The sequence below is a fragment of the Elgaria multicarinata genome, chromosome 10 (assembly GCF_023053635.1).
Source record: "Elgaria multicarinata webbii isolate HBS135686 ecotype San Diego chromosome 10, rElgMul1.1.pri, whole genome shotgun sequence".
Classification (NCBI taxonomy): domain Eukaryota; kingdom Metazoa; phylum Chordata; class Lepidosauria; order Squamata; family Anguidae; genus Elgaria; species Elgaria multicarinata.
Window position 1 is genome coordinate 35811615 of NC_086180.1, and position 68693 is coordinate 35880307.

General features: G+C 39.9%; 1 protein-coding gene across 1 annotated transcript; it reads right to left on the minus strand.

Moving 5' to 3' along the window:
- Nucleotides 1–537: 537 nt before the first annotated feature.
- Nucleotides 538–42011, minus strand: NDNF (neuron derived neurotrophic factor). The gene is made up of 4 exons (XM_063135804.1): nucleotides 41918–42011; nucleotides 7154–7360; nucleotides 5400–5524; nucleotides 538–2974 (listed from the first exon to the last, which is right to left on the minus strand). Exons 2-4 carry the CDS (start codon nucleotides 7357–7359, stop codon nucleotides 1581–1583), a joined length of 1725 nt encoding a protein of 574 aa, XP_062991874.1. The 5' UTR covers nucleotide 7360; nucleotides 41918–42011; the 3' UTR covers nucleotides 538–1580.
- Between the last annotated feature and the right edge of the window lie 26682 nt (nucleotides 42012–68693).

Consider the following 68693-nt stretch of genomic DNA (forward strand, 5'->3'; position numbering starts at 1 on the left):
TGGTGTTACAAAGGAACCAGGCCTGACAACATTTAAGTTAAAATAGTCTATTTGAATTACATAATTTTGAATTAATGGGAACATTACAAGTTTTCTTAGAAGTATAACCAATTACATTCAGTGAAATTTGCTTTCATGTAAGTAACTAAGAGTGCAATTCTATACGTGTCTCCTCAAAAGTAAATCCATTGAGTTCAATAGTGTCTTCTCTCAGGTAAGTGGGTACAGGGGTTTGCAACCTAAGGGCTCAATCTTATGCATGTTTTGACAGAAAAAACCTTACGACTCCCAGCATTTCCTGGCCAGCTTGGGAATGCTGGACGTTATAGGTCATTTTTTCTGTCTAACTGTGTATAGGATTGCACCCTGAATTGGTTAAACTCCATCTGTATTTGGAAAACAAATACAGGAACTATTGTTGGAACTAGTTTTCTGAAAAATAAATGTAAACAAAGAAAATCTATTTCAGGAAGGTCTAAATTTAAATCAACCAATTTCTGTGAAATGGAGAAAATAAAAATTTATAAAAATGCCTGTTATTTGCGTATTGCAAGTTTAAATTGTCCTTCAGAATATAGGTTACCAGACCTGATCCAAAATATCAAGGACACAAATCCAATTGGAATCAATAGAAAGTAGGTGAGGTTGATTATACACTGGATTGCCCAGTCTATTGGGCCAGCTATTATTATGCATTAAAGCAGAAAGGAATCCATAGCAACCCCAAACAATTTTAAGCATTATTACATCATTTTCTCAATATTAATATGAGATGATAGTTCCAATTATTTGAGAAAGCTTCCACTTGTTCAGTATCTTTGTCATGTATCAGCATTGTGGTTTTTTTTTAAAAAAAATCAAGATGTTAGTCACTGTAGCCATCTTGGGATATAAAACATTTACTAATTAAGGATGCTCAAAATGCATTCAGGGGCATTAAGGATGAAAAGGAACATATAATCTAATATTTTAATTTTATGTACAGGAATATAACGTCTGACAATTTGTACATGAAATACATACAGTATTTAAACATTTAAAATTACACAGATAGGAATTTACATTAGCAATAAAACTGACTTCTGGGTAGTTCAGTTAATACTTAGTTTAGATCTGTATTTTAACAGGGAAAGATTTTAATAGTTTACAATCATGGAAACATAGACATTTCAAACAAGACTTTATAAAATAATTTACATAACTCTATAGTCTACGAAAAGAGATAGAGGTTGTGTGGGAGTTTTGTTGCTGTGTCTGTGCATAGGAATAACAAGGTAATTGAATGACTTCTTTCAGCCTTTGAAGTAATAAAATAATTTAGAAGCACTTCATGCAATATGGAAGCAAAAAAAGGGCAGTTCCTTCAATGTTACCTGCTACCTTGGTTATCTACTGAGCATCAAACGCAGACTACCAGATGCATGATAATGCAACTGCCAGACACCAATGCAGTCCCAGTCCCTTCAATTACTTTTGTAAACATAAATATATGTTAATATCTTTTCTACATAGTACCAATACAGTTCACAACTCCTCGCTGAATAAGTAGTCAGTCCATATATTTCATGTTCCCTTGGCCACTAACAGAATTTCCTTGTTTTCACCAATTTGCTTTGATACTTCACAGAGTGTCCTCCATGCCCTATGACATAAACATCTAGAAGGTAGGATTTGCCAAGCTGAAGTCCTTTAATTGTCTCTGTGGTGACCGCTTTTTGTAGGTTCTGGCTGTGAAAATATTTACAGAGGACTTTTTCTGATTTCTTCCTTAAGTCTGGACCGAGGCACTGATTTTGTTCCCTTTTCTTTTGCTCGTCATTATAATTGTCATCTACTTCCTTTCTATAGATGCAAAATTTGTTTCTTTCTTGAGTACCTAGCCATGCCACTGTAACTGAAGAACATGTGCGAAGTTTATCAAAGGCTTTAATTCTTGTGTCTTCAGGAAGAGATGGAAATGACTGCTTATTAGGCCTTGTCGTAGCCAAAATCTTCAACATGGAAGCTCCTTTCTTATTTCCTTTCAGTCGAATGAGGTATTTAGCTTTTGGCTTTCCCCTAAGTTGGAATTGACGGACACCTTCAACATTTTGAGACAAGAGAAGTTTTCCATCTCTTCTGACTTGGATCTGTACAGCATCAAGGCATGAATGAACAAAAAATGTAACTTTTTGGTGTGATGAAACAGGAGCGAACCGCAAAAATTTTGAGCCTTTTCTCTTGACAAACACATCTGTAACTTTCCCATCTTTTAGATCAACAGTTTTCTGCTTTGCTTCCTCTTTGGTTCTTGCAAAAGTGCCAACATATGCAGTACTCATATTTGTGTTGACATTTACAGCAAATATGTCAAAGTAGTACTGTGTATCAGGTTTCAGTTCAGACACTGTAAAGATGTTCTTGTTCCCAATGCATATCTTTTCCAGGTCAACTCTAAGCTTTGAAGAAATCGGCCTCCCAAACTTTGATGATGATTTTAAGAAGCTGCGATCTTTCCCAGAGTTACTGTTGGAAGAAAATCCAAAATGGGCAAAGTCAAAGGGGCTAAAGTCCAGGCCAGGTTTGGGAGCCCTCATAAAGGCATCATCAGCACTCTGTTTAGCTTCAACAGCACAGAGACTTTTGAAATTGTGTTCTTTGTTAATAACCACACAATATTGCATTGGCTGTTTCAGTAAAGAAGCTGTAGGGCTTGGTTTCCATGCCAAAGTGACAGTTGTGCGGCCGAGAGAAGTGACATCAACTCTTGGATCATAAGGTAGTTCAGGATATGGTTGATCTGACTCAGGAGTTGTAGTGGCATATACTTTAAAGTGTGTATCTTTCTCTGTTGACAGGAGTTCTAACTGGTACAAGCCAGAAGGTGAACTAGAAGACACGAAATATTCAACATCATTTCCCCTGTATGAGAACAGCTCTGTGCCTTCTTCCATGATAATCTGTTGTTTCTGCTGTTCAAGTGGTTCTGGTTCACCTAGAGGACACACAAAGATATATTTAAGAAGGGGGTCTCAGGGGAAATATATATTATGTAAAATCAACTAGCCATTGGCATTCAAATAATCATAACATGACAGGCGGGCATATTTACAAGTCATTCTGTTTTTGAATAAATAACTTTGGGATTCTATTATTATATTCAGTGCTGGCCCAAGACACTTTGCTGCCTGATGCAGAGCAGCAAATTCCCCCCATCCCACCCCACTGCACCCTACTCTGGGTCAAGGTGCATAGTACCCAAGTCCAGTCAAATCCCTTTTGCTGCATTAAAAATGCAATAAGAATACTTTTAAAAACTAACAAATTGCTGCCCTTTTCATGACACCCAAATTCAGCTGCCTGAGGTGGCCACTTCACTCTGCCTCAGGGCTCTGATTACATCATACTATTATATAGTGGAATAAGAATGTCATCATGTTCATTGCTGGAGGGGGTTAGGACAGTGTGTTCTGTGCCTCTGGCTGCTGTGCCAGAATGGGCAGAAAGACCTGAAACAGAGTGCACCATGGGCAGAATCTGGCCCTGTCAGCTATGCCAGTCCTGGAGTTGGCACAGGTAATTCACCCACTTCCTATCACTGGGCAAATTGCACAAACAGATTTGCTGGCCTAAACTGCCCACTTTTTGTCCTGGCTGGTGCCAACCAAAGCTAGGGATGAGGTGGTTAATCTGCCTCATCACCACTCAGGATTGTTCTCCCCATTCATATATTCTATTACTACATTGGGATGATTTAAGCTTTCTATGCTGGGTTCATATTCACCTTCTCTTAAAACCTTCAATATACTCATCAGTCCCCTCTTAATGAATTTCGTAACACAGAGAAATAAATAAAAGGTTTTTTTTTTAAAAAAAAAAAGAGCATAATCGTAATGTATTCTTTGTGAACACCCAGTTCACATATGCATCCATGTCATCTCAGTTCAACCCTCTTTCTCAGGAGCTTGTATTATGAGCTTTTCTACATGAGGTATTTATTGTGCATTCAACATTCCTTACTCATGATTGTTTATAGGTTATTTAGACAATGTTGTGACTATACAGTTTCACTTCTGTTATTAAAGAAGGGCTTTCACAGTTTTTTTTTAGAGTGGGGAAAATGGAATATCATTTCTGAAAGAGAAAGAAAATATTTTTTTCCTACTTGTGTAATTGCACTATTCCACTGTACCACAATACCACCTAGAGGTTATGTAGTGGAAAAGCAGAAAAGGAAAAGCTATTTGTGTAGGACTCAGATCTCAAAACTGAAAGTAGATACAGCAGATTAACACTCTCATGTAGAAACCTCTTAATCTGGGATGGGGAACCTCTGGTCCATGGAGGTTCCTCACCTGGCTGACAGAAGCTTGGGTCCCTCCACTCACTCCCCTCTCCAAGCCCCTCCACTTCCCTCCCCAAGCCTTGCTCCCTGGCCTGAGAAGGAGGTAGTGAGAGGAATCCCCTTGACATATCCAATCAGTGATCAGAGATAACAAGTGGATTCCCTAACACAGATCTTTCCAGTCCGTTTACAGTTTGTTTGCCATCCCTTGTGAATGATGAAGATTGTTCATGATTGAGAGGTATGTTTGGCTCCTCAGGGTTTTAATTTAGGCCTTAGGGTGCAATCTTATGGTTTGTGTTCCTGCTGCTTGGAATGCTTTGAACTCAGAGACTTCTGCGTTTCCTTTGCCCTCCTGTGCTGAAACTGACAGGCCAGTTTCAGCATAGGAACCTGCAGTTCCTATTTAGTAAAGACTACGCATTCTCTTAATCACACATAGCTGACCTATGTTGGGTTGCTTTATCTACTTCAGAGTAAGTGCACACAGCCCTAATTCAGATTGAGACCATGGTACTCTGGGAGTAGGCACTTCCCTACTCACCTGTTTTTCTCTCCAAACTGTACACACACACACACACACACACTCCATGCAGAGTGTTAAAAAAATGAGAAAATACTTTCATTGACTCCAATGAAGCGTTCTTTCCTTTTTAATCCCCCCCCTCTCGGGACAACATTTCAGGGCAAAAACAGGTGGCAATGGAAGCTTAACCCCCTGCCTTCCTGGAATGCCATGGTCCCAATCCAAATCAGAACTGCACACACTTAGTCTGCTGAAGTAAATAAACCAATCACGCTTAGCTCAGCCCGGGAACATTTGGTTTGGCCCTCAGAGCCTGGTTTTTTGAGGGGTGAGTATAATGTGTAGCCATGTTTTAATTTTTCAAAACCTATTTCTAAATCACTACTGATCTGGATACCTTCAAAGCAGCCATTTCAGATGGAACTCTTTGTAAATCTTTATCACTTTTCCTGATTTATAACTGTCATGAAATTATTATTTTTTCTAGTTGTACCTGAGCCTTCTCCTGATTCATAACTGTCATGAAATTATTATTTTTTCTAGTTGTACCTGAGCCTTCTCCACTTGATTCTTCTGGGAGCTCCTGCAAATTCAGCTTCCATTCCAAAGGAGCATCACAGGGAGTTACTGTAACTGCTAAGGGTGTGTTATCTTCCTCAACCACAAAAAAAAACCTATGGAAAGATTAAAAACTGCATTACGTTCGTCACAGTATATTTTCAGTTAATTCAAATCCTAGCATGAAGGCAATCAAATAGCAAATGCTGTTCATTTCATAATTTTCTTACTACTTTTATTTAATGATAGATGTGATATACCTAACCACACATCAATTTTCTCAGTAGGAATCCTCTAGCTCTTTACACTTCATTATAATCCATCCACATGAGCCAATCCATATTCCCACATAGCACAGTAATATTTAATTACTATTTTGTTTTCTTTGGCAGTAGGGATAAGGTTATGGGATTTTTTTCTTATGAAAGACTAACATTTTCATGTCTTTAAATTTGTAAAAGCAAATGCTCAACAAAATCATAGTTTCTCATGCTTTAGATTAGCAGAACCCATGGTCATCTCATTACTAATATTTTTATAATGTTTAAAACTTATTTGGTTAAGCAACAAAACATTCAGATACAAATATATTTTATATAAAGTTAATATTGTATCTTTGCTTGTTCTCTACTTTGAAGGGTGTGTTGATGACCAATGGAATGAGAAGGGTAAGCACCAGTTCTGGGCTGAAAAATCTGGCCCAGTGATTTTTGTAAATTTTATAGGTGTGGCAAAATCATCCCCAGCCTTAAGCTTTAGGGGAGGCAGCAAATTCTAAGAATTTTCAAGAGAGGAGGTCTTATTGACCTGGTTCAGACAACACGATAAACCATGCATGGTTTAGCATGTTGTCTGAACCAGGCCATATTTAAAGATGAACTGGCTGAGCACCTTTCTTTCTTTCTTTCTTTCTTTCTTTCTTTCTTTCTTTCTTTCTATTTTTCAGTATTTTTAATGTAAATTTTAAGCCTAGCTTTACGCTATGAGGAAACATGGCTATACAGCGTTTTTGTTAGTGCAACATCTGCTGTTGCTGCTCCTCCTCCTCACATTAATTTGCTCATAGTAATCCCTTGTAATTCTTGCCTCCTTCTATCCCGTTCCCAGGGTGGGGACCTGTTCAGAAATAACTGATAATTTTGGCTTCTAGATGACTTAACTCTGCCACATGACTCATGTCCTACGTTATGTTTCCTACTTCCAGGTTTTCTCAGTTAGATCCACAGAGGGGACAAGGTTGGCAAAAGGTTCCAAAGGAATCTTTCCTCTCCCATTTTGCATTGGTCCCTGCCAAACAGATCTTTCTTGGCAAATACATATGTCTGGAAAGGAAAATGTCATTTCAACCCAGTTCAATTGAAAGAGACATTTGTTTAAGTAAGAAGATATTTCTCCTTCAAAACTGAAGCCCTGCTACTGGAATTCTGATTACATCTTTTGCTAGGTGCTTTAAATTTTTTATACTCAAGCTTGAAACTTTAATAGATTAGTAGATGTTCATTACCATGAGTTAAGTCTAGGAGGCATTTTATTCCTGCTCAGATTGCAATTGTGTGTAAAACATATTATAGCTTTCTGAAACTTCTGTTTTTGACATTTACACAGAATTTCATTCCTAGGCAGTGGCACGAATATTTATGCGTTTTGCTAAACCCTGCTCACTCACTAACTACAGTGCTAACCCCAGAGAACCACAGTTTCTCTAACCACAGAGCCTAAAGTGCAATCTGAGCAGGCCCAAATACCTTTTTGGTGTTTCTCTGAAGAGATAGCTGCTGATTTCAGCTCCATCTGGGAGTACTGATGAATCATGGAAAAAGGTTTTGTCCTGGATCTGCATCTGAAAAAGTTCTTCATCTCTAGTAGGAAGCTTCTGTGTCCAGGAGCTAAAGGGTAGCACGAGGAAGAGGAGGAGATGGAGGTAGGACATGGAACAATGCAGCAAGAGCATCCTAGAGCAATATAAAAAAGACACATTGTAAGTGACAAGACCAGTAAATATAACAGCTGATGTAAAAACAACATTTTTGGATCCAAAAGAAACATGGCAGAAGAGGGCGGGCCTCTCCATCCCCTTCCACTGGTGTTTTTCTAAATCCAACCCCATGTCATAAGACAATTGCTTTTAAAGTTGTGACCTATTAAAGCAATACAGCTTTTGATTGGAACCTACACTACTGTTGTTGTTGTATGCTGTGGTTTTTTTTTTAACCTTTAAAGATTTTGAGAAAACCTTAAGGAAAAAGAGCTTTGGGTAATTCTCTCCCAGGGGTAGGAAAGTGGGTGCCCTCCAGATGTTTTGGATTATAACACCCATAATCCCTAACCATTGCCCATGTTGGCTAGGGCCAATGGGAGTTGTAGTCCAAAACATATGGAAGGCTCCAGGTTGCCTAAATCTGGGTTACATGTTTTCTTTCCCTTCCTATTACATTCACCTCCAGCTGTTGTTTTTTTAATGTGTATCTTTCATACCCATGTCAAAGAAGTGGTTGAGAGGAAGAAGGGCGGGACAGACTTATTCACAGACATGTGTAACAATGTTACGGAAGAGTAAGAGGCAGCTATCCAGTTCCTTACCGAGAGACTTGTAATTAGGGTCTATGGGGAGCAGCACAAAAAGAGAACTTATTATAGTGTAATTTGTACTTCATTTGCTTTGATACTATAAAAGGTAGATGTAGTGGTTGAGAATATTCTGGTACTCTACAGTATGTCCTCATTACAAATTCTCATTCCTTTGATCATATTTCACAAAGTGTGTATTTTTCTTTCCCCAGCCACTGAATGATTCTGTTTAAAAATATGGTAACCGCAGGACTATGGGCACCAATGTAATGTAATCTAGATTGGAATAACTCTTGCTTTGTTTCAACTATCGAAGCACTCATCTTTTGCTAGAGCACCAACAACAGCCCTTCTCTCATTTCTTTCCCAAGATATACCATATTAAATGAACGATAGCTGTTGATGTTTCAGTTATACGTGTTCTTAATGAAATCTGTAAAAGGAAGCCATAAATCATAAAACTTTCATTGCACTTCACACAGCTGACTATATTCAGTTATTTTGAATACTTCTACTATATTCCACACTTTAGCTAGCCACTCTTCTAATGATCAGGCAAGGCAGTGGGTGCACTTTCAGTTTCTTGAAGAGCCATACAAGTTTACACACACCCCTATGTCAAAATGCAATAAGAAACTGCACAAATGTATGCCACCACTACATGATGTAGTGTGATGTAACATGTACTACATGTTTGATGTTTATCTTCCTGCATTAGAGCACAGAAACTTTTCAAAATTTATATGAAATCAAAATTATCATTAATATTTATTTTTAACTCTTTTGCGCAAATGTAATATGCATGTATTTGTGACCAGAGGAATTCTCCCATTTTTCAACAGCACTTTTTCTATCGTAGAATTTTGTAAGCCTATGCGGCAGGGTCTTGCTATTTACTGTTTTACTCTGTACAGCACCATGTACATTGATGGTGCTATATAAATAAATAAATAATAATAATAATAATAATAATAATAATAATAATAATAATAATAATAAATCATTCATTTTAGCTCTATAAGGCTACATTCTTAAACCCACTTACCTGGGAGTACACCCTATTTAATTCAGTGGGATATGTAAATGTGTAAAACATTGCAATCTTCGTTCTTCATCATTTTATTTATTTATTTATTTATTTATTTATTTATTTATTTTGTTCTTCACCGTTTTATCGTTCCATTAGAAAATCCATAAGGAATTTAATCACCTTAGTGAGTAGACATGTACAGGATTGCAATCTTAGTATTTTATCTTCAGTTGTGTTGCTGCAAGTATATCAATAGCATCAATACTTTTTAAAAGTATCCTTTTAAAGAGTATTTCTGCTCTTTAATAGTTATTACTCTTTAATAATAATAATAATAATAATAATAATAATAATCAAAATATACATGATAAAAATCTAAATTTTTGTACTAAGTAAAGGGATATTTAAAATGAAACTCAATGAACTCTTGTGAGATTGAATAACAGTTTTAAGCATTGCCTATTATATATTTATTTAAATAATGTGTAACATTTGAATAGTGCTTTCAAGTGTCTAAACAGCTTCACATGCTTTATCAAGGTATAATTCTTACAAAAACTCTCAAAGGTAAATCAGTCTAATTATCTCCATATTGCAGGTGATGGAGAGGCAGGGAGGCTGAAAGAGTGACTGGGTTCACAGGACATTATAAGCCATGGTGGGTTGTGAGACTTCTTAGTGTCAGCCTGGCTTACCATGGCATGCAAATCTGACATAGTTCATTCAGCATGGTTTGTTAAACATGCATAAGTCACCCTGAAAATGAATGCCTTACAGTAGAGTTGTTGAGAGTAGCTTGTTTTCAGGGTGGCTTATTGTGATGTCTGAAGTTGGCAGCATGGCTTGTCCAAGTGGCTGCAAAGCCACCTGCCAAGAGCAGCAAAAAAAGTCTGTGCTGCTCCCTGTTCTTTTGCCAGTGATTGCCCATCCAAATGGTATTTTAGGATCGTAACTTGTCCACCACCTTTTTTACCCCAAGCATGCAAATGAGTTAGTAATTTTTTTAAAAAAAAATCCTGCTTCTTTGCAAGTGCGCAAGACTGCAGATTCACCTGTTGGCTATGTGTAGTCTTGCCTAATCAATTTCCTTGCTTAAGTGGAGTATGTAACATACTAGGAAATCAACAAAGTGAGATTTCACATAGGCTAATCTACACACACTTGCGAAAAATAATACTAAGAGAAAATATGAACCCATCTGCGCAGTCCAGAAGCACCAAAAAAAGGGGGGAATAACTCCCAATGTTATGCCATGAGCTGACACTTGTTAGTGTCCTCCCCCCCCCTTTTGCCACTCCCCTGTCTCCCGATGAAGTCGGCAAAGGGGAGATTCCCCCCCCCTTGTGGCTCTTTATTGGTGCAATTACTGCTGGGGTCACTTCAGCTGCCATTCTCCCCTTATGCCTTCTCAGGCTCAGGATTATGTTTTTCCCTTCTAGGAATCATGAACAAAGGACAAAGTGAATGTCCTGAATGTGGTCACATTTCCCCCTGTGCAGGAGCAAATGACCATTACTAGAAGAGGGCAGGATGAAATTTACAAGGACATTGACATTTGGATCAAGCACTTTTTTGTGTGTTTCCTTCACCCCACTTCCTGCTTATCACTTCCCTCTGCTCCATGTCAATGTCCTTGTAAATTTCATTGAATTAAGTCAATCAGGCATATAGGTATAGCTCTGCTAGGAAGTGGAACATCACTTATCCATGGCTGTGAGGAGCAGCCAAGGAGGTTTTTAAGTGTTAAAGAAAGAGAACAAAGCTCTCAACCATCTCAATTGAAAAAATAAGGTAAGCTCCTCGCTTCCATTCCAAAGATTAATACCACAGACTTTTTGTGTTGTACTATGGCATAAATATGTCAATGCAAGTGATTTTTAAGGCAAGAAGTGTGTGTGTATGTGTGTGTGTGTGTGTGTGTGTGTTTATGTGTGTGGCAGGGCTGAATCTCATCACAGCAGGAGTATTGAGGAGTTGTGCCCCTAAGATATGTGGGAGGACAAAGGGGGAAACAAACTATGCCAAACTAGGGAGTGCCTGATCATCTGTTAGTGAGTGATTAACCAGCCCACCAGGTTTAGTGAGCTGTTAACCAGTCCACCATGGTTTGCTTTCAACATGGATTATTGTGATGTGTGAATAGGTCAGTGGCTTGCCTAAGGCTACCTAGTGAGATCATGGCACGTGCTAGATTTGAATCAGGGACTCCTAGCCATGCACTACACCAACTTTCATATCCATGCTACTGATACTCTTATAGCAACACAGCTGAATATAAAAGCATAATAGAAAGTTGGACACAGAGATCACAAACCAAAATACTTAATAACCTACCAAATTCATCCAAAATGCAATTTCTTATATAGGATATGTTCATATTAAAACAAGATACTTTGTTCCTTGATTTTTCAGGTAATGTCACTCAGTATTCAGTTTTTAAATTGGTATCTCTGGTATTCTGAACTTTTCTGATGACGGTGTCCTTTAAGTGAACCACTATGAGATCTTGATATTATATTCCAAGTTCTGGTTTCCAGTGCAATTTGATTTTTAAAAATAAAATAAACCACTCCTGATTATAGGATTATCCAGATTAAGCTTCACTTCTTACATTTTTTAACCAGATTATCCATTTTAAAGACTCTTGTAGACAGGCTTTTGCTTCACATTAACAGCTAGAAAGTAAGTAGACAGGCTTTTATCTTAATTTACTACAGCTTATTATCAGATTATTCCTTCAGCTAATAATAAGTCTTATATGAAGTTCAGTCTTTTACTGCTTATTCAGGTATGACTCATAAGAAGTCACTTGGAATTTTGGCTGAGTAAGTAAGCAAGCAAGCACCATAAGCCTCTTTGTTAGATTCTTCACTTTTTTCTCATTATTATTATTATTATTCATGAAAATAAAATTTTACATTTTAAGTGAATAGTCATCTGAGATTGTTCAGTTTTAAAGCTTCCTGTTTTTTTGGTGCTCATTCCTTTTCATACCCCCCCCCCCAATATTCACAGTCAATGGTTGATTCAAAAAGTGCAGTCAACGTTCTTACACAGTTTCTCCAGCTTTGGACATAACAAACTGTGGTTAGTTGAAAGCAGAAACAAATGCTTCCAATCTCCTTGCAGCCATGCCAGAGAAGGAGAGGGTAGAAGTTGCTCATGACCCCAAAGCTCATTCACATAATGCTAAACCCTAGTTTAGTGTTTTGTCCAAAAGCAGCCTGTGAGGCACACACAGTCTTAGGGTTCACTAAAAATGTAGCACTAGAAAAACAAAACAAATACAGAGAAGAAAGTTCCCAACTTTGTGCAGAAGAAACAAACAAAGTGGTTAACAGAAGGAATAGGAGACGGGACAGGATAAACAACCTGGTTTTCAATTTTTATTTTTGCTGCCCAGTTTTTGTTTTCCTTTTATATGTGTCTTGATTTATACTTAGTATTTTTATAGATATATTTAATTTCCATGTATACATAAAATAAATTACAATTTTCTAAAAAAGAAAGAAAGGAAGAATGGTAAGCTGAAGATGCTTTTCTTTTTAAAGCCACTAACATAACCAATGAAGCATGGGACTGAGGCATTATTCAGCTACTGGACCGAAGGAGATACAAGGCAGCAGCTGAGATAAGGGGTTGTGCTATGTCAGCACAATGCACATCTTCAGTTCAGGCTGGTTGGTAGTTCTCTGACTGGCCACAGTCCTCTGATATTAGCAGCCCACACCTGTGCAGGGCACTGGTGTTGACACAGCTCCCATACTCTGTCATGGCTGCCACTTTGCATCTGTATCTGGTAAGGATGTGCAGCCTCCCTTGACCATGCTCAGCAGTACTGCCTATGGCCTCTCACCTTACTGGCCACACTAGATGTTTATACGGGAGTTTCTGGGTTGCTAATTTAGCAATCCTATGATGGTAGCAATATCCTCTTTCAATCTCCAGGCTGACTTCCTGTGAAGATCTGAGCCCCTAGTACCAGTCATAATGCATAACAGTCCCACTTTCTCATCTTCACATATATCGTGAAGATATCCTTATCACAGTTTTACTTGCCCCAGCCTCCAGGTAGCCTGGTCAAATGTGGCCTATGTTTAATGCTCATATACACAAACAGAGTGTGAGTCCTTCTAGCAGGATCACCTCTAAATAACCATTGTCTCTTCTACATGTTTGACTTATTTTGTCGATAGATATTTAAATTTGGCAGGAGGTGTGCCTGTTTCTTATCTCTGACTTTAAGTGAAAGCCAAAACAAACAGTCCGGAGTGAAATAGCAAACACAATTTTATTTTTTAGGATTACAAAAGTGCCCTCTAATGGCCTTTCTTTTCCTTCGCTCTCTTTTTCTCTTCTCATCTCTCTGCTCTTGCTTTCCAATCATTGTCTAATACTATTAATTTTAGCATTAATTTGAATGTCTGGTCACACTCTGTGGTTCTTTTCTATAGGTTTTGAATAATTAGAACCATAAGGTCAGTTGAATAAGAGATAAAACATATTCCCTTCATTCTGATAAGGTCAAACAGAGACTGGCCATTTCCTGTTAATATAAAGAATGAAATCCCATTGCCTCCTTCTAGAATTTCTCACTACAGCCTGCCTAATATACCGGAAAGCATTAATAAAATATTTTAAAGAAGTCACCAAAACTTTACTTGAAAATTCTAGAAAACAATGCACATACAAGCCCATGCCTGTCAAACACACAGGCATGCAGACACGCACACACACACACTGTGGCAACTAACCATTCACTTATGATTAAGTCATCCAGGGTGCTGCTTACAACATTTACATCTTAAACTACACAAAATGAATATGAATCTCCAGAGCCTGCTAGCTGTACTGGTGAGCTTGCAATATCAACTCTAGCTTCTGCATCAGCTTCAGCAGTCCAAAATAGGATCCATTATAGCATATACAGCTATAGTAGAAAGGACAACAATCTCAAATAAACATCCTTGCTTGGGTCTCTCTTATATTAATGAAGCCAGAGATAAATACAAGGAACAGAATTGACTAGCAGGACCATCTGAATGATTTTGAGGGATTTGGAAAGGTAGGCCTATGTGGGCATGTAGCAGAAAATTGCTCAGTGATAATCTCACACACACACACACACACACACAAACACACACACACTACCCTGTGCCTGCTTACCCTACCCTGTACCTGTTTGCATTCTCTTCCCCTCCTTATTGTTTTACTATGATTTGATGGTGCTATATAAATAAATAAATAAATAATAATAATAATAATAATATATATATATCCAGTGTTTTCTTTATTTTACATAAAACACAATTCTAGTACTTTACACATCATAGAATCATAGAATAGTAGAGTTGGAAGGGGCCTATAAGGCCATCGAGTCCAAACACTGAGCACAGAGTACTCTTGTTTAGATATTAATAAGTGGATGAAAAGGAGCAATAACTTGTTCAACTCTATTTTCACAAGAGATAAACCTACTAATTTTTAAAGCTAAATTTATGGTTAATGCTTTAAAAAAAAGGTTTGGTCCAGCATTGTAAAGAGCTGCATAGGTAATTTGCAATGCATGTATATCTTTCCTTAAAATCAAGGGTGAATATATGCATTATGTTTGATATTCTGGTTTGACTACGTTATTTATTTATTTATTTATTTATTTATTTATTTATTTAAAATATTTATATCCCACCCTATATCACTAAGATCTCAGGGCAGCGTACAGATAAAAACATACAGTATAAAACAATAAATAAATATACGTTGCCCTTTCTTAATTTGTAAAACTGTTCTTAAAAGAAACTGGTCCATCAGCTGTTTTATGCTTAAAGGATTCGCGATACACATCCCCTTCCAAAACAGCATAAGAAGTAGTCACCAGTGGACGTGTTGCAAACTAAACCTAAGGAAACAATTCACTTTATGTTCTGTCAATTCATAGGTCCTTGAGACCTGCAAACGATCTACTACTACAGCAAAAGGTCTGGATTTACTTGAAGCAAATGCATCTGGAATAAATAAAACTAAATGTTTAATTACAGAGAGTTGAAAGTGCATGATTGTAATTTAGTGAGGATAATTTCAAAGAACAGCCTGCCACAGGCATTTGTGCGTTGTATTTCTTGTAACTGTAGGGGGGAATGCTTTTGTGCCCTTCATATCCTATTTTTAAATCCAAGTTCATTCAGTTTTGGATGAGTTACCCAGTGTCACATCTGATAATAAATCTGCAGGGGACAATTTAACTGTAATTTTTGAGAAATCAAAGGAGACCGTGTGAATATGGTGACTAATAGCTAAAACTGGACTTCACGGACTATTGCACCATTCCATTAAGCAACTTCTAGCTTGAGGATCTCTCTTAAACTTAGTTGTAGGAATTGGCTTTATAGGCACGCCTGAAAGAATTAATTGTTCCAGTGGCAGAACAGTATATAAAGAAAAGGTTATTAATTTTGATTTTCATTTGTATATGCGTTTAGAACAAAAAGAAAAAATCCTACTTTTTAAACAATTGAATTAAACAATATAAATGGAATTCACAAATATAACTTGACCTTTGTTCAGAACACAGATATGAGTTGTGACTCCTAACCCAGAGGTCTCTTGTGATTCATTGTCTCTTATTGGTAGCCTCAAAATCCAGCCATGAGGCTTCCTCATCTGACAAGTGGATTTTGATCCATTACATCACCAACCTAATTAACTGTGGACCTCATGTAGTGCTATACATGTCTACTCAGAAATAAGCCCCCCACTGAGTTCAATAGAACATACTCCCAGGTAAGTGGGTATTTCAGCCTTAAGAGCTCAAGACCTATAAAGTTTTGAAATATTGGGCGTGGAGTCTGGACACTACATATTACTTAAGAAAGTATCTGGCATTCTTAAAGAACTATAATGCTTGCTGTTTCATTTTCCACCTGTATCCAACAAGAGGTAGTTAGCATACCAACACTTAATTACTTAATGTGGTGTTTGTTCTAAATAAGTGCAGGGAGCATGTTTAACATCAAGGGTTGCATTGCAAACATGTCATGAGCTTAAAAAAGCTTTGGTTTTAGTGGAGAGTTAAATTCATTCATATGTCACAAAGCAAAGAAATCGTAAGTTAAGGAATTCAGCCTTAACCTCTGTGCCATGTAAACAGTAAACATGTTCATTACAACTTCACCTCCATTCACCCAACTTTCCTTTGGATGTTCAGCCCAGTCTTCTTTCTCTTGGAGGGCAAGACTGAAGCTGGGACAAGGGGTATATCAGACTTTGGTAAGATGTATGCTTTTAAATTCTAAAGTCTTAATTCTAACGAACAACCTCTTCTACGGTTTATTCTAAGATGGAGAGGACAATTGAGTGCACATTGAATCAAAATGAAAACCACCCAAGTTTTACTTTGCATTCCAGCAAAATCAGATTTATACACTAGTTCTGCTTGTAAATGCTAAATATTTTATTAATTCATTTCAAAATCAAGCAACACTTTTCAAAGGCAAACCCCCCACATGTTTACTCATAAATGCTTGACATTGATCCTTCTGTATTTTTCTGACCTGTCAATCAGTACATGATGATACAGACACAAGCCCCAATGTCTGTCTGCCCCCGTCATTATTAATGCTTGTCGTTCGTTCTAGCATCCAAGAAAGCATATAGAAAAGCAATGCATGTAGGCCACTGAAAATGACTTTGATTTTGACCACCCACTCTTCATTAAGGAAGAGAGGAAAAGGCAGCTGAGTTACTGCCCACTCATCCCTGTATTCAAGTTGAATAGCCTGTCCTATTTCTGTCCTGGTCGATTTCTCTTAGTGGAACATGGAGCATGCTCAATACTGATTATGAAACCAGACGGTGCTAAAACCCTGGTTCTGCTTTTAAAAACAACAACTTAGTTTTCCCCCCACCATTCATTTTGAAGAGCACTTCTGAAAAAAAATCTTGATTCAGCTGTCCACACTAAGAGAAATACCTTATCACATCATCTCTGCATGTACAGCCCTTTATGAGTGTATGGTCAGCATATTGAGCTTAGACTAGAGGGACTTTGGTTCAGTTCCCACATCAGCTATGAAGCTGTCTGTGTGACCCTGAGATAGCGGGCACTCTCAGCAAATGTGGAAATATTTCTACTATTGAAAATATTTACAATTTTAAAGACAATTACTCTAGAGTAGCCCTAATCAGGGTGCAATGAAGAATGTCGGTGGAGTGCTCAGTCTCTTCAAAATGTAGATTGGTACCATCTTTACATGACAGATTGTACATGTGAGAAAAACTATATTTATGCACAGCATAATATAATCACTGGAGTCTATGCAGTATCAATGGACCCTTTGATGATTTTAGAATCTTAGCAAGTTAAAATGCTGCATAGAGTAAAAGAGACTTTTCTTACAGTTTATTTCAGAATGTGTTTTTCCTTTTGTTTAACAGATTATTGCAGCAAAGGAAATCACATCAGCATATCAAAGAAATAATGTAAAGTAACAAAATACCTTAACAACTGGGTTTATTTTTCTAAACCATCCATATCTAGTACCATGGGGACCTGTGCTATAGCTACTAAGAGGTTTTGTCAAGCCCATTTCTGGGGACAATCTCAGTTTAGTTAAACTGAACAAGCCAAAGGTCAAGGAAAACACCATCAGATCATCTTGCAAAAGAATAGTTGGCTTCCAAAGTAAACGTGTTCCTCCCTTCTTTTGCAGATAATGTGTATTGTAATTACCATTTTACTACTACACAGGCATGTCCTATCTCTCCCTCTCTCTAGCCATATGCATTACATCCCAAACTAGATGTCATAGCAACAGATCCTTGTTTTTAAAAAACAATAATGTAAAAATGGGTTCTATGTATATGAGCTGATTTCAACAGCAAGAGAAAGCAGATCATACATAACTGAGGGATGCTAAACTGTAACCCACCACTTACATCCATGAAGCCACTCTCCCCAAGTATTTTTCTCCCAGCAAGGTGACTTCTGATATTCAAGTTCTGCTGAAAGAAAAATGTATAGTATAAGGAATATCCTGTGGGGAAGTAAGATGTGAGTGGGGAATGGAGTTCAGTGCCTCTCACCCATGGATCCCTTTTGATGTTAAAACTGGACCCCTTCATGCCCCTTGTTTTCTACATCTGCAACTAGATGTGCAACCATCTAGTTTGGCCCTTCTTTAAATTTCTCTGACACAGCTTTACTTTCATGTGAAGCACTTTAAAAAATTACAATGTAAATATGAACAAGAAACACATTGTGGTTAAAACTAAGCTTGTTGGACTTACTTATCTTGATTACCAACCTCTTATCTTGCTTCAACTAATCTATTTACACAATCAATTTTGTAAACAAACTCATGTGTTTACTCAATTAAAGGAGTTTATCAAAGGCTGAAGAAAGATGAAAATAAATGAGGAAATGAATCCTTGAATAAGCAACTACAAATGCACTGAAAAAGTAACAGAAGTGGCTCTTAGCTGTCCCACTTGTTATAGATACTGCAACTGAATGCAAGGATGCAACTGGGGTATTATTCTGTCTCTGTCTCTGTCTCTCTCCCTCTCTCTCTCTCTCTCTCTCACACACACACACACACACAGAGAGAGAGAGAGAGAGAGAGAGAGAGAGAGAGAGAGAGAGAGAGAGAGAGAGAGAGAGCTTGTCTGGACCAGGTAGAGGAAAAACCGGTTCACCCCTGAAAATCAAACAACCTCAGCTATGGTCTACTGGCATCCAATCCAGAACCCGGAATTAGTCTGGTTATGAGACTGAATCTGCCTTGGTCACCCTGATGGATGACCATAATCAAGAGAGGGACAGAGGGAGTGCAACCCTGCTAATTCTGCTCAACCTCTCATTGGGTTTTGATACCATCACCAGTGGTATCCTCCTGGATTGACGCCGTGGGATGGGTGTTGGAAGCACTGTAGTTCCAGACTACTTGCGGGGCAATTTCAGAGAGTAACATTGGGTGATTATTCCTCAACAGCTTGGCAATTGCACTATGGAGTTCTACAGAGTACCATCTTGTCCCCAATGTTGTTTATCAGAACTTGCTAGAAGTGGTCATTAGCAGATTTAGAGCCAAATGCCATCAGTATGCTGATGACACACAGCGCTGTCTCCCTGTGACATCAGAATCAGATGTGGCTGTGCAAGTCCTGGATCAGTTCCTAGACTCAGTAATGGGCTGGATGAGTGCCAATAAACTGAAGCTGAATCCTGACAAGATAGAAGTCCTGTGGGTGGGTGGTTCTTGAGTCCAGGACATAGGTTCATTGCCTGTTTTGGATGGGCTTGCACTGCCCTTGGAAGATCAGGTTTGTAGTCTGGGGGTACTCCTGGATCCATCACTATCACTGGAGACCCAAGTGACGCAGAGTGCCTTTTATCAGCTTTGGCTGATTCACCAGCTATAGCCTCTCCTGGACAAGGGTAGCTTGGCCATGGTGGTACAGGCATTATTAATCTCAATACAGCATTACTGCAATGTGCTGTATGTGTGACTGTCCTTAAAGCTGTTCCAGAAGCTGTACCTAGTGCAGAATGCTGCCGGGAGCTGCTGCTTTTTAGCATGCAACACCCTTGCTGAGGGAAGTGCACTGGCTGCCTATTTGCTACTGGGCCAGGTTTAAGGTTCTAGTACTAGTGTACAAAGTCCTAAACAATTTAGGATCAGATATCTGAAAGAGCGCCTTCTCCCTTACAAACATGCTTCTTCCTATTGAATTCCTTGCCTTTAGAAATCAGGCAGGCAACAACGTTGCCTTGCTTCCAGGGGGGAATCCGCACGTCGTTCTCAGGGTGCTTCCATCCACCCCCAGTGCACCCCGAAAACGATCGTGTAACTTGCCTGTAAAAGAGCCGAGGAAAAAGCGTCCTCGCCGGCGGCGGCAGCGCCACCGCCACCCAACTCCCTCCTCGCCAACTGGGACAGAGAGCTCAGGGGAAGAAGGCGGGGTGGAGAGCTTCTTCCGCTCTCCACCCCGCCTTCTTCTGCCGAGCTCTCTGAGCCGGCTGGCAAGGAGGGAGTTGGGTGGCGGTGCCGGCAAGGACACTTCTTCCTCGGCTCTTTTACAAGCAAGTTACACGCTCGTTTTCAGGGTGCACTGGGGGCGGATGGAAGCGCCCTGAGAACGACGTGCGGATTCCTCCCAGGATCTCTTGAAAGCATTATTTCAGGAAGCTTTCCTTGAGTGACAGATTTTATCATAACTTGGTTTTATCAGAACTTAAAAATAGTTTTTATTTTAACATGGTGTTTTTTATTCTTTAGCCTACCTGCTGTGGAACAGTATTTTATTTATTCATTTATTACATTTATATACTGCCCCACAGCCGAAGCTCTCTGGGCGGTTTACAAAAATATTATAAATAAATTAAAAAAATAGACACTACAATCAATATTTTGGTGATAAATATGAAAACATTAAAATGAAGTAGCTGTGTTATAAATATTTTGTCTCACATTTTATTTACTCTCGTAGAGGTCAAGAAGTAGACAGATAATCTCATATTTTTCTGGAGTCCCCTTTAGGAGCATAAGAAGTTTACAATAGGTTGCAGATACACATCTTCAGCTTTCCTTAATGTTGTGATCTGACATTTTTCCTCCACAAAAGAAAAGAACATGAATGAATACATATGGAAAAGTTATACCAGTATGAAAAATTAACTAGATTTTGCAGGAATGTTGTATGAGCAGAAGATTAGATTCATGCCAACTCCTACTCAAGGGGTTGAATTAAGATTAGTTAAATTAGTTGTGACTAACTTGCCCCAATGCTTTCAGTGGGTACTCTAAGTATGGCTACATCAGGATCCAATTCATAGATTTCCCCTGAAAGTTACATATTGTAAAACTGAGATACATCTATTTCAATGGAACTTGCTCCCAAGGAAATGCACCGTAGATTGCAGCATCAATTAGCAACTACATTTCACATTCGTGACAGCAACAAACAAATAGCCACAAATCAGACCTAAGCTTCTGCTAGCCAAAATCCATCCTCACTAAAGAAATATTCAGAAGTGATCAGGAAAAATACTGGTTCAGCGCAAGACCAAGAAGTATGCCAGCTGTATTGACTCTGCTTGCTGGCTTACTGAGTTGTGCTACTGTTATTTCTTCTACTAGCTCAAACCACACATCTCAGATTTCCTTAATTTTTTTACCTCTTCACATCTTCCCTCATGAGGGTCTCTCAGTTACAACACAATTTCTGTAAAGCCTCAAAAGATAGCTTCTGCATTCAGCCATTCAATTCTGATGCTTTTTTTATATTTTTCAGCTATTTATTTCTAGCACAATATTTGATAGGATGCAAGCATACACCTTTAAAATGGTTTTGATTTTAAAAAAAAACCTCTGGTAAATTTTTCAAAAGGACAAGTGTTCAGTGTATCATAGCTTCTTAGTCACATCCACATTAGTTTGTTGCAACAACAGTCTACATTGGGCTGCGTCTGACGTGTTCAAAAACTGCAATTGGTACAAAAGGTAGCAGCCAAGGTTTTGGGCCCTGCTGGTTATACCTATAAGGCATTAAATGCTTGGAGGAGGCATTCAGTTGAAGTTGAATTCAAACAAGATGGAGGTCCTATGGATTAATGTTGTTTAGGGCTTTGTACGATAACAACATAACATTGTATGTGGCTCGGTAACTAACAGGCAGCCAGTGCAGTGCTTTTAATACAGGTTTTATATGAGCAGAGCTAGGTGTCGCCGAGAGCACCCTAGCTGCTGTGTTCTGCACTACCTGCAGCTTTCAAACCACACACATGGGTAGCCCCACATAGAGCGTGTTACAGTAGTCTAATTGTGAGGTTACCAGTGCATGAATGACTGTGGCACGGCTATCCCTGTCCAGAAATGGGTATTGTTGGCATTTAACTCATGAAGTTGATAGTGGGTGCTCCAGGCCACCAAGGTCACCTAAGCCTCCAGTATTAGAGCCAGGGCCAAATCCAGCCTTTTAGAATCCCTAATTTAGCACTTCGGAAGACAATGCCCCTTTCCCTTGTCTCTCTCTCCAAACATCTATTGTTTGGGGGTTTTCCCCTCATGTTAAAAAGTTGAAATGCCTCTCCTAAATCTTAGTTACCAGCAATAAGGTCATTAAGCTAAATATCTGGTATTTTTGTATTTTGGACTTGCCCACTTTCCCTTCTGGCTCTGCCTCTTTAGCCGTCAGCAAAATCCACTCCCAGAACATGATCCTTAAAGCTTCTCCAAAATGAAATTGGTCTTTGGGTTGAAAAAGGTTCTGCAACTGGTCTACTGCCTCAGGAGCAGGAATCTGGCAGATGCCATGGGATGCTCTCATAGGAACCATGAAATAGTTCTGACTGTCTTTGTACTGCAGAGCTGTCTTTGGGACTCCAGTTTGACCTAGTTCATCCAGTTAATGTATAATTTCAGTTGCTTTCTATTTTTCATTCTCTAGAACCAATCTAGCTTTTCATTCTCCTAGATACTTTGGTTTCTGAACAATTATTGTAATCATATGCTAAGAACAGAACAGGAAATAATTTATGCAATGACGTAAAAAAACAACACTTGCAGAGCCATTGATAAAACTGCAATAAGATTTATCAAAATAAAATTATCAAAAGTTTTAGACTTGCTTTGTTGCTTGTTCAGTGTTTATTTGTTCATGGTAGGGGAAAGGTTAGTCCTTTAACTAGCTAGTCTGAAAAAAAGAAGAAAAAAGAAAAGGAAGAGGGTATATAAACAGGCACATAGGTCAGAGTACCACAGATGAAGAACCAGGACAACAATCTGGAAACCTTCAAGCCTCTTGCATTAATGATGCCACTTCATATGTGAGATTTAAAGGTGACTCTTTAAAAAGAGAAGTAAAAGAAAACAATGTTTCCATGGGGCAGGGGGAGTAATTAGTTCAAAGTTCAGGATCTTCATGTTTGTGGAGCTGCTGGGGGATTTGGAGGACATATGTAGAGACTAGGAGGTGGGAAGCCTGCTTCAGTTGCTTTCCTGTTCTGCATTATTATTTCCAGATTAAGAGGGGGCTGGAATGTATGTCAAGGGAATTTTGTTTCTCCAAAGTAGAAGATAGACTTAGATGAGTTGAGGATCCAACTGCTTGCCTTTGAGAAGCATCTTGAGGCTTAGCAAAGGTTTATCAACCATCCTAAGATGAACATTACTCAAAAACAGAAAGCATTGTAAATGCAGGCATTTGTACAAACAAGATGAGAAAGAGGAGACATATTTTATTACTGTCTATGATTTTATCCAGACACCTTAAGCATGTAGATGGGATGTTTTCAGGTTTTAAATATAGTGCAATATATTATATGAATGATTCCTTGCCAAAAAGAAATTATATTTTGTCAAATAATCTAAAAAAAATATTAAAAAATGCTTCAGAAATGCAATTAAAAAGGAATATGGACAATCCGGGTTTTTTGTTATGACATGGAGTAATTACTGAGCTGAGAAATTTTGCTATTGGCTTAAATTAGGGCACCTGAAGTTAATATTAATTCAGCTTTTCCTCAGAGCTGCAGGTTACTATGGTCTTAGCTAGACCTAAGGATTATCCCAGGCAGATGGAGGGGTTGTCCCTGCCTGCTCCCGGGATCCCGTGTGTCATTTGGATGCACAGGGATGATCCCAGGACAATCCCGGGATATAGGACTGGTCTAGCCATGGCCTATGTCTCATGAGTTCAAAAGTTTTCATTGGGCTATCCATCACAACCTTTTTCTGATCATTGAGGGAAGACTGATCAAAGAGAAAGTGAGAACTAGTTGACACAGAAGTTTCTTTACAGTCTAAAAACAAAAAATTAGAATTTTCTATTGGCCTCAACATTTGTCAGAACATCCTTAACTGTCATTTTAGAATAGGCTAAGATTACGGTTCTAAACACATTTGTTCCCATGTAACTTCCACTAAAATCAATTGGGTATCGGTTGTATGATGAGTTAAAGAACAACTTGGATTCATTTTTGTGCCGAGTCAAAAGAGATGGAATGCATTTCATGAACATTTTCACCCCTTGCAAAATGAACCTACCCTTCTCTGCAACCTTCTTGCATTATAAACCTTCACCAAAGGAGGCACATGTTGGGGAAAGAGCTAAGCTAACTGTACTGACGCTTGCTTACGCAAGAATGGAAATCCAATATGCATCCCATTTCAAGTAAAGCAGTGCAAGAAAATCAACACTTCCATTTCATTTGGATGCACATTTGGTTCACTGCCATTGAGCATCATAAGTTGGGAGGAAAATCATGTTTCCCTACTGTTGCTTTGGCCTGCTGCTGCTGTCCCACAATAGTGACAAACAGCTTTATCTTTCTTTACATGGGGAAGGAAGGGGAAGCAGAAACAATCACGTGGCCCATTCAGTGGGCGTTCACATCATGCAGGAAATGGTGGCAAGCTTCACCTAAAAGAAATATGGATTTTCATCACATAAAAAAGACCAGAAGGAGCATAGACATGTGGATGGCAGACGGCACTGTCAAAAGGACCTGCAAAAAAAAAAGTGAGTGGCCAGCAATGAACGTGCGATAAACCACTCATCTGATAATGCACATTATCCCCTCCCTCCAAGCAGCAACAGACTAGAGAAGCAACAGCTGCAAACAAAGTGAAAAAATGTGCAACTTACTAGAAAGTAATTGTGTGTGTTTTTCACAACGTGTTTACAGTTGCACCTCCCAAAGTGGCATCTTTCACAATGAAAACCAAATCTCACATAGTCAGGACGGTACTGATGTATTTCCCTTACATATTTAAGTTTCCTCTCTGCATACCCTATGATTCTTTTTCTCTGATTAACTAAATCCAAACTTCATAACTGAAAATGCCTCCTACCATTTTTTGGAGTAGTCCCTTTTCTCTGGAGAGTCACACATGGTTGCTCTTTCCAATCTGTTTGTTTGCATAAACTAAATGCAGTCTAATTCCACAAAACTGAAGAGGTTTATGCCTCCCTGTCTAAGACTGAATAGAGAAACTGTTCTGTTTTCCATGGGAGGTCTCCTGGTTTCTTCTATATGGGCTTTTCTTGCATCTATTCAAACATCATATAACTCCACCTATTGGTAATTCATAAACATCACAAGTGTTACACCAAAGCAAAGCTTTCCCCAAACTGGTGCCCACTAGATGTTTTGGGCTTGAACTCCCATCAGCCCCATCCAGCAAAGGCAGTGGTGAGGAATGTAGGGAGCTGTAGTCAAAAAACCTTTGGAGGGCACCAGGTTGAGGAAGGCTGCTGTAATATATTTAAAACAGAAATAAAAATGGAATAACATACAAGTAGATGCATTTTTTAAACATAATTGCTTGAATCATAAGTGTGCTTTCTGAGAACAGTAGGGCTCCATCTGTTCATGGGAGGCTTCATATCGAGTGGAGAATCTCACTGGTGGAAGATGGGAGAAGCAATTTTTCTTCCCAACTTGCAGCTCACCCCATTATTCCTGTGGGTCCCCCAACCCTCAGGAGCACAAGGAGATGCAAGGAGAAATAGGAAAGTTGCCTCCTGCCTTCTGCCAGGAGGAGTATCCCACACATGGAATTCCCCTCATGGAAGGCTTCTGTCAGCAGCACACTCCAGATCCAGGACAGTTCATGCTCCAGCCCAAATAAACAGCCAAAGAAGGCCCACTTACACTTGCGGTTAAATAATTTGCAACTCTTTTAGTTAAAGCAAAATACGTTTTTGTTAGAATATTTATCCACATTCACAAGGGCCATCAAAATATATAAAACAGGAAGCATGACACTCCAAATACTTGCTTGTTCACATGCTAAACAGAGAAGTTAAGTAGCAGGTCCCATTGAGTTTCGTTTATGCAAAATTAGGAATTGCCCACTATTACTTCTTTCTCAGATTTTATTTCCCCAAAGTTAAGTATCAATTTTCAAAGGTTTTTTCTAGCCAAGAGGATAGATAGTTCCTCATCCAGGTAGATATTTTATTTCTCCATAACATTCTACTTTCCTCCTACATTCTACTTTCCAAAAGAGGGAAATAACACTTGCTACCCCTGAGTTCTTTTCTACTTAATTTTTGTGAACTGCCCAGACAGCTTCCACAGGAAGCAAAAATGCAAGGAATAAATAAATATTATTTCTCACTTTATTTATTTATTTATTTATTGCATTTTTATACCACCCAATAGCCGAAGCTCTCTGGGCGGTTCACAAAAATTAAAACTATGAAGAACATAATAAAACAACAAACAATCTAAAAACACAAATACAAAATACAGTATAAAAAGCACAACCAGGATAAAACCACGCAGCAGAAATTGATATAAGATTAAAATACAGGATTAAAACAGTAAAATTTAAGTGTAAGTTAAAATTAGGTGTTAAAATACTGAGAGAATAAAAAGTTCTTCAGCTGGCGACGAAAGGAGTACAGTGTAGGCGCCAGGCGGACCTCTCTGGGGAGCTCATTCCATAGCCGGGGTGCCACAGCAACTGGAGGCTGATGGAAGTCTTTTCATACTGAGTAACAAAGAGGGCCCTTTAGTCTTAGGTGTATGTCTACACGCAACGGTTTCTTTTTCAGGACCATATTAGGTCTTTAGCTTCCTCTCAGAACAATATTTGTGTCAAACTGTGTTTTAGAAGAAAGCTTTTTCTACAGAACAGAGGCATGGATATCTGCTCAAAGATGTTTTCATTTTCTGCCTTAACCCAGAAAACATCCCAAAGATGTTTAGCTTTTTTTAACCCTTCATTATCACAACTTCAGACAACTAATAGCTTGATTTGCATCAGATTTCAAAATGGGAAAGTAAATTTAAGCAGTCTGAACGTAAGCAGATCAGTATAAAATACAACTGAGCTAAGTAAGAAGCAACAGATCATCTCATCTTCATGACAACATGGGGATTTTGCAAAAACTTTGCAAAATATGGCATCCTTTAAGCTTCTATATTGGCCTAGAACCCTGTTACACTCGTTACTCATTTCGTTCAGTGAAGATGCATAATCTAACTACTGCAGTTTGTAGAAAGAGGGGAAATATCTCTAAATATGAAATGTTTAATATATATCACTGCATTTCTTTGTTCTTATTCTTTCTTTTCCCAATGTTATAAAATACAGCCAGGGAAGTAATAATGCTCTCTTAAAATCAAATATGTATGCGATCAAAAGTAGAAATACTGAATATACATACCTGAGCATAACCACAGGGTAAAGTAAGGTCCCAGGCAAACAGGGCTACTGTGGCTGTTATTCTTATTCTTATTACTAACTGAGGATGTGTCTGGGTAGAAAATATGCCTAAACTGCTCCCAATTCTCTAATATGTTAAAATTTCACACAGTGGCTCCTTTTTATTATATGTGAGAAGTGTGGTAGCCATAATCTCTGTTGCAGTGAAATTTCAAATGCTGTCAGTTTACACAGCTTGAGGAAAAGAATATTCATGTGTGATATATGGCAATGGCAGCTTAGTAGTACAAGGGGAACAGGACCTGATTTTGTGTTTGTAAGCTTGATTCTACAAGCTTGCTAGTAAGCAAAGGAAGGTGACCTAGAAACTATCCAATTCTACCACAAAGGCTCAGGATGAATTATGAAGCAGTAAAAATAATGTTGACGATTATTCTTACCTAATTTATCATTTTTTGCATTAAATATATGTATGGCAAATAATTAGATTTGGCTGAAAAAGGAAATCAGGTAAATCTGTATTAATCCTAGCAACAAAACAAGCACTGTTCAAAAGCTACTTTACTGAAGAACTAGTGAATGTACCTGACTTTGCAAGAGTTGAAAAAGCCCTTAGTTATATACAGCAAAACCTGCTTGCTCTCCTATGCACAGCCTTTGTTAGGAGAGTGTGTATATATTGACCAGGAAGTGTGGTTATGGATAGATTATGTGCACATTCTCCATGAGATATGGAGAATGAGCGCAATGGCTGGTTGTTATGCATATTAGCTGTTAGACACACATTTCCCCTATCTTGCATGTACACACACATACATTGGGTTGGATCCACAGCTAGTCATGACCAGCTACTCATGACTTAAGTCCTATTGATTTCAATGGATACTAAATGCAACTTATCTAGTCTGGATCTAACTCACTGTTCTGCATTGTGGCTGCTTTTGATATACCAAAATTGTCTGTAGACTGAAATAAATTATGATATACAGTATATGATTACTAGATTCTGTTATCTAGGACACAAAGGGTTGGCATCAAAGGTAGGCATTGTTGGCACCTGCCAAGGGCTGATATCCCAGCAGGGTCCTACTGACAAGAGCCCCCTGTCATCATTTCTCCTCTTCACCATTGCAACCTGCTTGTTCTCCTGCCTCTCACTCTGGCCCAGTCAATAGGAGCAGTAGATCCACTGCCTACTTGCTCACTGGCTCTCTACCTGCCATGTAAGTGAGTGAAAGCAATGAGGGGTAAGAGGATGAGGAGCATTAACAGTTGATGACAATGAGATAGTAGTCTCACTGAGGGTGGAGGAACATTGAGATATCTGGCCCAAGGGCCCTGGAGTTGGCACTGCATTACAATGTCAATTTGGAGAAACAAAAGTTATTATAAACACCACAGTGCCCTTTAACTATTAATTTAGCAGAATTTATTCACAGTCTGTGTGTTACAGATAAAGAAGCAAGGGTTTTAAACACCACTTACAATCTTTAGTTAGCTGAAGCACAACCAAATACGGTATGACTGGTTTTCATTCCTAGGGAGGTGGGCATAATCTAGCAAACATTTTCAAAGCTCATGTGTTTCAGCACCGAAGAAACAAAGCACACTGCCTCCAATAAATGTTAAAGCAAGAAGACTTTCTTGGTACTCACAAAATGGGACAGTGTGGTGGAGGGAGGTGGTAGAGGGAGGACATTTCACCAGCACTTTCTAAAAGGTGTCCTACTATGACCACCATCCAACTATGTGTCCAACTATGACCACCATCCAGAACCTAGTCTTATGCAAAAGATGCACTGTTGTGGAGAAAATGAATTTTTCCTGCAACTAATTCTTCAGTTGGACTAACCAGTGGAACGCCATCTAGATTTCCCTGCAACAAGCATGTAACCACTTCACAGTTCCTGTGCAAACGTGTACTCATCCTACAAGGTCCTTTTATTTTTATACATTCTTGATTACCAAACACAATTGTCCCATACTGTGCCCTACTTTGCCTGGCCTCCTCCAGATTAATAATCCCAGCCATACTTACTCATCGTAGTGCAGCTTTTTCTATGCAAACATACTTACTGCATCTGTGCTTAGAGGCATTTATCTAAGAAGTATAAAGTAGGCAAAACACTGACCTAACTCCACCTTTGTGCCTGAAAAAGGATCAAAGTGAAGCACAAGTGTCCAGATTTGTGTCAAAGCACACAATGGATAATGAGGATTAATGTGTATCTCATTAATGAGGTAGAAATTATTAAAAATTAAATTAAATTATACCGAATTGGAATTCACCCAGAGTAGAGCCTTCAGTGTGGTGACTCCCTTTCAGTGGAACTCCCTGCCTCTGGAGATTAGGCAGGTACATTGTGTTGCTTTCAGCACCTGCTGAAAACATATTTATTTCAAGAAGCCGTCCTTTTTCTAATTTTTATTAATTTTTATTGGAATTCTGTTTTTTTTAAAAAAAAATAACATGATGTTTTATTCCCTTTTAATCCTTTATTGTTCTCTGTTCTGGAATCTGTTTAGATATTGTAATTAAATTAAATAAATTGTTCCCCAAAATATGCTCAGTTTCCAGTTGACTGGGAGATAGATTGCATGATTGCTAGTGAGCCACAAGCATCAAGAAATTGTAAAAGTATTAAACCAGAAATGAGTGGCATAGTGATGGATTTTGAATTGTAGTGTTTCACATGGCAGTCCTTATAGCCTCACTCTAAGGAGAATCCATTGTCACATCCCCAGGAAAGAGAGAGGGGGGGGGCTAACTTTCCCACTGATTTCAAAGGGAACCAAGTTTAACTAACAGGCAACGCAATCCTGATTGAGGCTGGTGGTAAGCAAAAAGGAGGATCTACTACTTCATCCCCATCTTTGCCCATTCACTCTGGCCAAGCAAAAGGTGTGGATCCTTGTTTTATAACCCCCTCCCCTTGACAGCAATGAGGAAGAAATTAACTATGTCAAAATGAGGTCTGGCCTAGCTAACGAGCCTGGATCAGGCCATCTGGGAGAATTCAGCAGCTTTGGATTCACCAGATCCAAGCTCCTCCCTACCCCAGCCATGGAACATCCATTTCAGGGCTGGATACCACTGATGGGAGAACCTCTGCTGACAGTTTTCTGCTTGTCTGGGCACACCAGGGCCCTCTGTCATGACGGTACCACACTCCCAATGACACTCCTCTCTGCCAGGGGATGAAAACATGCTATCCCCCTCCAGCCATCAGTACTAGAGGAAGAGGTTAGGATGTCATTCTTCATCTGGATCAAACCTAATGATTTTTTAAAAATATTTTACAGTCATAATTATAACCCTAAAGTTAGTACAGTAACTTAATTTTACCCTTTAAGTGGTAGATATCAGGGTTTTTCCTTGGTCCCCTTCCTTATAGCTTCAACATCTAACTTCCCTCCAATTTCATATCATCCCCATTCTTAAGAATTGACTTCCTCCCTGGGCTGTTCATCAATTCTAAGAGTTAGTACTTGTCCCTGTCATGATATCCCCCTGTAGTTTGCTATAATAATAAATCATCTCATATTTCATATCGCATTCTAGTCTCCTTTAGCTTAGTTTGATTTTTACCACTACAAGAAACATGCAGTTCAGAAAACATTAAATCGATCTATCTGTGCATACAAAACATGTAGATAAAAAAAGTGATAGTAAGTCACAAGCTTAGAGATATACATAAAAATCTACTGGTGAGAGGGGAATAATTCCACCCCTTTCACTTCATTAAGACACAGCTACAGTTTATAAGTTCTCTGCACTACCAGATATGTACATTCTCCAGATACATACAAGGACTTTTCTCTTCATTTAAGGTTGCAACTCTTATCTGACTTGCCACCTGATCCTATGTCTGAATATTCAGAAATAGGTCCTACTCCATATAATTGTGCATAAAGTTGCAATCTTATGGTCAAATAAACTACACATGACATTGGTTTAAATGCAATGTAATCTGCCTTCTTTTATTTGAGAGAAAATATAGGCTCAGCCTCCTGATCTGGATTTTCTACTGAAAATTGCTCCTACCTGGCTGCTTTTTGCCCCATCCTCAGTGCTGGCACCTTTAATAGCCAGGCAGGGAGAAATGTTCAACATCAAACCAGCATGAGCCCCCAATCTAGACCAAGAGACACATTCCAGCTTTTATTTATATGTTTATTAAAATTATATACTGCCCCATAGCCGAAGCTCCATTTTCTCCAGAATAAAGGCAGTCATCTTAAGCATGTATGTTTCAATCTGTGACTAATGTCACCATTAAATTCAACTGCACTTAAGTAGACTGACAAAGGTTGCTTCCAGGTGGAGGTTTCCTAGCTGTGTCAATCAAAAGACATTGTGCAGCTTTTCCATCTTTTCCTCCTTAATAGATCTTATGGGTTAAGAAAAAAGATGGATGAAGGTGTGGGAAAACAAGGGGGCACTACAAATGGAGGACAATGGGCCACTCTGCACATAAAAGGGGCATTTGGCAGTCAATCATAGGTTAATTAATTAACCTATGATTTCTGGGTCCGCACACTGCATGGGAGCCACTTCCAGTTTCTGTAAACAACCTTGGAATGTCCCATAAGTTGTAGTGTGACATCTGAACCCAGACACTTTGGGTTTATTAGTGGGTTAAACAACCCAACACTAAACCTAAGAACAAATCATGGGTTAACTCTGGTGTGCTTAAACCGCAAACAATCCAAAGTGTCTGGGTTTAGACATTACGCTAACAACTTCTGAATGATCTGATCAAAGGTTGTTGTTTAAAAGCTTAAGTATTGGGCATGTGCACAACACACGTTGTTTAAAACATGGATTGTCATTGCATGTGAACCAGGTCATAGATGTCTGAATGCTCCCCATAAAATCTATTGAATAAGCAAGGATGACTGCACAATTAAAATATGTTAAAGATTGTTTGTTTATTTCCTGTATCTAAGTATAACTTCTACAATATAACCTCATTATTCTCACTTGCTCCACTCTTTGTGAAAATAAAAAAGCTTTTATTTTACTTTTATTTCAGTCTTATTTGTCTATGCATCTATAGTCCTTCTTATGATTGTGAAATTAAAGATAACAGATGAATCAAATACAAAGATATGTTTTTCAAAAGGCAATCCAAAAATAGCTTTATAACTGTATGGCTTTCTGTTAAAACATTATTTTTCTATTATATTACCTCCTGTATAAAAACCAAGTGCCAGAGCTACAAAAAAATGAAGGGAAAGGGGGGGGGGGACTGACAAGAGAGTGTGATGCTAAATATAAATGTGAAAATGAATGCATTAACTAGTAGACCTACCTTAAAAAATAAACAAAAAACTGAGGAATGGCATTATAAATACCTGCTTAGTAATCAAATTAAATTCAACTTTCACCAAAGTGGCACGATTTAAAAAGGAAACTGAAAATAGCCCCTTGAAAATGGTGATACAATGTTTTTTATGCTTTGAAATGACTGCAAAAGTTAATGGCTTTAAATGAATGCACAGTCAAACAAGGCATGCTTTCCCCCTAAAAAGCTCTACTGTAACAGAAGCTAGGACCCAGATGTTCTGTGGTTAAAGCTGTCGCTTTGTTGCATGAAAGCACCACAAAAGTGAAACATAGCTCTGGCGTTCCTTCATCTAAACTTAAGTTAGATTTTTGCCTTGTTTTCGTAGCATTTTTTTAAGTTGACAGGCTAAGCCCAAAAGTTTGTCTTTCATATCATCATGAGGTGTATCCTTTTACAAAATGAGATTTCTGATGATGTGTTTATTCACTATTCTTCAGATATATTTGACATATTAAAAGGGGAGATGGTAGACTTAGACTTTCAAGCATGTTTTGCAAATCAGCAGTCCAATGCCTTTCATATTCAAGGAGCTTTTGTGTCCAGGATCGACATTTTTTTTCCACAAGGATCATGGGTAATTAAACTTTTTGCTGTACACAGTGTGGCAACATGTCAGGTTATATTTTTAAGACAAGATCTATATTTATGTATTTATTTATTACATTTTTATACCGCCCAATAGCCGAAGCTCTCTGGGCAGTTCACAAAAATTAAAATCATGAAGAGCATAAAAACAACCAACAATCTAAAAACATCTGAAATGTAGATTGACAAATTTGCATCGGTCTATGAACGGTTTTCCAAATTACCTTCAAGTTGCTTAACAAATAAATGAATTCACATTTACATGTAAATCTCCCCCTTTGACGTTAATGTGTTTGCATTTCCAACCATCAGACCCCAAATTTACTGTTATTGTACATAGTTTGGAACTTATTTTAATACTGCAAAGTTATGTTTTAATTTTGCACAATCTGTTTTCCTAAATTATAACATAGGCCATAGCTAGACCCAAGGTTTATCCCTGGATCATCTAGGGGTCAAACCTGTTCATCTAGGTGACACACAGGGGATCCAGTGCTCAGGCAGGGGCGAACCGTGGATGATCCCAGGATAAACCTTAGGTCTAGCTGTGGTCATAGTTTCAAATATAGGGATGGAGATGTAGCTGCAAAACATGGGGGATTTTTTTCAAAATAGGACAGCTACAATTTATCCAAGCTATTCTGAAATATGATCTGACAGCACATGGGGCTAACTATATTATGCACTAACATATGAAAGACACCAAATATCATTTTTTTTAAAAAATAATAATTAAAACAATAAGCTGGGGGGAGGCATTTAGAGAAAAGAAGCAGTATGGATGAGAGTGTTTAAACTGTTTTGCTGCCTGCAATTTCTCAGCTTCAAATAGCCCATCCCCCGTGGAGTTAATTTTTCTCCCAGGGACTTCAAAATGTTGTTTGTTTGGTGGGGCAATTTGGAGAGTCTTTACATTAGGGGGAAATCATGCTGCCTCACTGGGGCTCCTTGTTTGTGTGATTGTGATAGGCTCCATTACACAGCCAGACAGGGGTGAACCATGTGGTTTGAATTGCCAACCACATGGATTGTAATTGAAAACTTCCCCTCCTTTTGGTGCTTATAGCCTTGAATGGGATATCACCCTCTTGTGGGTGCTTTGTAGCACAAGTTTGGCTGCACATGTTAGGAAATCCTGCAATATTTCAGAAGGATCAGGATGTTCATGTGTGTGTGTTTTTAGAATGGGATAACTGGGGGAAGGTGCAAGATATGTGCATGAGGTTGATGACAGCACCTAAAGGACCTGTAAACTTCAGTGAGTGGCCAATCACAAACATGCCATATGTCGCTGGTGTAGAGATGCTCTTGGAGATGGGCTAACAGCAGGTTAGCCCCTCCCATCTCCCCCAAAATAAAAAGTGTCAGGTCTCTCTTCCACATATTAGCATGTGACATATAGTTATTCCCTTTCGCACAAGAATATTGAAAGTTTCTTTTTAATCACCTTAATTTTCAATGACAGCCATAACACATTTTTATATACAGTACTGATGTTTAAAATGACCCAAAAACCCACTACACCTTCCTGGCTACTTTACTTCACACAACCATGCCTAACAGTCTGAGGTCTACCATCACCTGCAGAAGCATATGCTTCCAGGCGAGGCCTTTATTGTCCACTTGTCCTGCCTCGTTGATGGAATTTTACCAGGGATGGGGCAGAAGAAGTCCTAAATATGTAATGCTCCTATGTTTACCACTGCTTCTTCCATCCATTTTTTAAAAATAAAACAACAACAAAAACGAGAAAGAAAAGATGAAATAGCTGCAAAATGCCTTTTGATTGGTAGCACTAGGAGCTCTCCATTTGGAAGCACCCTTAATGAGCATACCAGCAGTACACAGACATATTTGCCAGTAATTCCACTGCTGTAGCAGCATTTTTGAAGACATTGACATCACAGAAATTGCATGCTGGGTGTATTAATGTATTATGCATGCAAACAATACTTTTCTCCAAGCAATGGCATGAACAAGTACATTCAGAAATGGGGAAAAACAGCCAAGAAAATGCTTGTAAATTTGCTTTAAGTGATGGATAACCAAATTCACAATGCAGTTGAGTCAATGCATTAGAATTTAACCCCAATTTAATCGCACTCAGAATCAATAGGATTTTCAATAGCTTAAATCCAATTGCGCTATTTTAACTGTATCCCATATGGGATATTAATTTCTGAATCCCAGTTGCTGGAGAAAACAAGCAGGAAGATGCTCTAATTGTGCTCATGTCCTGCTTGTGGGCTTCTCATAAGCCTCTGGTTGACCACTGCTTGAACACAATCCTCAACTAGATAGACTTTTGGTCTGAACCCAGAAGGGTTCTTCTTACATTCTTAATTGGTATAGGTACCAATAACTTTATCTTAAGTCTGTCTGCTGCACCAACATTTACTTGCTTAGGGGATGAAGAATAACAGCACTGTGCCAGTACATCACAAACCAGGATATTATGCCAGATGTTAATGGATTGGCAGGCAAATAAACCTGGGATAAAGCTTGGGATTGATATATAAGACACTTATCCTCATAAAAGCAACTAGAACTGGGGCTATGTCTGTATTACAAACTTTTAATGTTCATTGATTGCATGTAAATCACCACATTGATAAATACCAGACTTCCAACTCCGTACGTTGGTATGTGTAAATATGGTTTGCTTGTTGATTCTTGTTGATTGTGGGGTTTTTAAAAAGCTATTGAAAGTTCTGCATTTCCACAATCACAACAGTGTCAAGAAACAGTATTAGATAGATTATAAATTTGTCCAAGTGTATGTCTGAAATGAACAAGGAAGAGAAAATCTGGCAGCCATGGAAAAGCTTCATTTGCCTTAGTAGGGCAAGAGAAGGCATATATTTGCTTTCAGCTCTACCAATAAATCCATACTTCTGGATCTAAAACCATATTTTGTCTGCATATATTATGTTTTTCTGTAAATGTAAGTCAGATAATTGAATTCCCCTTCAATTTGGGACATCTTCTAACTATAGGGACATAGTAAGCTGCCTTATACCAAGTCTATCTAGCTCAGTTTTGTTTACAGGGACTGGCAGTGGCTGTCCAGGGGCTCATTGATGGTGCTATATAAATAAATAATAATAATAAATAATCATCCACCAGCCCTACCTAGAGATGCCATGGTGGGAACTGGGACCAATTGCATGCAAAACGTGTGATCTATCACTGAGCTACAACCAATACCAGGAAAAAACAAGCACAGGAGGGCAGAAATACTTAAAAGACTTGCTTGTTGCTTTTTGGATTACTGTATTTTTCTGATTCATGTTTTTAAAACACATCTATGGATGAAACTGGGTTAAAAGATGACTGCCTATATAACTAATACGAGAATAGTCCAATGTGCATCTGAATCAAATGTACAGTAGATGAATGTCAAAACTGTGTCTCAGACTCATATTTGACTCATAGGGAATATAAATATGGAAAGCAACTCTGAGTGTGTTTAGAACTGGTGGGACAAAGTTATGTCAAATATAATAATGCAGAAGTTCAGGTTATACAAAAGAGGGCACTTTGTTCAACAATATGTTCTATGAGTGACCATAACATATGTAACATAGCACCTAGTGCTATGAAATGCTACTGCTGTGTTGCCACATAGCTTTAAAACAGAGTTGTTGTTGTTGTTATTATTATTATTATTATTATTATTATTATTATTTATTTAGCACCATCAGTGTACATGGTGCTGTACAGAGTAAAACAATAAAATAGCAAAACCCTGCAGCATAGGCTTACATTCTTTTAAAAGCATACAAACACAAGCGATCAAACATCTGCCTAACATGCATGTGACAAATTCAAACCCTTAAATTAGAAAAATATGTTAGATTATGTTGCATGCTTTACTAAGTGTATTTTTACCCCAAACCAGTGATGAGAACACTGCACTCATCATGTTCTTCACAGAAACCTGACATACTTATAGATGATGCCAAATATTTTCTCATATACATTTGGAGTTTGTTCATGGTGAGAAATTGTTATCATTTGTAACGTCAGCATGTTTGAACTAAGGAAAAATTGCTACGCTTCACTCTTTTAAAAGCAACAGAACACATCAGAACAAGGATTTGTGAATATTTCTTGTTCCCAAATTCCTGCTTATTTTTAAAGAAAGACGCAAAGCAGAAAAGAGTAGCACCACATGCCAATATTCAACCACTTAATTTGCTTCACATTCACAAAAATTCTAGTGAGTTCTAGATCTATAAATTAGCCTTCAGTTTATCATGTATATTTCTGTTCTCATCTATCTTAAACAGAACTCACCCACCAACCCAAAAAAAGATTAGCCCTGGTGAGTAATCTGCCACTCTTCCCTACACTCAAAATTGCATATCTCTTACTCTTGACACATTGTTTTAAAAAAAAATGTTTCTTGATACAAGAGCTGTCTGGTAAATCAATGATATACAGAGCTATGAGATTTCTCCCAGTATATGTAAGGAATGGTAGTAACTATAAATGGTGGAGTTCAATAGACTATTATAAGATAAATTTGGAAAATATTCCTCTGGAAATGAGGGGGAAAGTGTAGGTGTAAAAAATGAAAACAGTTCATCACAATGTTTCATCCACACAATCTGTTCAGAAAAGTTTATATGAGATGAATTTAGGATCCCTTACAGATCCAGCTCACATGAATATCTTGTATGCTGTCCACATTCAGCTAGGTATTGGAATGCATCTGCAAAACCTGGCTGGGGATTATGGAAGCCATAGTCTAACACATATGAGGGGCTCAGATTGGGGAAGACAACTCTTCAGTATCCATTGCCAAATCTATTCTCTAAATGTAAAATGTTATATAAGATATGGTTAGAAGCATACTTATTCTATATTATATAGCATCCATTATTGTCACTAAGAACATTATTCTGAAGTACTGTTGTTTTTAATGAAGGATAAAAATCAGATAAACTAGTCCTATACACGTTTATTCAGAAGTATGTCTACTGTGTTCATAGGATTACATCCTAAAGCCTGTGCAGATTTACCTGGGAATAAGCCCCACTGAGAACAGTGTCGATTTACTAAGTAGACAAGCACAGGATTGGGCTACAAGTATAGAGATGTATGTAGAAAAAAATCTATGTCTATCAGCTTTCTACAGGACATTTGGGTGCAGGTTCTCTACCAAATTAAAACAGTGAAAATCTGGAACAACTCAGGTGGTACAGAGTTGGGCTTGTACAGTAGGGATCCCCTGATTGGGACTTGATCCCATTTTAATATCACAAGCACTTTGCCTGGTACTGACTCACAAATAAATATGTTCTATTCCACATTTGGACTTCTTGGCTTTTTGCAGAGCAATCTGCATCCTGGCAGAGCACTGTAAACAAGTCATATGAGATCTGTGTTTTTGCAGGATCGTTTCAAATGACCTTCTCATTGTAAACATATACTTTAGTGGAAATTGCCACATGCACATATATACTTTACTTTTAAAAAAACTATATTATGGGATAGCAAGAGGACTGAGACACCAAGAAGAGAATCATCTGGTCTTTACACTCCATAGTTAACCCCCCTTTCCTAGGGTGACCCACCACAGTTGTTTCAAAAGGCAGCATTCTCTCTCTGTGGCATTGGCAAGGATACTGCATTTATCTATAACAATAAGCTAACCAGCTTGAGGAAGGCATGATACTTTCCCACACGAGTGTTAAATAGGTCCAGAACAAATAAACTTGTGGTGAGCGCTTTTTTTTTAGAGCAGGGATAACCTTCAATTATATACTCTTTGAGAGATAAAAAGCTGTATCTGCAAGTGATTAAGAGATACTTTATAGTCACAGTTTCAACTCTGTTGGAATAAATGTGTAATACAAGCCACACATATTTCATATTCATTCCATCCAGTAACGTCTTTCTAGTTCCTTTGCTCTAATTGCTATGAATTAAAACAGGGCAACCACCTAACTCAATCGCTAGGCTAATCCACTGAATGTCCCAAAAAGTGCAGTAGTGAAAACCATTTTTTAAAAATTCTGGAAAAACACATTTGTTTCTGTAGAATGTTTCGTCGTTGTTTTCATGACTAATTTTAGCAACTTAGGTAGAGTTAAAAAGTTACTTTCTATAACACACAAGAGTAATACAGCATTAATTGCAAGCAGCTTCTAAAAATGAAACTTATTCCATTTACACACACACACACACACACACACACATTTATTTTTAAACAATATAAAAAGTTATACTGGGTAAAATCCAGCATAAGCCCTACTTAGACAAGATACATTAAAACAAATGGAATTTAAGCTAGTCGTGACTACTTTGAGCAGACCCATTGTCATGAATGGAACTTAAGTTAGTCATGACTAACTTAAGTTCCATTCATTTCCATGGGTCTACTCTAAGTAGGACTTAGGTTGGATTTTACCCATTAACTTTTTAGAAAACACAAACTCAGCAACTGTCATTGAAAGTGGGAAAAGAAACCAAAGTAATGAAAAGAATGCAAACATTTAAATCTCTGCAAATATCCTGGCATCATTTTAACAAATTTTGCTTTGGTCAGACTGTAATGGTGATGTGGGGAGAGGCAAATGCCAGACTCCCCTATCATGTCAGTGGTTACTCTGAAGACTTTTTGTTTGTTTGTTTGTTTGTTTGTTTGTTTGGAGGAGAATACAGGGTCACATACTGGTAGTAGAAGGAAGGAAGAGAAGAAGCTATGTTTAAAGAACAGGCTGGCTCTTGGCTACTTCCCTACTTCTTCCTTTTCCTTCCTTCCTTTATCTGTTCCGCAATCCCATCTTCCACAATTCCAGGAAATATTTTATTGTTCTGTTTTTATGGACAGGTAAAGTACTCGAAGTTCCTTCTTAGAAGTAATGGGAAGATCCGCTAAAGTGGGGGTGGGGTGGGTGAGAGGGAGGGAGGGAGAGAGGGAGGCACACACACACACAGAGAGAGAGAGAGAGAGAGAGAGAGAGAGAGAGAGAGAGAACCTAATAAGCAAACCACCCAGCCACCAAAAACTGGAGCGTTCTGAAAACTCATCGCGGGTGGCTAAATGCTACCACTGATGCGGATCCGCTCGCCAGTGAAACTTTGCATTCAAGGAAACGGCCGGAGGAGGGAAGAGGAGGCGACGGGAAGAAAGGAAACCTTGTAAGCAAATCTGTAAAGTTGCGCCTCATTGAAAGCGCTATCTCTTTCCCCCCACTCCACCCCCGCCCACGCCTCGGGCTCAGAAAAAGTTGAACTCGGGTTGATCCCTCTCCCCCCACCCTCCAGTAGCACAAAGAAATAATACACGTCCCAAAGTGAAGGAGATAAAGAGAAGATCAGACGCAGACAGGCAGGAGATTTGTCTCATCGGAAGGCTACGAGCAGAGTACAGAAGACAGACAAATAGGTGTTCATCAGGCATCCTGCTCTTAGAGGAACCAAGGGCAAATTTCCCACTGAGTTTAACAGGGCAACATTATTTTAGACGCTCGAGTTTGATCCAGATTCATTGAGGGGAGTGAGGGAGGATAAGAAATAAACGACCTACTTTACCAAGTTTAGCCCCGTCCTCTCCACGTATAAAATCACACCTTTACACACCGTGTTAATTAATCCAGAATAATGAACACACACACACACACACACTCTACCTGTCTTGCAGCTATTAATTTGAATCGGAGCCTTCAGTGTAACCACCATAAGCACGCGCAGTAATGGGGAGGGGGTCGACAGCGGGATTTAAAAGGTGCTAAGAGGTAACTAATCCGCTTTAACTGATCTCATAGGTCACTAAATAAATAAAGCAGACTCGACGAGAATGGGTCGATCCTATCAGCCTCCTGCGTCTCGGGCACCCCTTCCCACCACCCACCGTACTCAAGAAGATTTTCTCCACTTCCGTCGGAACGGATACTCGTCCAGGATGCCCTTGTTTCGAGTCAGATCCTGGGCAGCCCGGCTGCACAAACACCCAAAGCGGCCGTTTGAGGCAGAAAGATTTCCCGGATTGGGGTGGGGGTGTTGAGAGAGCTCCAAGATCTCTTGCCATATTTGCAGAAGATGCTTCTGGATCGCAGCAAGTCTCGGCTTGCGTGCACCCACCTCGCCAAAAATCCTGGAGCGCACAGCTCGGATTGAAAGAAAGACGAAAAAGAAGGAAGAAAGAGATCTTGGGGCACTATGAATTTCTTTCTGTCTGTCTTTCTTCCTGTCCAAGCTGTGTGCCTCAGAATCTTGGTAGAAAGATCCTGGGGCGCATAGCTCGGATTGAAAGAAAGAGATCCTGGAGCGCCGGTAGAAAGATCCTGGGGTGCACAACTCGAATTGTACCGGCAGCCTAGCGGTGGAGGGTGGGCAAGCATTGGTGCTGTCCTGGCAAGGCTTTGGGACAGGAGTCAAGGGTCCCCGTCAGCAGAATGGGCAGGACGGCCCCCAACGGCAGCCGGGCTAGCTGACCCCATTTCGCAGTCATACCATCGTCTAAAGAGCGCCCCCTTCCCCTAGAGCAGAGTGTGGCACGCGCTGCCAAGCCTGGTCCGTCCCAATCAGCGTCCTCCTCTCCCCGGCTCCGACGTCCACCTCCATCTGCCCGGGCCCAAACTTGCTCTGCGCCCGCGTGGGCTGCTCCTGCTCGAGCGCGCCAGCCGGGTGGCAAGAAACAAGCCCAGCGGCGCAGGACGCTCTTCCGCCCTCTGTCTCCTGCCCCAGCCCCGCCGCGCCTGGACACCGGCTGGCAGGCAGCTCTCCCCTGAAAGCCGCGCGCAAACAGCTTCCGCCCCGCCGGCACTCTCGGAGCATTGCGCTTACCTGAACGGCCCGGGCCGCCTTGATTGGGCCGCGCCGACTCTGTCTTAAGTTCCTCGCGCGGAGATGCGGGAGGCGAGGGAGAGCGCGCGCGACGGCGCTGGCTCTGACGAGGACTCTTGGTTCCCCAGCGAGCGAGAGAGAGAGAAACTTCCTTCGAAGTCGCAGCCCCCACGGCCACGCGAGTGGCGCTTGGCAGCCGCCGCGTAGGGCGCTTTGGTCTCGTCCTTTCAGCGGAGGGAAGGATGGCAAGCAAAGCCCAGGCAGGTCCTTCCCATTCTTCAGGAGTCCCTTCTCCTCCGAAAGCGAGGAAACCTCTCAAGAGGGTAGAAGAGTGTCTAAACTGGCTGAGGGCTGGCAAAGGGTGAGGGAGGGCGGCGAGGGTCCCTTAGCAGCTCCCACAGTGGTGCCGAGCCTGCGAGTGGGGGGGGGGGGCTCTTCGATGTATTTCACTTTATTTAAACCCGAAAAGCGCCACGAGCTGAGGGAAAGCGTCGGTGCGCGCTTCGCTCGCTGCCTGCCTGCCTGGCCGGCTGACTTGGGAGTGTGTTGTTGCTCGCGCTGAATGTCACTTGAGTGCAGCCGGGAAGAGCCGCTCCCCACACACGCACTCACGCACCCCGCCCGCTACTTTCCCTCCCTGGCCCTGCTGCTGCCACACGCTCTCGCACACACTGCGCGCGCGGGGCGAGCGAGCACCAACCAGGCGCCTGGGCAACGCCAGGCGAACGCCTATCACAGCCGCCCCCACCTCCCACTCCTCAAGTCCTGTCAGCTGTCCCGAAGGGAGCGCAGCCCACCCCTCGCGCGCCCCTAGGCGGCCTGGTCCACGGTCGGAGCAGGCAGAGCCTTCCTCAGGCTGTGCAGCGGGATGGATTCCTTTTACCTCGTTGTTGTTGTTGTTGTTGTTAGCTCATCTGGTGCCAGGGCTTAACCTGCTTCAGTGGGAGGGTTGGATTCTGGCAATTGAAGTCACAAGCCAGTGTATTCGTGAGACACACCGCCACAACCACTCTCCCCACACCAGTCTCCCAGGGCAGACCTGGCTGCCTTAAGACTGAGATATGTATGCATGAAAACCGGAACTGACCCAAGCAAAATGGTTTCTACTTATTTTCCCCAAATACTGTAAGGTATCATCCGAGTTTGGATCTAGTGATATCACAGCAAGTCTGTTGAAAGCTGTCCTTGGGGTTCTTATGTGTGGGAAGGCACAGAATTCATGTGTTTGTGACAAACCTATTTGCCACCCCAGAAGCCTGTGTGACCTTTTGCATGCCACCAAAACTTATGTAAAGTGGAATGAACACGAAACACAAAGTTGTGGCCCGTGCTTAATTATTTATTGCATTGCCAATAGCCAAAGCTCTCTGGACGGTTCTCATCACATCCAGTTTTCACAGCGAGTACATTTTCAGACCAAACAGAAAAAAGACAATAATCTGCCTGGCTCACCAGGGATTACAATGGTTTTGTGAACTGGTCTGCAAACTGCCAGTTTGATGTAATGTCAACATCAAAGCATTTTTTCCGTATTCCCCTCCTTCCCAGGCATCCAATTTAGTAAGGAATTTTGTTTTATAAATGGACTGATACATTACACTCACACAACTAATTTATACTTCACCATATTGGAAAACATTTGCTTTCAAACATTTATGAAAATGCAAATTCTTGAGATCAAGCATTTCCATGATGGCTCTATCACACTAAAATGGTATGAAAGGGGTGAAATCACCTTGCAGTAAATTCAGGAGAAAGATACTATAGGAAGAAAGAATATGATAGCTTCCTCTCTAAGAATAAAAATGTGTGCACAAACCTAGCACAAACAGCCTTACACACTGTTTGTGCTAGGTGTGAGTGTTGCTAATGCCAGGGGTGGGGGTGGGGGAATGCAGAAGAGAAAGCAAATTACATTCTAGCCAATGTAGTTTACACATTATAGACTGACATAGGGGCTGTCTAAATGCTTGGAAAGTGCACAGTGGCCCGGCATTGATTATACAATGACACTGCAATCGCACACCTTTCTGGGGCTTTCTGCCAAAGCTGCAGAGAAAAGAAGTCGGGGACTTATGGCAGCTTCTTTCTCTGGAGCGAGGTGAGAATGCGCAAGACAGTGTCAAGACAGCCCCAAAGCCTCGTTCTGGAGTTGTACCAGAAGCATGGCCAGGCAGTGCCTGGTGGAAGTTGACCTGCAATTGGTCGCCTTCCATCAGGAAGAGGGCTGTGGCGGCTCCAGTCCCCAGAAGGCCTCCCAGAAGCCTTGTGCTCCCTTCTTGGCCTCGGGATTACCTGACGCCACCTGGGCAACATCTACACTACTGCTTTAAAACGGTTTATAACAGTAGTGACAACTGTTGGGGCCCTGGACACACTCCAGATACAGTTTTCAAACTGTTTTATCCTGCTTGGTGTAGTTCTGTCCCAGGGGGAAGGAAAGTGTAGTATTTCCAAGGGATGTGGTGCCAAGCCAGTGCCTTGAAGACACCCCCATAACCACAAACCCATTAACTCTCATATGATTTCTGGGTGCTTCCACAAACATACAGCCTGGTTCATCTTCATAATGAGTTTGTTCCATATTTGTATGTCGAGGATGGCTATAGTTTTATATGTAAAAAATGTGCCTTTTAAAATAACTCCCAACTCATCCTCAGCAGTTTGTATAAATGAAGTGCTGCTAATATAGTTAAAGAAAATAGTGTCAAGGCAGTCAAAAGTACTTTAGGAAAGGTATGTTTTCCCATGACATACATGGCCAGATTTTGGACAAAGTCCCTGTGGAGAAAACGTTTTTATCCAGCGTAACATCAGATGGCTAGATGGAACAACTATTAGGTGGATCCTGTTGGCTTCAGAATTTGATTCAAAGAGTGCTTATCAATAGTACCTTCTCAAACTGGGCGGTGGGGAGGTAATGAGTGGGGTACTGCAGGGCTCAGTTCTGGGCCCAGGTAAAACAGGTGGTAAAAACAGAGATTGGGGTAATGGTGCAAAGAAGACTCACTATAGTGTCATCCATTCAAATAGGCCTTATTTATTTATTACACTTATATACTGCCCCCATAGCCAGAGCTCTCTGGGCGGTTTACAGAAATTCTAAAATTGAGATAAAAACAAGTATACAAAATTTTTAATTTTAAAACACAGAACATACACACAAAGCATTAAAAACCGTTAAAAAACTAAACATGTGGGTGATTAAGATGTGCTGCCATATGCCTGGGCAAAGAGGAAAGTCTTAACCTGGTGCCGGAAAGATAGCAGCGTTGGTGCCAGGCGAGCCTCATCAGGGAGATTGTTCCATAGTCTGGGGCCCACCACCGAAAAGGCCCTGTCCCTCATTGCCACACTCCGAACCTCTCTCGGAGTAGGCACCCAGAGGAGGACCTTAGATGTTGAACGTAGTGACCGGGTATATTCACGTCGGGAGAGGCGTTCCGTCAGGTATTGTGGTCCCAAGCCATGTAAGGCTTTATAGGTCAAAACTAGCACCTTGAATTGGACTTGGAAACATACAGGCAGCCAGTGCAAGTGGACCAGAGCAGGTGTTATGTGGTCGAACCTTCTGGTTCCTGAAATCAATATGGCCGCTGCATTTTGCACGAGCTGCAGCTTCCAAACCGTCTTCAAAGGCAGCCCTACATAGAGTGCATTGCAGTAATCTAATTTGGAGGTTACCAGAGCATGGACAACTGAAGCCAGGTTATCCCTGTCCAGATAGGGGCATAGCTGGGCCACCAACCGGATTCTGTAAAAGGCACTCCGTGCCACTGAGGTCACCTGAGCCTCAAGTGACAATGATGGATCTAAAAGAACCCCCAAGCTACGAACCTGCTCCTTCAGGGTGAGTGCAATCCTATTCAGAACTGGTGGAACACCCCCCATCCTGTTAGCGGAATCACCTACTAACAGCATCTCAGTCTTGTCTGGATTGAGTTTTAGTTTAGTAGCCCTCATCCAGTCCATTGTCGCAGCCAGGCACTGGTTCAACACATCCACAGCCTCTCCTGCTGAAGATGAAAAGGAGAAATAGAGCTGTGTGTCATCAGCACTGATGACAGAACACTCCAAAGCTCCGGATGACCGCACCCAGCAGCTTCATGTAAATGTTAAACAACATGGGGAACAAAACCAACCCCTGTGGGACCCCATACTTGAGAGTCCACGGGGCCGAGTAATGTTTCCCAAGCACCATCTTCTGTAACCGACCCGCCAAATAGGAGCAGAGCCACTGCAAAGCAGTACCTCCCACTCCCAGCTCAGTGAGTCGTCCCAGAAGGATACCATGGACAATGGTATCGAAAGCCGCTGAGAGGTCGAGGAGGATCAACAGAGTCACACTCCTTCTCCTGTCTTTATCTTTGGTTTAAATCTATTTTTTTCCTTTATCTCTGAATATCTCTATTGATATGCACTTCTGTTTCTACTCTAGAGGCTTTGGTGTTGATAAGATTAGTTCAAAGTTTTTCAAAGGTATCTTTGTTACCCTCTTTAGAGAGAGAAAAAGAACAGAAACTTAAGCAAAATCTCTGTTTTTACAACAGTATTTCCCATTTACAGGACATTGAAAAAAATGTGTTTTTGTAAAAACTAAAAACACAACCTTTTAAAATGGACATATCCAAAGGTGTTTTGTAATATGTTAAACACAAAAATACCTATTAGGTCAGTGAATATTTGAACATATTTTTTTCTGAAGCTTTTCTACATAAAGTATTTATTGTGCTCTCATGATTCCTTACTCACAGTTGTTTACACGTTCTTTAGCTGAGGATGTGATCCTTCAATTTCACTTCTGTTTTTTAAGTGTACTTTCTCAGGGGGTTTTAGAGTGGGGAAAATGGTGTATTATTTCTGAAAGTGAAAGAAAACATATTTTGCTACTTGTATAATTGCAATATTATGTTATAGCACAGTGCCATCTAGGTTATGTAGCATAAAAACAGGAAAGCTTTGAACTCTTCTACAAGAAGCTTTTAACTGCTTCCAGTTTCGTCAGATTCGTCAGAGAATCTTCACAAAGAGCTTTTCCTTTCCTGCTGGGATCTCAATTCTGCGACAAACCTGAAATTAGATGCACTGATTAACCATCTCATGTAGAAAAGCTCTGAGATACTAAGCCTACATTTACAGCACTAGTTAGGCCTCATCTTGAATATTGTGTCCAGTTCTGGGCTTCTCACTTCAAGAAGGATGCGGACAAGCTGGAGCGTGTTCAGAGGAGGGCAATGAGGATGATCAGGGGTCTGGAAACAAAGCCCTATGAGGTGAGATTGAAAGAACTGGGCAATGTTTTGCCTGGAGAAGAGAAGATTGAGAGGAGACATGATAGCACTCTTCAATTAATTCAAAGGTGGTCACATAGATGAGGGTCAGGATCTCTTCTCGATCCTCCCAGAGTGCAGGACATGGAATAATGGGCTCAAGTTACAGGAAGCCAGATTCCAGCTGGACATCAGGAGGATTTTCCTGACTGTTAGAGCAGTACGACAATGGAACCAATTCCCTAGGGAGGTGGTGGGCTCTCCCACACTAGAGGCATTCAAGAGGCAGCTGGACAGTCATCTGTCAGGTATGCTTTAAGGTGGATTCCTGCATTGAGCAGGGGGTTGGACTTGATGGCCTTGTAGGCCCCTTCCAACTCTACTATTCTATGATTCTAAGTGAGATTTGGCATAATTACAAAAGGTTTGGTCCAGATTGCCTTGGATCAAATAGCTTCACAGGTGTGTGTCTCTGCCTTGTGATGATTATGGATTATACAGAGGAGAAAAGAGTCAAAAATGAACATGCAAGGTTGCCATAAGGTAGGGTAGGCAGGTTGCAACCTGGAAACTATACACATTCATTTTTATTCTGCAATGCAGAGGAGTAACTGTGTTTTCCCTGTTTTACTCCTTCCCTTGTTGTCTGCTTGTCCTGTGCCTGCATCATGACACATCTGGAATCCTGCTTGTTACATGAAGAAGAGAGGAAGGTTGCACAGCAGGAGTGGAGTGGGAGGTGGAAGAAGAGAGATGTCCTCCTCTTCTCCAGTTGAACTGGAAAAATCAGCAGTATGCATGTAATCTCCAGTTAGCAGCCTAGCAATCCCAACCAAAAGCTGTAATCTTCAAAATGCATACGTACTTGAAAAAAATAGGATTGCCTTCTGAGTAAATATTGTTAGGATCAGACAGCAAGCCATGCAAGATTGTCCATCAACTTTAGCATTGCATTATTTACTGAGGCCCAGTTCATGGTGATGTCTGCAAGTCCCATTGAAAATACAAGAGAATTTCTTAATGGACTGATTTTTTAAAAAATATACCCTTACTTCTTGATGCCTCTACTACAGACCATGGAAGGCAGCTATGCTGCTATCCTATACACACTTATCTGGCAGTAAGTTTGATGTTATTTAGAATGTTTGCTGTTGTAGCTGTTTGTATTATTTTCACTATTTTTATTTTCACATTAGTTTTTGTTATGTATTTTGTTGTTTTATAGTGCCTTGGCAGGGCTCCTGCCCTGAAAGGCGACCAAGAAATATTTTAAATAATAATAATTTAACTCAGTGAGACTTACTTCTGTGTAGACATACATATGATTTTTTTTCTTTAGTTGCAGATTCCTATCTATATTTGAGGGGGAGTGTATTGAAATATTAAATAAATTTAATTTGGTCATTTTTATGCTTTTAAAGTAAACTTCCAAGGAATCAGGGAGAGAAAGTTTGTGTTTGGAGTGCACATCCATCTGAATAAGGAATAGGGTGTAGAAATTATGTCAAAACCATTTTATACTCACCTCTTCCATTTCAGCACTCCACCCCACCAAGGTGTATAGTTTGCCTTGCAAATGAAGTTGTTCCTTAGAGCAGCCCATACAGCACCACAGGTGAGGCTCTGATGATAACACAATCATTTTTTTAAATTCATGCTATCATTTATAATGATAGGAAAAATAAATGTTCCAATCTGTTTTGGATTTTCTAGAAATAGGAAATATACATAATTAATTAAAGATCCAATTAGATCAAAGTAATTGTATCTTTAATTAATTTGTCAGAACTTTGTTGTACACATATAGTATAGCACACATGCCACTGTCTATATCTTTCAAATTTCAAGGTGAATTGTTTGGATCCTAACCAAGTATTTGCAGTGTATAGTATGGGGCGGGGGGGAATCCATAGACTGAAAATTCCTCAGTATGTCTCTTACCAAAGATAACCAGTCATCTTCTGTTTCTTCTGTGAAAAGAAATCAAACAAGACACCAAAGTTAGAGCAGCCTGAAACAATTTGAGAACACTGGCTAATTGGGAGATTATTACCTTGGGAACCCTTCCTTGTGAAGCAGTGCTAATTGAAAATATCCATAACAACCACAACACCCTCTCTTCAGTCTCGTGCATAAAGTCCCTCCTCAAAACTCATTTTTGCTACAGTAGAACAGACTGGTGGGCTTGTCTGAGATTGCTGTTTATTCTACTGGCCAGTAACATATTCATTAAGCCTTTATGCATTCAGTCATTCACTTTCACCTGTTTCCTCCTTCTCTATATGGCCCCACGGGTATTTCCATAGATACCCAAAAAAGCACTAAATTGAAGATGTCAGTTACCAACTCGTTATCCATTCATTTGATCAATATGCACGAATGTGCAAAATGGATGACACTTTTCCTAGTTTCCCTAAATCCTACATCGAAACCCCTGCTGTGATACAGACAGTATATCCATTTTCTTCTTCATGCTGCACAGGCAAACATTTGCAAGGAGAAGTTGCTGGCAAAATAAGGGCTAGGCATCCCCACCCACACACTGATTCTTCCCTAAAATGCTCCTCTCCCAGGCCTTGCATTAGTTTCAAGAGACTTAACAACTCCGTTAACCTTATAGCACTAATCTTAATGCTAAGAGCACTTCTACACAAGCCTGCTAATTGCTGTATCTACTTTTGGTTTCATCCCAGAATTGAGATCCAAGCTCTACACAAAGAAGTTTTCCTTTTTTGTTTTTCCATTACATAACCTCTAGATGGTGCTGTGCGACATTGTAATATTGCAATTACACAAGTAGGAAAATACCTTTTCTTTCACATTCAGAAATAATACCCCATTTTCCCCACTCTAAAAAAACAGGAAAGTGCTCTTTAAAAACTGAAGAGAAACTGGAAGATCACAAGAACATTTAAAGAACTATAAGCAACCGAAAGTAAAATATCATGAGCTCTTTGATGTGGCTCCACTGAGATCTGGCTGGACATCCTGCACTAAATGGGACCAAAGCATTACTGTCTGCTAGTTTGTAAGGTCCTGTGAGAACTTTCCATTAATTCTTCAGTCGAATAACAGACCTAGTTCTTCAAAGCACATTAAGCTGACTCATACTGAAAATATGATGATTGAAATGAGCCATTATTACAGCAAATCAAGAGTGTCTAATAACTTGACCATCACTGAGCTGGATGTATTCTAATGTCATTCATTACTTCTGACAGATGATATTAACACAAGACTCTTCCCTTTTTTTCTCATGAAAAGGAAAACAATCAGAAACATATGCCATTGTTTTAAGCCTAACTTAGCAGTTGTTCTGCACCCAGACAAAATTGGGGGGGGAGCCTTCATAGTGAGCAGCGATTCTGTAAACTATGTCCCACTACAGGTACTGTAGTCAAATCAAACCCTGCTGACCCTGCTGGTTGTCTACAGTACATCTACAGTCAATCACTATAAAACTGGGAAGGAATTAGAGTTCATCTACTAGACCAGGGGTGGGCAGACTTCAGACTTGTCAGATCTTCTTTGTTTTTTTTAGTAGAACCCCAACATCCCCTAACCAGAGCCAGATGCAAAAGACTTACACTTAGAATTAAAGAACAGGGTGCCTTTGAGCACATTCTGAGCGCAGGAATTTATTTTCACCATCAGAACTGAACCAAGTCCTTTCAAACAAAAATCCATTCTAGTGATTACTCTAAACTTTCTCAATGTCAGCAGCCTAATATTGGTGGGAATACTGAATTTGTTGCTGCTATTGTTAAACAACTGGGAGTTGGAAACACTTGCTGATCACCATAACATCTACTAGTACATGTTGATCTATCTTCTGCCCACCCATTTCCCCTCCTCTGTGCCTCTTTATGCATGGAGGAGGGAGCAGGGAGCAAAAGGAGTAGGGCAGATGTGATGATGTCACAGTAGAGTATGGGGCTTGACATCATCCAGCCCATTCGCTTGGTCCAGTGGGGCAATCCAGCTCCCATACCAAATTTGGTTGCCTGTCCCCACTCTATAGTTAGCTCTGTTATTAAATTCAGGCCCACCAAGCTGGGTGGGGAAAGGATGTGGCAAATGGATTGTACCAGGACCTGCATATTAGGTCTTCACTCCTGAAAACCATAGTTTATGACACCTTTCTATTATCACATTTGGTGATCATTAAACCTCTTCTCTTCCCCCCACCCCCAACTTTCTTAATCCTAAATTTCATTTATAGCTTTAGGATGTGTTTATTTGCTGTCCAATCTTTCTGTATTACCTGATATTTGATATTAATTATTGTGACATCAGTAAGACCCTGGTTTATGTTTATGATAAATGTGCCCTAAAGTAGCATTGTTGTCATAATTTTTAGCAGACATGAATGAAGCCATTGCTTGCTATATGGAATCATATGCTAATAACCCTGATGAAGTTTGATTGAATTGGAGCTAAAACAAAACAGGAAGATTTGTTGCATTACTATGGAAAAGTGTCTGTCATAAAGAAATGTGCAAGCATTTGTTTTAGTATGCCGAATCTGATTATATTATAAAATAAGATCAAAGATAAGGGGCTTTACTATAAAAATCCAAAAACTGCTTATGCAAAATAATGAGAAACAGGGGTCCTTGCTACAAATACAATTTCTCAAGCTCTAATTATTCTCTGTTGTGGGGAGAAAAGAGGAGGGGAAAGGGGAGAAATGCATTATTTTGGGTTATTTAAACATGTCTTGTAGCTTTGGGGCTGACTATATGCACGGAACCCCCTGGGCTGGGTGCGCAGTGGCACTGCATCAATTATATGATGCAGCAGCCACCTCGCAGCCATTGCGGTGCTTTTCTGTGAACCTGCAAAGAAAAAAAGTCAGGGACCCTGACTTTTTTCTCTGGAGCGAGGCAAGTATGGCGCATCTGCTGTCTATTCTCACTCCGGAGAAATCTCAGAGGGGGCGTGGCTGGGTGGATGGCAATCCCTGATTGGTCGCTGTTCACCCAGGCAGAGAGCAGGGGGCAGGCCTGGCCACTGGAAACCCCACACTTTTGCTGCTGCATTGGGATTAGCCACTGGCACCCCAAAGCAGCAAAAGCATGAGGTTTTGCTTATTGCGGAGGCAACTGCTTTATAGGCAGTCCCCTGTTTTACAGGTAGACCTACGCATGCTTGCTCAGAAGTAAACTCCATTGAGTTCAATGGGACATTTCCAAGCATGTGTACATAAGACTGCAGCCTTACAGCACAAGCCTATACATGTTTACTCAGATGATGTATCCAAGTAAGTGTGGATAGGATAGTAGACACTCTGTCTGGCATTGACATCTGGCTTTAGGACCAGTTGATCTCAAAAATACTGGAAGTAGGAAAAGAATAATATAGGGCAGGTAAACTGCCAGCATATAGTTGGAAGAGGCACACACATTCACATCTCTCTCATTGGGTCAGATCTGGCCTGAGCAAGTTTGCGACTGATGGTTACAAAAATGCTTGCATCTCTTGTTTCTGAACATGTGCAGAACAGAATCTCTGCCCCGCCCCCAGAGGATTTACAAACAAACTGTTGCTGAATGTGTGTGTAATGCCTGTCTCTGAGGGCCTTGAAATGTGTACAGTGGGAGGGGCATGGAATGGAGGTTGGGAAGAACGAAACTTCTGTTGAAAAAGGGCAGTTGGGTTGGAGGAGAGAAGTGGAGGAGGAAGGAACCGAAAGGGAGTGGAGGAAGAGAAAAGGGAAGAAAGGATGGAGAAATCAGTAGCATGGTGGAGAAGAAGTCTACAGTTTAATGAAGAGTGCACTCCGCACAGAGAGACAAGCAACCGGGGAACTAAAGAATGGGGATAAACGACTGTTGTTGGTCCAGCAAAACCAACACTGCTCTTCACAGAGAACTGTGGGTTGAAAGGGGAGTTGAATTTATTTATTTATTTATTTATTTATTTATTGCATTTTTATACCGCCCAATAACCGAAGCTCTCTGGGCAGTTCACAAAAATTAAAACCATAACAAAACAACCAACAGGTTAAAAGCACAAATACAAAATACAGTATAAAAAGCACAAACAGGATAAAAACCATGCAGCAAAATTGATATAAAATTAAAATACAGAGTTAAAACAGTAAATTTAAATTTAAGTTAAAATTAAGTGTTAAAATACTGAGAGAATAAAAAGGTCTTCAGCTGGCGACGAAAGGAGTACAGTGTAGGAGCCAGGCGGAACTCTCTGGGGAACTCATTCCACAACCGGGGTGCCACAGCGGAGAAAGCCCTCCTCCTAGTAGCCACCTGCCTCACTTCCTTTGGCAGGGGCTCACGGAGAAGGGCCCCTGTAGATGATCTTAAGGTCCAGGCAGGGACATATGGGAGGAGGCGTTCCTTCAAATAACCTGGCCCCAAACCGTTTAGGGCTTTAAATGTCAATACCAGCACTTTGAATTGGGCCCGGACCTGGACTGGCAGCCAATGAAGTTGTAAAAGGACTGGCGTAATGCGATCTCGCCGGCCAGTCCCTGTTAGTAAACGGGCTGCCTTGTTTTGTACCAGCTGAAGCTTCCGGACCATTTTCAAAGGCAGCCCCACGTATAACGCATTGCAGTAATCCAAACGAGAGGTTATCAGAGCATGGATAACTGTAGCTATATTTGATTCTTATTTGATTCATATTTGTGTTAATTGTTTTCTTCATGTTGTTGTTCACTAAATCTTCTTAAGCAAAGTAAATTCTAAGTATATATTCAAAGTAAATATATATCTTGTTTATCTCTGGAGTGATTGTCATCTGCACCTCCTCATCCTACTTATAGAAACCTGAAACATTACACATGCAGACAGCCTCTCTATTAGGACTTCACTTACCCATTAGTCAGCTGCAGAGTTCTTTGGAAATTCAGAGAGCTCCAGAAGCTTAAATGGATTGCCGTGCATGTGTGTGTGTGTGTGTGTTTCTCTCTGTGCGTGTGTGTGTGTGTGTGTGTGTGTGTGTGTTCACCACAGCATTGTATAGACCTTGCATATTTTGCTTTTGCATTAGGGGGTTGCCTTCCACATTGAATGGGTTTCTCATCCAAATTATTTCCCCTCATGTAAATACAGTTCGGAAAGAAGCCTAACAAACCTTGTCCAAAATACTTTTTGCATACCACAAATATCCTACAAAATGATTCACCAGAACAGAAGCCTCCAAATTTGCTTCAAATGCCACTTTAGGCGAGAATAGACTCAGCGGCAATTCTAACTTTCCAGGCAATAGCCACTCTCTGCTCTGGGGGTGGGGTAGGGGGTGGCTAGTTCATCTGTGCAGCAGCTGTGGAGAGACTAACACAAGCTCTTACGTAAATGCACACTGCAAAATGGCAGTAGCTTCTTCATCCCTCTTTGAAGTAGGGACTTGCCATGAATAATTATAGCATGCAAACATTTGTGTTCATAGCACACACAAAACATTTACAACAGAAACATCTGCACTACATGCCATGTGAGATCACCACAACCACATGAAGCCTTGGTAAGTAGAAAGGTGGGATAGAAATTATTCAAGTAAATAAATAAGCATGCATGTGCTATGGTAGTTCACTTATGTGCAAAGCAACAATATTGTCTAGGCACCGAATTGTTCTGCATAATTCATGTTGTCTAGCTGGTGCAACTTGGAAAGCAGCACCACTTTCTAGGCCAAAGTCAGGGAATTGCTTCCTACCTAATGACATAAGAATATTCAAACTAGGATCAGAAATTATACAAACCAGGATGAGAATGTACAAGCCAAGATCAGAGAATATACAAGCCAGGATGAGATATCCGAATGTACAACCCAAGATGAGAACATTCAACCTAGTAACAGAAGAAACCAACAGCAGTACCTGGTTGGACACCTGGCCAGCTTGCTCTGCCATGCTCTGAATTGACAAGGGAGTTGACAATGAATTGACAAGGGAAATGAATTGACAAGGAGAATGTGGAGAGACACCCTTGCTAAGACACAATGCCACAGAGGGAGTAAGCAGTGCAGCTGGGTTGACGCACAGTTTGCTTCCTATATGGCGATACAGCTCCTCTATCTTCATTGGACATTGTGGCCTATGCATCCAACTCCTGGAAGTACTGTACTTTCTTTTAGACTTCATTAAAGAGGTTCCCCTCCAACATATAGTCTAATGTATCCAATGTTGGATGCTCACAGTTTCTTCAGACAAGTGTTTTATCGCACGATCACGATTGGCCACTCATGGTTCCTTGCAGAACATTTTGACAACGCAGTGATCTTCCTGTGTGTCTCCTGCCCCTTCCGCTCTTTTCTCCGTCACAAAATAAGACCGGGAAAATCCAAACTTTTTTTGGCTGTAATGATACTTGCCGCCATTTCCTGCTGTATGCAGGAGATAAAAGCGTCCACTAAATGGACCATGTGGTTGTTGCTTGGTTTCACTTTCTTCCCTGTGTGAAGAAAGAGGAAGCTGCTCATCCCTATTGCAGGACAGAAGCAGGAGGCAAAGTGACAGTAGGGAAACGTGATTACCCCCATTTGATGATCCTCAGAGACTGCCTCACATGAATGGAAGGACTCTATTTAAAGAAGGTGCTTCTGCCCATTTTTTTTATCCTATTCAGCAGGGTCCTCTGTACCATTGTCTGGGGGCTTGAGGGGCAGCTGTGGGGAAGTATACTCCTGCCAGCCCATTTGCAGGTGCCTAAATCTGGATCCAACCCAAAGTGTGTACATAAGTTTTTGTACCCTTTATGATGTAACAGTTGCACCCCAGTACTACCAAATCTAGCAGGCTTGACGTGCTTTGGCAGGTCCATCTGTAGGTCCACCTGTAGATTTCTTGCATGTATTGTTTCCTCTGCTGCTTTCTCCCTATCATGTGGCATTTTCGCTTCTATGTATTGTATTTCACACTTTTCCAAAAAGTATAAAGATGTTATTCTTTAAAAAAAAAAAAGTGGGGGGAGAAGAGTATTTGGAGTGCTGGTTTCAGTGTATGTTTTCAGTTATCACCTTTACAGTGTCATTGTTTTAATGTTTTAATTCATGTATTATTATATTGAAATACTATGAATAAACTTATGATGTCGACTATAAGGTTACAGTTAGAGTAGAAACGAAATTCAGTGGAATAAAATACATAAATAATATTTAGGACCTAAGTGGCACAAACTAACACTGGAGAGATTTTTATTTTATTTTTTTATTTTTTTGCAAATCAGCACTACCTAAAAATTGTACATGTCTGGAATGTTGTCCCATCCTAAAAATTATGAAACATTTGAGCACCAAGGAAATTTTGTGTCTCTTCAGTTTACCTGAATGTAAGTGCCACTGATTTCCATGGGGCTTTTACTTCTAAAGCAAGGGAAATTGGGACCAAATATCAACTGTTGCATATGTGTGAATATTTGTTTATTTTTTAATTTCTTTTAATTTATTTAGTCCATTTTGTATCTCAACTTTCTTCCTCTGTGGAACTCAAGGTAATGCACATGGGTTAAATAAACCACGGGTTAGGATTACGTACAAACAAATGTACTCCAGAATATCAGCTTTACTAGTACTGCTGGTTCACAATCCTATGGTATTATCTTCCACTAATAGAAATTATTAAAATAGACATGGGAAGGAGATGGATAACAACACTGGGCCTGTTCAGACAACATGCTAAGCCATGGTTAGGCCGCTAACCCTTTTGCAGCAAATGGTTACGTAGCCACCATGGTTAGGGATGGTTCACATGACACACTAACCCATAATGTTTAGCTCAAAATGCTTAACCACTGTGGCTTAGTGTGTCAGCTGGACAGGGCCACTAGCAACTAAACAGTATAATAGTTGAGATTGCAGAAGAGGACAATCAATATTAGTCACATGCAGGTAATTGTTGGGAAACATGACAATAATCAATCGCTCTGTGGGCTTAACCTCTGTTATGTTCTTAATCTCTGTTATGTTCGCGTAGTAAGTTGAGTTTAAAAGGTGACAAACATACATTGGTTTACGTGCAAAATTATAACAGCATAGTGTGAGATTCAATTCTCTTGCAGGAATTCTTTATGTGGTTCACTTTTGCCTGTGTGAATGAAATTCAGGTGTGATGCCTCATTTTGAACATCTAAGCAATCTTGCAAAGTGGGGTGTTAAGAGCTAATTTTATGTGATGCATATTCATATATGCAGAGTGCAGGAGAACTGACAAGAGACAAAGGAAATAGTATGATATTCTAGTTGTTGCTAAACAATACAAAGTTTAATTCAATTTCTGTTTTTACTGGAGTGTATTTCCTGTCATTTACTTTAGTATGTATGTTTACTCTTTTACATTTTTATATTGTTTGTAAACTGCTTTGAATTTTAGGCAGGCTACAAATCCATCACCAGTGATAATGTTTGTATGATAATAAGATGAGAAAATAATATTTTAAGAGTAAACTCAAAGAATTTGAAAGCCATAAGTGGGCTGTATTCTAGGGATATTATTTTTTATGATTACATTTTTATGTTAGTTTTTTTTATCATGCATTAACAATTAAAATACCTTTATACTGTATGTTGACATTTGTACCATATAATACTGAATGATCTAAATATTCTAAAATAATATATTAACTAAGAGATAAGCAAGCGAGAAAGAAAGAAAGAAAGAAAGAAAGAAAGAAAGAAAGAAAGAAAGAAAGAAGTATATTGAGGGATTTAAACCTTATTTGTCAACAGTAAAAGATTCTCATGCCATAACTTTGATCATGAACATATATTCATGTAATAGACAACTGCCCATTGGGAGCCCAGCAGAGCCCTAGAGAGTTGTTTAGTATTTTTATTGTTGTTTAGTATTTAGTATAGAGTTGTTTAGTATTTATTTGTTTAGTATTTTTTGTCCCGCTCCTCAGCCAAAACAGGCTCCTCAACAATAAAAGACAGCCCCTGCCCAGAGGCTTACAATCTAGAAAGACATGACACAGACCGAAAAAAGAAATTGGGAGGGAAGGGGAAAATTAAGTAGCAGAGCTATTGGAACAGCCCTGTTTCCCTTCTCATATTCCCAGGAAGAGCAGTCCAATTGGAGCAGGCCCTGATGTTCCCCTTGCTTACTCCAGTCTCCCTCATTCCTTCTTCTTTCCCACAGGGCCATTGATGTGTTCGTTCTGTGGGGGCAGGAAGGGTAATCCATTGGGAGCAGGCCCTGATACTTTCTTTGCCTGCTCCTGTCCCCCCTCACTCCTTAGCGAGCTGTTATATTCCTACAATCTGAACCCAGATGGAGACTGCTAAACTGAACACATTAAACTATATTCAGGCCATTCTTCCATATGGTCCAGTACTTCTCCGATTAGCAGCTGCTCTTCAGGGTCTCAAAAGACCCTTTCCTGCCCTGCCACCTGCAATCCTCTAACTGGAGTGCCTGGGTATTGAACTCGGGACTTTCCGCATGCAAAGCACACATTCTACCATTGAGTCACAGGCCCTCACTGAGTTCTGTCTGGATAGTTCTGTAACACTCACTCAGAAAGGTGCATCTTCTGTATTGGGATCTATGTGTGCAAAGGGGCACAGTTTACCCAATGCCCAAGAGACTCTGCACCTAACATAATGTGGACGCTGGTATAGGATTGCATCCAATGGTGTCATTCTGCCAGTGGATGGGATCCATTGGCAGAACAGATTTCCCTTTCTCCCCTTCAGCCCCTCCCACCTCTGCTAATCCCCCACTCCCACATCTACTCAAAAGGATTGGAGGAACCCTCCAGAGCAGACATAGCATGTGTAGGGGGAAAGGCCACAGGGTGGGGGGAGAGGATGTGGAAGTCCTATCATACAAGCAGACATCCTGTTTGTGAGGGTTCTAAACAACCCATAGATCCCAACATTGTATCTGAAATTGCATGAACATCACAGAATACTGGATAAATGCTGTCAGGTTTACACAGCTTGCATAGTGGCCATAATTCATGCTGGCCATTGTTCTCTTCGACAAGGGAGGGAGTCCCAAAGGTTCAGGATTCTCAGCTTTCCAAATTTGCAATCTCCATTTTAAAAGCAGGCAGCCATAACTGACTTTTGGGTAGGTGGCCCTGTTCAGGTGTACATGCATTTCCAGCTTGTAGGAAGGCTGTGACATATCTCTGGCTCAGAAGAATGAACAACTGAGCATAATAGTAACAGGATTGTTGTCAGGGTAAATACAACCAAGCTTGTAAAATAGCTTCCAAATTTAAAATGCTACAGGAATGATAAACTGTCACACTGTTTTGGAAAAATACATATTTACATTCTCACCCCAAAAGTGACATTTTCTTAAGAAAGCAAAACTTCATCACTTATTGAGTAAATCTTCACAGCATATAGATAGATAGATAGATCTTGGGAACAAAAATCTAGCCTTAATTATGAACAACAGGTTATGTGAACCTCCTGACAAGCTAAAGTTAGCAAGAAACATACTAATGAAAAACAGAGCATCACAAGCACAATGGGTGACCAACTAGCTCCTTTGAAGCCCTTGCATTTGTTACTGAGTTTGCCAGATGGCTGCACCCTTTAATATCTCTCCGAGGTGCTGACTTGCATTGCATCATTCTGTCAGGAACTGAAGTGACCATTATTTTGATTTCTTTTTGCAGATTTTCCCATTATATTTTTACTTTTGTAAGTGTCAAAATGCAAGAAACACTGAGATTAGCGCTAGAAAAAATTAAAAGAAAAAAGAGACACACCTAACTGGAAAAATAACTTTATAGGAGTTGATGGTGATTCCCCCTTAGGAAAGGAATCTTGTAGAATTGTTGTGTCTGAATGCTATTTTTATGCCTAGTTTTAAGCTAGGCAAACAGGAGTTTATTGGTGGTGGTGGGGAAAGCACTGGAAAAGTGAGACCGGTTCACTAATATTGTTTTCTGCCCTGCATTAAGTGGGATTTTTCTAGACCTTATACAATGTTAAGCAGCCTCTATTCCAAGTGTCATACCACCCATGTTGATGATAAGTGTAGTGACTTCTTGGGTAAACTGTTTAGATTAGCCTGAGAGACATTAACATATTTGTATGGTTACATAGGCTAGAAATGTGCCCTTAAATGTGCTTCAGTGAAAGAGTGTTGTGAGACGATGTATATATTGTCAAGAGACCTGGAAAGATATATGGTGACCATGCTTTGTGAGCATCTGTGGAAAAAGCTGACAGGCAGGCCTAGAAGTCATTTGGCCCTAAACCTTGTTTTCTTTGCCACACTTGAAGGTTTTATTAGCTTTCTGTCAGACACGACAGGTTTGGAATGGTTTTTTTTCCCCTCCCTGCAAATTATACATTTTCCTCTCTCGCCCATTAAGCAAGTGTTCTGACTTCTGTCAGCTTTCATAATTAAGGTGTGTTTAACTTCTTTACATCTGTGATGCATAAAGGGAGGGGGTGGATTTAAAGGAAAGAGATTGACCTCTGGAAACATTTGCCCAAACTCAAAGCCATACAAAATAGAGATTAAAGGATCAAGAGAGGGTTGGAAATGTCACTTAGGAAATGTGACAAACTATTTATTTTTTCAGAGCCTAAACTTTAAGATAAGCAGTGCTGACTGTAGAAAACTGACATCACAATCAAGTGATCAAAAACTCTTGTTCGGTTTAGTTTTATTACATGAATGCCTAAAAAATCTCTGACAAGTTCTTGGAGAACCGATTAGTTTCAGCAGTCGATTTTGAGTGCATCATTTAAAACAACACCTCCATCTAGTGGATTTATAATAACAACCAAAAATGTCTGTAACATTTTACATAGTCTTCATTGAGTGTTTTCATAACTGGGCCTCTCTCACACTTATCATCATCATTATTATTATTATTATTATTATTATTATTATTATTATTATTATTATTATTTCTAACATGCCCCATTGCCAAAGCTCTCTGGGTGGTTCCTAACAACTGATCATTATCAGTGGGAAAGAAAAAGTAGAAAAGAGGCATTTGTAATGCAAATGAGTGTTCTGGCCAATTTAGGTTTACATTAGTTGTGAGCTACTTCATTATTCATGTGTGGAAAGAGCTACAGTAATGTTTGTTGTTCTTGCAGGTCTAACACTTGGACATGACAAACTTTGTTAACCATTGTAGAAGAAGCATCATGGTATCAAATGCCACAATACTTTTGCATTAATGAAAGTGTAACTGCTGAGTTGTATTTTATTTTTCTAACTATGTTAAATTGTGATGGCTTATCACTTTTAGCAATAAAGATTTCATTTATTTATTCATCTATGACCACTGGTAGTACGTGAGCAATAAAACAAAAAAGAAGAATGATGCCAAACTGAAATGTAATATTTCATCAGGGTTAAAGCAGGAAATTACCTTCTGATCAGCATTGGACACTTCCTTTCAAACCAGTTAAGTTTTATCTCCACTTTATTACTAGCAGCACCAAATTACAAATGACCTGCAACTTTATGGTCTGAAAATGTACTCTTATTGAAGAAAAATGTCTATTAATCAAGCTGCTGTTATTTTCACAATTATTTAGCTATTTTTAAAATGTATAATCCACAGAATCCCAGGGTGATGTACACAACATTAAAAAGAAACAACAAATCCAATATAAAAACCATACCTGCCTCTTCTCCCAGCTCTAGGGCCCAATGAAGCCTATTCCCGTTGGGAGCCCAGCAGAGCCCAGGAGAGTTATTTACTTATTTATTAAGCATTTTTAGCCCCCCTCCTCAGCCAAAAAAGGCTCCCAGGATGTCCTACAATCAGCAATAAAAGACAGAGGAGGTATGGCAAGTTTTAATATTTTGATATCTTTACTGTTTTTATTATTTTAAGGTTTCGCTCTTTTAAATTGTTGATGGCTTTTAGCAGACAAGGAGGAATTAAATGTCAATGAACAATAATAAATAAATTTAGGGTTGTATGAAGGGCTGTGTGTTATAGGCACTGCCAACACTTTTGCAATCTTTGTTATTTCTGTTTTCAGGAAAGCAGAAATTCTAAGGATGATCAATTCTGTGTGAAATGTACAGAATACACATGAAATTAGGAAACACGCACAGCCCTCATTACAGCATATTATATAACAAAACACTCCTTTTAGTCAGGACACAGAGAGCCACCTCACACATTTTGTTGTAGAGAAAAAGTGTCCATCATTTTTGAGCTACAGTGCATTTTTGTGGCTTTTCACTGTGTTTTCCAAACAAAAGCAATCACTATAAGAGAGATACTTGGGCTACTTTCCCCCCAACATACACATCACCACTACCCCCATGTAGAGAAATTCTCACCCACATGAAGATGTCCTCGGTGGTTCAACATTGTCATATTCAGTCCCTGTTAAAGCAAAAGCCTTAATAGTGATATTAAGGCAGTGGGTACCAGAGCCAGGACCTTCTCAGATGTGCATCACACATGTGGAATTCTCTCACTTAAGGTGGTCTGACAAGCTCATTTTCTGTTTTTAGATAGTAATCAAAACATTTTTATTCTAGAAGGTGTTTTATGACTGTTGGTTTTAGTCTTCCCCCCCTCCCCCATATTGTACTGGCTTTTAATGTGGGTGTCATTTTAGTGCTTTTTATTATTTTTATTTTATATTGTATTGTTGTTATGTTTCTGTTCACTTTGAAAAAATTAGCTTGAAAAGTGGGGTATATAAATTATATATTTATATAATATAAATATATAATATTTATATTATATAAATATAATATAAATATAATATCAAATATATATTTTTGAACTTCCTTTTATAAAACGTCTGAGATTCTCGTAAGTATGCATCTTAATTAGGGTGACCAACTGTCAGGATTTCCCCAGATTTGTCCTGGTTTTTGTTCTTTCCATGGTGTCAGGGGGGATTTTCTATAATTTTCAATAATGTCCTGGAATGACACACCTTCCTCTTTAAGGTTGCCATTAGCATGGCAGGAGGGAATGACATGCTTTCTTGAGGCACATCATTCCCCCCCCCCCGAGCTCCAATTGAGGTCTTAAAGGGGAAAGTGGGTCATTCGTGGACATTATAGAAAAGGCCCCAATTGGAGTGGATGGTGGTGGTGCAGAATGAAATCCTTTCCCCTCCTCCACTCCAATCGGGTTCTTTAAGGTGGCGGGGGAATAACGTACTTTTTGCAGGACTCAGAAAGCTGCTTCCCCACACACACACTAGGCGTCCTCTTTTTTGGTTTCCAAATATGGTCACCCTATCTTAATGCTATTCTATAATCTTAAATATTTGACAAGTAAGACTTGGCTGGACACTGGCATGAAAGAACACTGACTTGCTCTGTTCTGTATTAGACTAAAAAACTATGAGAATGGTCAGTTATTTACACCATCAGTGCTGACTCCAGGCTTTTGGGGGCCCTCAGTGACCATCCGCCCAAAACCTGGAACAAGCAAGACACATGCAAACTGATATTTGTCATATGCTGCATCTGATTTTCTTGGCTACTTTATGCAAAGTGGAAAATCAACCATGTAGAGCAGAGGGAGCAGGTAAATGCCCAACCTTGCCATCCTCTAGAGCAGCCCTAGTGAATGAATACCTTTCAAACACAGCATTCCCTATAGATCCAAGCAAAAAGTGTCCTTACTTCCTTTTCATCCCAACCATAGCCAAAGACAACAGAAAAACATTTCAATATATTATATGACAACTATAAACATCTTGGGACTCATGGAAACAGCTATTTCACAGAATGCTGGACTAAGCGGACTGATGGCCTGATCCAGCATGGTTCTTCTTATGCTCTTATTTGTGCAATGGGCCATCAGCACAGACATTTTTATTAACATTTTTAGAATTGCTACTTCTAGTTTAAAAAACAACATCCAATGTATTATCTGAGGCATACACTTCAGTGATGTCACCTGCCATGTTAACAGGTCCACTGACGTCAGACCAAAAGGCACACTGCCTCCCATAGCCCCTGGGAAAGAAATGACATCAGCATAATCACTTCTTAAAATATCCAGTAAAATACAGATCTGAAGTGTTTCTATAAATCTGCTTCATATTTTCAGTTGCTCAAAACATAATCTCATGTTCTAAGGGACAGCTTTCCTCAATAGAAGTTGCTTTATACCTGCCCACTTCCTTAGCCAGGAGCCAAAACAAAAGCAGCCAGCATCTCCCCCACTCTTTTTTTTTCAAGTTCCCCACTTGTGTGGAGAGTAGGGGCTCATGCCCCAGACTACAGCCATTAAACAGGAAGCACCTGGGTTTTTTGTTTGTTTGTCTTGGCCTATTTATGGAACAGGTGGAAGTGACCCAGGGGCTACGGATGAATTAATGGGAATAACATTGTCAACCATGCTGGAAAAGGGCTTTATTAATGAAGGGTGCAAAGAAGGGCGCTGTAGTCCAATACATTTAGAGGGCAGGGGGTTGGGGAGGGCAGGGATAAGGCTATATGATTTGCCTGTCTCCACATGGGTTTACATAAAGATCTTCATCAGAGGTACAGAGAGTGGCTACAAATGTCTTCTCAGTAATGGTACCCTGGCAGGATCTAAATTACTACTTGTAACGGTTTATAAGGGTTTTGACAACTGTTCAGGCCCAGGACACGTTACATATACCATTTTCAAACCATTTTTAAAGTGTATCCTGCTTGGTGTGGATCTGGCTTATGAATGCTCTTCCAGGTAGGGTCAAGTGGTGCATACTCCAGTATCATTTTGGCACCAAATGACCTTTTTCTTTCTCCAGGCCTTACATTTGCTAAGTTTAATCTATTCTATTCTATCTCTGCTCATTGTTTTACCTCTCAGTTTTACACACACACACACACACACACACACACACACACACAGAGAGAGAGAGAGAGAGAGAGAGAGAGAGAGAGAGAGAGAGAGAGAGAGAGAGAGAACGAGAACCACCACCAGGGTCCTGATCCAGATTGGGACCATGTAATTTACTCTTTTATAGCTATACCTATATCTATCTATATCTATCTATATCTTGATCTTGATTTATTACTATGCGTGTTGTTCCTTTTGTTGCCTTTTTAAAACTTTATTTAAAAATAAAATAAAATTTTAGGGTAAAAAAACCCACCCATTTGCACCACTGCTATTAGTGTGAATGATGTCATGCCTAGTTGGCCTTATGATGGCAAGAATAACAGCAAGTGATGGCTTGCATACATGAGACAGTGTAGTATAATGGTGAGAGTGTTTTGACCCTGGGCTGGGGACAGCCAGGTTAAAATCGCCACTTAGCCATGAATCTCACTTGGTGACCTTGAGCCAGTCACTATCTCTCAGCTTAACTTTAACAGGCTGGTTGTGAGGATAAAATGGAACAGGGGCTAAAACAGCCAGTTTGCATATAAAGGTGGCAAATTGTGGTTTAATTAACCCACAACTTGCTATGGCATGTGCTAGATATGTTCCATGGCTATGTTGAATATTCGTTTTGAGTTCATGACATTTGAACCCAGACACTACAGATTAATCATTGGTTAAAAAACACACAGGGTTAATCTACAGTTAGGATTTAGGTTAACTGTGAGTTGTTTAACCCACTATTAATCTATAGCATTTGGGTAATGTAGCAACCCCCAATCAAGGCTTGAATATTCAAAAAGACTGTGGAATACACCTGACATGCAACGATGCAAATCATGGGTTAATTTTCTGCTGTTGCAAATGAACAGCCCCATTATCTTGAACTCCTTCAAGGAAATTTGGGAGATAATTTAAAATTAAACAACTAATTAAAAATAAAATCACTCCTGCTATAATCACACATAGAGCTTTCAGAACAACTGATCTCAATTCAAAGACAGAAGTTTCTGTTGTTGTTGTTGTTGTTATGGACACAATGGCCAAGTGATGGATCCTCAAATGATGAACATGCATCTCAAAATCAGTCCACAGAGTTACACAATTCTAGAAAAGCGCTTTTTGACAGTGAGGTGTGATTTATTTATTTATTTATTTATTTATTTATTACTTTTTTATACTGCCCATCAGCCGAAGCTCTCTGGGCAGTGCACAATTAAAAAACATAAAATGTAACAAGTATAAATTTAAACATTGAAGTTAAAAAGGCAATATAAAACCAGCTACATTATGAACCAGGGAAAACCTGTGTGAAAAGGTATGTTTTCAGGAGGCATTTAAAAGATATTACATTTTCCACCTCCTGAACCACACGAGGGAGGGTCCTCCAGGGGGTGGGTGCCAACACACAGAAGGCCCACCACTAAGTCTCCTCATGGCGACATTCTGTTCGTCTTGGAATCGCCAGTAGCTCACTTGTGAAACTGTTGCAAGAAAGAATGTGTATTATGTGTGCACGTGTGTGATACATATGTATATGTAAATCAGGAAATATGCTTCCACACTATGGCTTCTAGATGGGTGAATCTGTTGCAGCAAAACCAATAGTCTGGTGGCTCCTTAAAGACTAACAATTGCCATAAATCAGCCTTCCCCAACCTGGTGCCCACCAGATGTGTTCGACTACTACATCCAAGGCTGTTCCTCCATAAACTGAAAATGAACTGTTGTAGTTGTCAGTGTATTTTTTTAAAAAAATCCTTTCCAGAGAGAGAGAGAGAGAGAGAGAGAGAGAGAGAGAGAGAGAGAGAGAGAGAGAGAGAGCATGATGTATCCTTTCATATCTACTTTTCTCTTTTAGTTACATTAATTTAGCTGAAGACTGAGGTTCAATATTGTAACACATCATTACCCAATAAAATAAGTGGGGAGGAAAGGTAGGGTTCTCCTTTGCTCCCTCCTACTCTTGCTCCTTTCTCACAGTTTGTTTCCCTGGGATTTTTAGGCAGCTAAATATGTGCTGGGTCAGACCTTTGGCAGCAAAGCATTAAAAGGCAGGAGTTGACACTAAGAAAGAAAAAGCATCTGAAGACTGCAAAATGCCTGCAGTCCCCGGTCCCCGGGCTACTCCCCTTTTCGTCTGAGCAGCTAAGCACATATTCTTCCATTTTCATGAACTTTAATGAGTGAAGCTTCACAAATGGAAGACACAACCTTCATAATTAGTTGAGCCAAAGTGTTGAAGGGAATGAAATGAGGCTTGCTGGCTCTAATGTAGGCGACACAGAAGCCTGTCTGTCTGGAGCGTTCCCTACAGTTCTACGTCTGGGGTGCTCTTCCCACAAACACTGGTCACCTGCTGAGAGTTTGAATTGAATTAGGTTACATTATAATTGGATTTTCCTACGGCAGTGCATTAGCATTTTCCATGATCTCACCCTTATTAGCCAAATCACTAATCAGGAGTAGCACGGTTACCCTGTCTGCTAGTTCAATTATCTGCTGCTATAGTGGCTGTTTAAGCCAATGCCCTGCCCACGCACAGAGACCGATCTTTCCCATCTTCTTTTAAAGGATACTCACATTATTCTCCCACGGCTAAAACTGCAGCATGAGTTTAACTTGCAGAAGTTTATTTTAAAAACAGATACACTCTGGAGAATTTTCAGGGCTAGTACAGGTTCCATTTTATTGTCCGATATGGTCAGAGTGATTTGTCTCCCTGATAACTGAATGTAAACAGGAAACTGTTGAGGGAATCAGATTAATTGCAAAGGAATCTCTAACCATGAATTATATTCTGTTGTGGCTCAAACACTTAACACACCTAATCCTTTAAAATCATTATTTTAATGCTACCATCTCTGTCGATAAACCGGAATCCAAAGGAGTTTTTATGAATGTAGGAATTATTCCCAGTGCATTCATTGTGAATATGAACATGCATGTGAAGATGTGTTTTCCAAAATTGCCTGTCAGTCCCCTATTTTGGGGGCAGGGGATCTAGAAAGGTATTGCTATATAAAGTTAGATTCAGACATGCAAGAATTCCTAGCTAGCTGGGACCATCCTTTGGACATATGACCATATCTGAGACTAACTCTTCTACAAGGCTAAGCTCTGGCTGAATCCTATAAGGACTGCCCTATTAAAAGAAAAATAGGTAATGCCGTAAGCTGATTAAATCCTACAATATGTTCCCAAACATCTGTCATGTTTATTTCTTTCACATATTAACATGCAATTATATTTAAGATGCATTAGATTTATTCTCAAATCAAATACCAGAGACAAATATGTTTAGCAATGTTTATTAAAGTTGGTAAATCTCAACTGTTTTAGATACAACCCAGTGCATAGTTTTGCATATATAAGTGCCATTGAAATAATGGGAATTAAACACTCCTAACTCTGTGCTGGGCTGTGGACTTAATCATAAGCACAAAATATTGAAATTAGTCTAGAAATGTTTGATTTATACAGTGGAGGCTGGTGGCTCCAATTTGACAGGGCGGCAGTGAATCCATTCTGGATTTCAGTCAGAACCAGCCAGAACTCTAAAGGAACTATCCAAAGTGCTGAACCTATTTTGTGGATAGAGTTCAGCAATTTCTATAGCTCTTTTAGAGTTCTGGGTGGTACTGACTGAAACCCAAAATGGATTCATGGGCCCACCGAAATCAGAGGAACCAGCCTCCTCTCTCTCTCTCTCTCTCTCTCTCTCTCTCTCTCTCTCTCTCTCTCTCTCTCTCT

Excerpts from the sequence above, each read along its gene's own strand:
- NDNF (XM_063135804.1), bottom strand. The coding sequence starts at position 7,359 with ATGCTCTTGCTGCATTGTTCCATGTCCTACCTCCATCTCCTCCTCTTC. Across the intron at positions 5,525-7,153 it reads TTCAGAGAAACACCAAAAAG|GTTTTTTTTTGTGGTTGAGG; the intron begins GTATTTGGGCCT and ends ATCTTTCCATAG. Across the intron at positions 2,975-5,399 it reads ATCAAGTGGAGAAGGCTCAG|GTGAACCAGAACCACTTGAA; the intron begins GTACAACTAGAA and ends TGTGTCCTCTAG.